Source organism: Henckelia pumila, chromosome 3, assembly GCF_033568475.1.
Source record: "Henckelia pumila isolate YLH828 chromosome 3, ASM3356847v2, whole genome shotgun sequence".
NCBI classification, from domain to species: domain Eukaryota; kingdom Viridiplantae; phylum Streptophyta; class Magnoliopsida; order Lamiales; family Gesneriaceae; genus Henckelia; species Henckelia pumila.
In genome coordinates this window covers 57275827-57345683 of record NC_133122.1, presented here as the reverse complement: position 1 = coordinate 57345683, position 69857 = coordinate 57275827, and the positions used below count along the sequence as shown (strand labels likewise).

The window sequence follows — 69857 nt, the reverse complement described above, 5'->3', positions numbered from 1 at the left end:
GTCTCGGTTTTTGAAACAAAATAAATATTTTAAATAAAAAAATTTTTTTCGGGGGCAAAACCCGGGCAGCGATTGGATCGCTGCCCGGTGGGGCAGCAATTGTTGCTGCCCCGGGCGGCGCACGGCGCCGCCCAAAGGGGGCGCACGGCGCCGCCCAAGGCGGCGACCGTCGCCGCCCAGGGCGGCGCACGGCGCCGCCCAAAGGGGGCGCAGCGCTGGGCGGCGACCGTCGCCGCCCAGGGCAGCGCTCGGCGCTGCCCAGGGGCGGCGCTCGGCGCCGCCCAGCGCAGCGCCAGGCGCTGCGCAGGGCGGCGCTCGGCGCCGCCCAGGGCAGCGCACGGCGCCGCCCAGGGGCGGCGCCAGGCGCTGCCCTAAGGGGGCAGCCGGGCTGCCCCCGGCCCGCGCCCCGGGTGCGGGCCAACCCGGGAGTGTCCCGGGTGGCCCGCGGGAAAAATTAATTTTTAATATTTTTATTAATTTTAATATTTAAAATTTTATTTTTGGTCCGGTCAAAAATTGTTTTTGATTGGTTCACGAGATTTCGGATCGAATTGTTCGAGTCCGTAAATTTTAAAATTGATTTTGGATAAATTTAAATTTTTGGAAAATTTTAATATTTTATCCGTAAATTTAATTTTGAAATCAATTATTTTGGTACAATTGATGATAAGATATGATCTTATGATATATTGAGTAAAATATGATTTTATTTGTAAAATTGGATTTTATAGATAAAATATGATTTTATTTGATATGGAGATAAAATATGATTTTATATGTGAAATGTGATTTTATATATAAAATATGATTTTATCTTGTTTAAATTTGAATTGCCACAGCATGTTATCCAATAAATTAATTTTGAATTAAATGTTATTGGATAAGGATGATCGATTGCCATGACCAATTTTGTAGGTGTATGTTAGGAATTTACATTTTGTCTTTATTGTTGTTGGTTTTATTAATGGGCCTGGTTTATGGCCCGATATGAATGTCATATGTAATAAAAGTGGGCTTGGTTTATAGCCCGTTCCCACCCCCTAAAAATGTATCCCCTACTTGTCATTGTTATTTAATTGTAAATACATTAGATTTAGTGGGAGATCAAGATTTGAAGATGGTGGGCCCAGCAGACAATGAAGACTGAAGAAATGTAAATTGGAAGCATATGTAATAGGATTGCATTTGCATACTGCATATTACCTAGGATTGGACTAAGACCCGTGATTGGCAACCACGGGTCAATTAGAAATGGAATCGATCATCCTATATAATATGTGATATTATGATTGTATGCATGTTTAGACATAAATTGCGTGAATCCGGCAATGCATGCAATAAATTAAATATGATGAGACAAATATTTTTATAAATAAAATCCCTCATTTTAAATATGATTTAAAATTTATATCAAGATAAATAAAGGAAATTTAAATATTGTTTAAATGTTCCTACCTTCCATCAACGGTCAATGTATGTGATGCTACCCGCGGATACGGTCCGGCTCATATTATTGGGGGGGCCCGTCGGAAAGCTGTACATTGGATCGACAAATGTTGTAAGTTGGGTGGAACTCCCATGGGATCGGCTCATATTATTGGGGGATCCACATGGCGACCGTCCATCACAACTTAATATTGATGGGTCATCTTGACATGTCACTTTAAACGGCGTCATATTATTGGGCCCTTATTGGACATGAGGTAAATACATGGGGGTTGCTTTGGAAGCAATTGGGCTCTACCTTTTGAGAATTATGGTTGGCTGATATTATTCGGGACCATAAGTTTGTCAATTGGACTCCATGTTCTCACTAAGGAAAAAGTTTCCCGTTTTCACTAGAGGGTGGTGAAATCGTTAAAATAGTGGGAGTGAGATTCATAAAATTAAATTCGCCTATTTTATGTCTTAGTAAATTGTTAAACAATCATTGATATATGTCTGTTTTTCTTTTCAGTATTTCATACAATGAATTCGCGAAATCCTTTATTCTCGATCCTCGAACAAAACAAGCTGACTGGCGCCAACTATACGGAATGGTTCCGGAAGTTGAAGAGTGTCTTAACTTCGGAGAAAATGCTCTACGTGTTAGAGAAAGCACCTCCGAAGGAAGCACCAGCTGACATAAGTCCGGAGGAATTGGCCAAACTTGATGCATGGTGTGACCATGACATCAAGACCAAATGCTATATGCAAGCCTCGATGTCTGATGAACTCCAGAGGCGATTTGAGGACACGGTGAATGCTGCTGACATTCACACGCAACTCAAGGAACTTTTTGGAGCTCAGTCGAGGGCTGAAAGGTTCTCTACTGTTAAGGAGTTGATGACGTGCCGCATGCGTGAAGGGACTTCGGTCCGTGATCATGGGGTACGAGTGATTTGGCTCATACAGAAGTTAGCGACCCTTGATTTGGTGTTGGAGCATGAACTCAATGTGGACTTGCTGCTTCTATCTCTTCCTTCTTCATTTGATGGATTCGTGATAAATTTTAATATGAACAAGATAGAGGCCACCCTTGAAGAGATGGTCAATATGCTCGTTACATATGAATCCACACTTAAGAAGGATAAGCCAGCTTTCTTGGTGGGCTCCTCATCTTCTGCTAAGAAGGGGCCAAGTATGAAGGGCAAGAAACGTTCTGCCCCACCCAAGAAAGTGGAACCCGAGAAGAAGCAAAAGACAAAGGCTTCAAACGATGGAAAATCCAAGGATGTTTGCCATTACTGCAAGAAGCCGGGTCATTGGAAGCGCAACTGCAAGGAGTATCTTGAGCAGTTGGGAACTGCAAAGGGTATGTTCTATATCGAAATAAACATGTCACTTAATACAACTTCTTGGGTATTGGATACCGGATGTGGATCTCACATTTGCAATGATTTGCAGGTGATGACAAGAAGTCGCAGGCTTAGAATGGGTGAGACCCAGCTGAGGCTCGAGAATGGTTCCAGAGTTGAAGCTACGGCCATTGGAGATGTTTGTTTGATTTTGCATAATGGTTTTAAATTATTGTTGAGAGATGTTTTATTTGTGCCAGATTTAATTAAAAACATTATTTCTATTTCTATGCTTGATAGAGATGGTTATTCTTGTAATTTTGTGAATGGGATTTGCAGTATTTACAAGAATGAATGTTTAATTGGAAATGGACAACTTGAAAACGATCTATATAATTTAAAACTAAAAGACGTTCCAGTGAATTGTATTGACAAACCGGCGACAACAAACAAAAGGAAAATCGATAGTCAAAACCGGCAAACCTTTGGCACGCTAGACTAGGTCATATTTCCTCAAGGAGGATGAACAAGCTAGTGGGAGAGGGCATGTTTGATATGTCTGATATTAACTCTCTACCTACTTGTGAATCCTGCCTAAAAGGGAAAATGACTAAATCTCCTTTTAAGGGGAAGCCTGAGCGTAGTCAAAATCTGTTGGATTTGATCCATACAGATGTTTGTGGTCCATTTAGAGTAGGGACTCAACATGGCCACACCTACTTCATTACCTTTACTGATGATTATTCAAGGTATGGGTATTTATATTTAATGAAATATAAGTCTGAAGCATTTGAAAAGTTCAAAGAATTCAAGGCTGAAGTAGAAAACAAGCTAGGTAAAAGTATTAAAGCACTTCGATCGGATCGAGGTGGAGAATACTTGAGTACCGAGTTTTTGGACTATCTAAAAGAGAATGGGATTCTCTCTCAGTGGACTCCTCCTATGACACCACAGCTTAATGGTGTATCGGAGCGTCGTAATCGAACTTTGTTGGACATGGTTCGATCCATGATGAGCTTCACTGAGCTTCCACCTTCGTTTTGGGGCTATGCGCTTGAAACGGCGGTATTGTTGTTGAATAACGTCCACACTAAAGCAGTGGACAAAACACCATACGAGTTATGGAATGGCAAAGCTCCTAAGTATTCATACTTGAGGATTTGGGGATGTCCTGCTTACGTGAAGCGGACAGTGGGAGATAAGTTGGATAGTCGATCCAGCTTGTGTTATTTTGTGGGGTATCCGAAGAATTCAATCGGATATTATTTCTATTATCCTGCTGAAACAGAGGTGTTTGTTTCACGGAATGCCACCTTCTTGGAGAAGGAGTTCTTATTGGATAAGAAAGGCGAGATGATGGAACTCGAAGAAGTTCGAGAAGAACCCGAAATACAAAATAACGATCCCATACCTCAGGAACCATTGCTGGACACGCCTGCACCTAGAAGATCCGAGAGGACTTCTAGACCTCCAGTTCGATATGGTCTTCTTCTTGAAGAGGGTCAAGATGAACCCGACATTGGATGTGATCCAAGAAACTTCAAGGAAGCAATTTCTGATGCGGATTCGAATTTATGGCTTGAAGCTATGCAATCAGAATTGGATTCGATGCATACTAACCAAGTCTGGACTTTAGTGGATCCTCCCGATGGAATTGTTCCAATAGGGTGTAAATGGATCTACAAAAGAAAGCTTGGGCCTGATGGTAAGGTATTGACCTACAAGGCGCGATTGGTGGCTAAAGGTTATACTCAAAGGCAAGGAGTTGACTATGACGAAACCTTTTCACCAGTTGCAATGTTCAAGTCCATAAGAATCCTTATTGCCATAGCTGCATGGTATGACTATGAGATATGGCAAATGGATGTGAAGACTGCTTTTCTTAATGGAGACATTAAGGAAGAAATCTATATGAAGCAGCCTGAGGGGTACACATCCATGGGAAGCGAGCATAAGGTATGCAAGCTTCAGAGATCAATTTATGGTCTAAAACAAGCATCAAGAAGTTGGAACCAGAAATTTGATGAAACAATTAAAGACTTTGGTTTCATCAAGAACCCGGAGGAACCTTGCGTGTACAAGAAAGTAGTTAAGGATGCGGTGACATTCTTAGTACTTTATGTTGATGACATCCTACTCATTGGGAATGATGTAGGGATGTTGCAGTCAACAAAGATATGGTTATCAGGTAGATTTTCGATGAAGGATTTGGGTGAGGCATCCTACATTCTTGGGATACAGATCTATAGGGATAGATCTAAGAGAATGATAGGACTCACTCAATCAACCTACATCGATACCATATTGAAACGGTTTTCAATGGATGGGTCCAAGAGAGGACATCTACCCATATGTCATGGAGTTTCTCTATCCAAGTCTATGTGTCCCAAGACTGATGCAGAGATAGAGAATATGACACATGTACCATATGCGTCAGCTATAGGTAGTATCATGTATGGGATGATATCTACCAGACCGGATGTAGCATTTGCTCTGAGTGTCACGAGCAGATATCAGTCTAATCCTGGTCAGATGCATTGGAAAGCCGTGAAGGACATTCTTAAGTACTTGCGAAGGACTAAGAATATGTTCATGGTTTATGGAGGACGAGAACTCAAACTGGAAGGCTATACCGACTCTAGCTTCCAAAGTGATGTGGATGACTCGAAGTCAACCTCTGGATTTGTGTTCATGCTCAATGGTGGTGCTGTCTCTTGGAAGAGTTCCAAGCAGGACACCACAGCGGATTCCACCACTGAGGCTGAATACATTGCAGCATCAGCTGCTGCTAAAGAGGCCGTTTGGATGAGGAATTTCGTCCAAGAGTTGGGCGTCATTCCTGAATTTGTTGGTCCAGTCCCGGTGTACTGCGACAACACGGGTGCCGTTGCTCAAGCAAAGGAACCAAGGTCTCATCAAAGATCCAAACACGTACTGAGGAAATACCACATAATCCGGGAGATTGTGGAAAGAGGAGACATCAGTGTCGAACGAGTGGCCTCTGCAGACAATATCGCTGATCCACTTACTAAGCCTTTGCCAGGACCATTGTTTGACAAACATCGCGAAGCAATGGGTCTACGTAGTATGACTAGTTGGCTATAGGGCAAGTGGGAGATTGTAAGAGTGGGTGCCCAGTGAGCCAACTGTGTGGCTATGGGCTTTGATGACTCTTTGTATAAACAATCTTTTGTTTAATATTATTTACACTTTTATGGCAATGACTTTATATTACTTCATATTGTTATATTGTGATATACTATTGTTGTTTTGATAAAGACCTTGAATATACTATAGTGTATGTAAGATGTGGTAGAACATGGAGATGTCTATCATGAAATACATCTTATAGTCACTGTATATTCTAAAACCGTTCCTAGTCGATTGAGCCGTCCGATAATAAGGATAAGGATCGCTCGAGTTTGAGACTAGCATTTGCGATGCGGAGTACCACGTTTCATTGGTAGGGAACATGGAGATGTTCGAAGCATGCAAATGGATATTCATAGGATGAATAGTCGAACTACCCTATCCGGACTTTCCAAGTGGTTATCACTTATCGAGTGGATAAAGTCCGCGGTTTTGGTTGTACACCATTAGTCCTTACGACTTGAAACATCATGGAGACTCTATATGCTAGTACTGTGCTTTGACTCGTTTACCGACTCTGAGGGGGTCATCAGGTGTCGAGATTGGGTACAGTTACGACACATATAGGAGTCAATGCATTGTTGTCAAGGATTCACCACATACTTGCGAGTGTGGATATCCTATGCGATCTGAGGAGATATTAGTGTGACAAATCTCTGGCCAGAGTACTTGATGTGATTTAAGAAATGGTTTCTTAGTAGCACATGCGATGTCACTAATTTGATCTTCAAGATGCATTGCATAGTTATCGAATCTTGAGCGACTCTCGATATACCAATGGTTGTTGATTCGATCGGGATATATGGATGAAGGGACCGTACTGTACGTTAACCAAAATCTACTGGTTCTTGTAGGCACTATCAGTGATACCTAGGGAATCATGGGGCGATGTTGCTAGGCGCTTTACCATGATTCGTTGGGCAAGTCGGAAAGTGTTGTTCCGAGTCACAAGGAGTTGTGAGCCCACGGCTAGCTGTATCCCTGAACCATTGAGGGTCACACAGTGTAATGGAGTTTTAATCCCCGTTGAGATAGTTAAATTTAAAGAGTTAAATTTAATGAATAAAGAAGTTGGACTTCTTAAGAGTAAGGGAGTAGGATTTCCTAAAATGACATAGGGATGTACATTTTTGGAAACCACTGAATTCGGATTCAGGAAAATTTATTTTGACTTTAAAACGTGCAGAAATGGTTTCTGTACACATTGGTGAAATCGTTTCATCAATCGGAGTCACGATGAATTTTATATTAATTTCTGAACGAGCGGGCTTTGCTTGTCGGGCCCCAGCTTATGACTAATGGGCCCTAAGGTGTTAGTGGCCTGCATTATAAATAAGTTATTTCAGTACAGAAATTACACACGATAGCTCATAATTTTGAGAGGAAAAATCGAAACCCTAGCCCCCTCTCTCAAGCTTGGCCGTCGCCCCCCCCTCCCTCTCTGTCTGAGAAATTCCGGTCTGTGATTTTGAATTGCAGTCTGGAATAGCGAATCAAATTCGTGTATTCTCTTCGCAGAAAACTTCTGATAGATTTTCTAGTGCAATCTATCAGAGGGATTAAACCTCTGTTCGTGGACCTGATTGAAGGCGTTCATCGGTTCCAGGGAGAGACAACAAGAGCAGAATTGTTCTGTTGGTGTCCATTAATCTCGTTGCGAGATTTGAGGTAAAATTTATTTAATTGTTATTTAAATTTTACACACACGTAATTAAATCGATGAACGGTTGATACCCATACCATGGAAACGTTCCATGAAAAATTTTTAAACTTCCGCTGCACCGGGTATCAATCGTAATTGGTCTGGGAACTCGCCAGTTTTCCAACAAGCTGAACTAATTTTAAACAATATTTTAGAAATTAGAGTTATGTTTGGACAAGTACTTATAAAATATTTTATAAATGTGTTTTTTTAAAAAAAATTATAAAATGTTTACGAATAAAATGTGTATGAACAACTATTATATAATTTTTTTTACAAATAAAAAGCAATGTATTTTGATTTTCATCATTGTTTTCAATTCTAAAAACATTAAAAAACATATATCAAATTTTCCTTTAAAAGCTTATTTGAAAAACAGTTTTTAAAAATATTTTTTCAAAAATCTTATGCAAATACATGGTTAAATTTTTTCACCGTACAAGACACTAAAAACGTTTTAAAAGTTCTTGTTCAAACAACTATTTCTGACCGTTGTATGCTTAAAGTCAAAACTAGCTAGTGTTTCTATAAAATAAAAATTACTCAAAGAGTTGAGTTTTAATAGGGATAAATTGGTACAAGAGGAAAAATAATATTAACGATGAAAACTAAACTATTTATTCGAGGTGGTTGGGAAAAAAAAATGTAGCCATGTAAATAAATGGGTAATTATTTTAAAATCCCTAAACCTAAACATAAATTTTTCATAACTCCCTACATTCAAATTTTTTAGTTTGCACTCCCTAGTGGTCCCCAATTTTGATTAAACAAGTATTCAACTAATCTTTTGTACTTTGGCGTTGTTTTACCTATAGAACCAGTTTATGTCGTGAAGAACTATTGGTTGCGCAAGGTTTCCAGCCTATATACTTTAAATTAGGGTCCAATATGCTTCCGTAAAGTAAATCAAATTTAAATACCTCTTTGACCATAATGTCGTCGGGTCATACCTGCCGAGTTTTACAAAGTGCTCCTCACACTCCAACCACGTAGTCGCAACAGATGGTTTCTGCACAAGCTACTTCAACGACACCCAGCACAGCCTTAATTCATTTTCTACCTTAAGGCGTATGATATATAAATTTAATTATAAAATATGAACATGAAAGAACAAGAGACTTTAGAAAAATTATTCAGATATAATATTATTACATAAATCAACTCCTTTGAAGAGGAGAAGATAACTTGTTTAGCTACTCATAGTAGCCTCGTTCTTGAAATACATAAACGAAAACTTATTACAATAGAAAAAGAAATATTACAACAATTTTATTCGTAAGAAAACTGAAGGGAATGATCGATGTCTTCAGCTTCCTCAAATGCATGTATTTATAGCTGTAGTTCCACTCGTTTCACTGAGAAACTTCAGGGAATCTTATAGCTGTCTTGTATTTCTTTATGCCATTATTGATGACATCTTTTACTAGTGGAGGAGGCAGCTGTCTTGAATTTTTTATGCCATTATTGATGGCATCTTTTACTAGTGGAGGAATCACATGCCTGCCACTTTCTTTTGGCTTTATTCTCCTCACATGTCTGCTTTATTGTTGTCGGAGCATCTTTTTCTTTTGAAGTAGACCCCTGTGAAAACGCATCTTTGGTAGTCCTTGTCCACCTTTGCTTGTCTCGGAAAAATCCTTTTGATCCGTTCGGGGTCTAAAGGTTTTTCCAAATTCTGACTCCTTCTGATTTGGGCATTCTGGGCAGATATTCTCTGACCATCGTCCAATATGAGTCATGTTACAAAATTTTCGGCGAGTTTCTTTACTCCCCGGCAGCTTGTTGTTTCACAAAAGATTTCTCTTCTTTTCGAAGAGTTCTTCCGCAAATGCTGTAGTTTTTCCTGTCATTGTGTTCAATAGGAACGATCCGTTCACAAAATTCTGATAAAATTTGAATGGAAACTTGACTTTGTCCATCTCAGTAAGACAGACCCAAATACCCCATGTCCTTCTGGTTGAGATCTCATTTTCCCCGAAAGTGGACACCAAGGGTATTTCTTCAGTTTTAGGATCCTTGATAAATTTATGACTGTTTATATCAGGTCTCCTCAGCTTGATAAAATGAAAGAGTTCGTGTGATCCTTTCACTGTTGGTTCTGGAGCTGCACTGAAAAAATATAACTCAAGCACATCTCCTCTGGACAAATGATCATTATTTGCCCATGTTTCTTGGACTGCTTCCTGAATCCATTTTGGTAACTGTGATATCTCCAGAAAGCTTGGTGACGTTGTATAAACTGAGGCCAAAGCCCCAAATTCATACCAGAGTTTTACATCTTTAGGATTGACATTGTTTTTTAGCCAAACCCTTGGATATATTCCTGCAACATCAACCCTGTAAGTGTTCGAGTTGATTTCATTCCTTGTATTCAATTTCTCCCACTTCTGTTGATAAACCTGGAATGGAGAAATAATAGATGGATTAGTATCAATCTTAGATTTTCCCTTGTCAGTGTTGGGCCTAAGATTGATCTCTTCCTCTTTTACCCCAGAGGCGGAGGGTTGACTTGATGAGTTATCCTCATCAATTGTTGCTTCATCCAGATCATCAAAGGCTGATGATAGATTAGCTCTTGTTTCTTGAGTTTTAAATTCCTCAACATCTTGTTTCACAACCGGTGGTTGTATTTTTTGTTTTTGTAAAACCAATGGTTTTAGTATATCTTGTTTATGAGAAACCAATGGTTTCTCTATAGCCTTCACAATTGGCCCTTGAATAGCAGCCCATAGTTGTGTTTGAGCTTGCATACATTCTGTAATTCGATGAGATACTTTGATCCGATCAGCTTGTTGTAACCTGCCGGCCATTTCAGCATTAATGGCTAACTGGTTGAACTCGTTTTGAAGCAACCCAAGGTGTTCCCTGAGATGCCTCTGCATTTTCAGGATAGAATCCACGTCACTGCCTTCCATCTCTTGTTAAAAAATCTGCAAGAATATTTTCATGAGATTTAATAATAACAATATCAAAAATATAATTTTGACATAATGTTTGCCATCTTAATAAACTAGCTTTCTCAGGTTTAGATTCAATCTTATTCTTTAGGAAAGCTTTTACCTGGGTGTTATCAACCTTCAGAGTGAATTTTTTAGTAAGTAAAAATAATGGCCATTTTTCAAAAGCCCTTTTAACCGCATAAAATTCCTTCTCGTTGATATGTCATCTAATGGCCTCAGATTCTGAAAAAAGACCGCTACAGTATCTGCATGGTATTTCCCCATCTGGAGTGATTTTGGTAAGGACTGCCGCCCACCAATCGTCGCTGGCATCCGTAAATAATACCAGATCATCTTTATCTACGGGTATAGCCATTTTTGGGAGATTCTTACATATCTCTTTTAATTGGTTTACCCCTTTAGTATGGTCATCAGTCCATATAAACCTAGCATCATTTTTTAACAAATGACTGAACACCTTTCTGTACATTGCTAGATTGTTAATGAACATCCCTACAAAATTAACTACTCCAAGAAAACTCTGGAGTTGTTTTACATCTTTGAGTTTATCTGGAAAATTCTTTACCTTTTCCACAATATGGGGTTGTAGAATTATTCCAGTTTCATCAATCTCAATACCGAGGAATTCAATTTTCCTTGTTGCTATGACTGCTTTCTTTTCAGATAACACCAGTCCTTCTTGTTTACAAATTTTAGAGAAAATCTCTAAGTGTTTAACGTGTTCGTCTATATTTTTTGATGCTATAAGAATATCATCAATATAAACAAACATAAAGTTGAAATAATCTTTAAAAAGGTTATCCATCTTTCTTTGAAATATATGGGATGCATTAGCCAATCTCATAGGCATAACTTCCCAAATATAGTGTCCTTGTGGAGTAGAGAAGGCTGTGAATTTCTTACTGCCTTCTTTCATTCTTATCTGGTAGAATCCAGACTTACAATCAAATTTTGAGAACACTCTAGCATTTTGTACACAGCTAATTAGATGTTCTCTACTAGGTATGAAGTACCCGTCAAACTCCAGGATTTTATTAATACCTTGGTAGTTAATAACTAACCTGGGTTTTCCTCTTTTTATTTCACCATGATTTCTGACCAGAAAACCTGGGCTACTATATGGTGAAACTCCTTCTTTGATTAGACCAAGGTCCAAATGTTCCTTGATAATCATTCTCATATCCCTTTGATCTGTTATGTTCATCGGAATAGGCTTATATCTGACGAATTCATACTCTTTGCCTTCCTTTAGAGTAAGACTGGCTTTGAGTTGATTTCTATCCCACCATGCCAAAGGATGCTCATTATAACTTTCTTTGAGCCTCTTTTTGACATCTTCAAGGGATACCTTATTTTCTAACTCTATATCTCTATGATTTAGAGTTACCTTGAGAAGCTCCATATCCTCTGTTTGGAGTTCTTGTTCTGTTGTTATTTTCAACATGGTTTCTCCAAACCTTCTTGGATCTTTCATTTTTGGGTGAAAAAGTTGTCCCTTATCACCATGCTGGCTATGAAATATTATCGGCAATTGTCGATAAAAAGCAACTTTGAGTCTTTGAACGATAATTTTATGATCACAAATTGTAGTGAACATAAGTCTTCTTGACTCATTGTCTTGTGTGTACTTCTTAAACATTTGTAAGAATTTATTTCCTAACAGGATATCAGCTCCTGTATCATGGAAATAGATTGGTGGTGTCTTTATCTTGTACCAAGGTGTCTGACCTACTCCTCCTATAAGGATCTCTGCTGGTTTTATTCCTTTGCAAAGAATTAAAATTCTTCGAGAGAAATCTCGTCCAGCAATTTTTGGCAAATCTTCTTCACATTTTTCAGGGAAGACTCCTCTTTTTGCTGTACAAATTCCTGCTCCCGAATCAATATAAGCTGCAAAGTATTCAGCCTTATATTGTTCATACAACATCCCTATCGGAATGTATATGGAGAAAGGACTTGTTGTCATTTTTTAAAGGGATTACTAAATGGCCCTGCCATTTTTAACAGACTGTATTGTAACTCAGTAATCCGATTAAGACTATTCACCTTTAGTCTTCCTAAGGCTTCAGAAGGTAGAGTATGGTTACTCCTTTCTACCTCTTCAATGCGATCTAGTAAATCATGTTCATGACTTACTAATTTCAACAGCTGCTTCTTCCTCTGTTTGTAAACAGAGTTCTCGAATCTGATTAAGGGATTGTCCCTTATCCAATTCTCTTGGTTTTCTATTTCGTAGAATTCTTATTGAATCCTCCAAGTCTTTTCTTTTGCCATGAACTCTATTCTTTTTTCAAGGCGTTTCCATGGTTTATGGTCCTCCAGAAACTCTAGGCCAAGAATGAGTTGATCCACTTCTTTTCCTGGAATTTCACATATTTAAACTTCCAATTCTCCAATATTTATCAATCCTTGGTAAGTTCCTTTTTCATGTTGTTCCAAATAGTAAATCGAGTTACAAGGGAACTGGTTCCGATGACTTGTAATATCGAATACTATTTTCACTTCTTTCCATCCTTATGGAGATCTAAGTTTTCCTATTATAGAAAACTCTTTTTCTTCTGATGGAATTTCTTGAATAGGAGATTTGTCCCATCTTCTACTTGTCATTCGGTTTCCTTGAAAAGATAACCTTCGAGGTTCTATTTTAAGGTCTCTGTATAGAACCGGTCTGTCTTGAATTTGAATGTTTGTTTCCTGAATTAAAGGAAACTCGATTCTTTTTGGGTATATTGCATGAGCAACTTTTCCAAAGATCTCTGGAATTTCAATGAACTCATTTCTAATAAATAATTCAGAATGATGAGTATTAGAAAGAGCATATGAAATTTGATATGTAATAGAATATGGTCTATTACCTTCCTTCATTAGTCTCTTTTTCTTGAAGTTTTGATGCAACATCAAGGCTCGACTAAAGTCCCTGTCAGCTAAATTGTAGGCTATTCTTGGATAGATAACTCCTACAATTTTTCCTGCACAAAGATTTCCTGAGATAGTACCCAGGACAGCATCTTGAATATTCCCCATTCTTTTATCGCATACTACGATATCTATGGGTGAATCTATTCCTTCTTTAAAAGTTGCCTTGATCATTATTTGGATTGCTCCAATATGAATCCAAGACATCGTCTTTGCTATCTCACCTTTCAACTTTTGTAATTCCTCTTTTATTTCTTCAAAAGGAATTAACTGCATCTCTATTTGATTACTTGTTAACTCCATGGGGATTGCCATTTCCCTTCTGGATACTTTGTAAATCAAATTATGTCTTCTTTGTCTAAGCCCTAGGTTGCCTAAGACTATTTCTACTTGTCCTGCCGAAAATCCCTGGTACTTTTGTAACGTTGGATTTTCTCTCATAATCCTTTGGACCATATTATGAGATATCGTGGTTTGGCTAAAGAATCCAGCCAAACTTTCATGTGTTTCATGCCGAAACACTTCTTCTTTATTCTGATTCTGATTCTGATCCATCCTCAGAATCTTCTTGACTAAACAATATCTCTTCTTCGTATATGCTTTCATCTGAGGGGATATCCTCAAATTGATATACTTGGATTAGATCTTGAAAGAAGACCGCATCATCCATATCTGGTGTTGCTTCAAAGAGTTTAACTCTTTTTTTCTCGTTTTCTGGGCAATTTGTAGATATATGTCCTCTTGCTCCACATGTCCAGCAGTTGCAATCCTTGAAACTTTCACTTGCTCTTGTATGAGTTCTTCTGAAAGTTCTTCTTGATGGTGTTCTTTCCCTGCTTTGTGATGAGCTTGTTACTGGGGATGTTCTTGTAGGTCCACTTCTTCTTCCTGACCTATAAGATCTGGCCTTTTGTTTGGACCAAAATGTTCTTGGTTTCCAAGAACTTCTCATTCTTTTATTGTAGGGATTACTTCTGAATTTCTTCCTTTTAAATCCCTGTGATCTGTTTCCAATGATCGTTGGAAGATCATTATCTTTACAACATAAAGGTGTACGTTTATTTATACCCCTTATTTTCTTGTAGTTCTTCTGTAATGCTGCCATATGGCACCATTCTGCCAATTTTCCTTTCAAAAAGGACGCGCGTCTTTCCAAAGTGTCAAGATGACCTGGAACGTATTCTTTAATCAGCATTTCTCTCCAGGGACTTGACATTTTTGCGAAAAATAGCTGAATAGCTACATTTTCCTCGACTCCTGAATTCCATCTGTATTTAGTGAATAACATAATGTATTCATCAACTAAATAGATATCATGTAACTCGAGGCTATACAGAGCTTGAGTATATCTTCTCTTTTTCTCTGTATCTAGATTGTTGAAATAGTCTACCCCTATGAATTGTGCTTTAAATAGGGTGGTCATTCTTTCTCCAATTTCGCTGAGGGATTCTCCTGCTAAGATTGATTTCTTCGTATCTGGCATAGTCATCTCCCAAGCAATCTTGACAGATCCCATTATACTCATTTCTAGAAGTTTAATGAATCCTTCTTTATTGAGATCTAATGTCCTTGCTGCAATTCTCATAGCTGACGTCCAATCATCTATAAGATCTTCTCTATTTTTGAAGTCCAAAACATCAAGGTTTAACATAACCCCGTAAGGATGTATTGGATCTAAAATAGTTTTTCCGTAAGGAGTTTGATGGAGTGGGATTTTACTCCTTCTTGATCTGGTTCCTGCTGGATGTGAATTTTCTCCAACCTGAAACTCACTATGTGGTTCTTCTGTTTTAACCGCATATCTTGGGGGATTCCCTAAGGGTTGTTCACCCTCAGGGGAGTTCAGTTTTAGATCTACTACTTTGAGATTTGCAAAAGAATCCGTGAGATCTTGTAGATTCTCGAGATTTAATCTCTCTAAAGTAGTCATCAGATAGTGTTTTTCTCTGATAATGCTTTTATAAGATTAATCATCATTTCATCATCAGTTAAAGGTTTTTGAACCATTTTGGTTTTACCTTTCTAATGTAACAACGGTTCGGTACCAAACGAGAGTGGTAACCTTCCTCATGTATTTCCTTTTCTAGAACCTGAAGTTTGTTCTAGATTTGTGATTTTAGTTTGAAGATCCTTTAGGGTTACAAGAATTTCTTCTTGTTTCTTAAGGATTCCTTCAATCTGCCGAGATATTTCATACAGCTGATTGCTGTAATATTGTACCGTCTTTTGAATTTCTCTAAGATCTCCGGAGAATTTAGAGGAATCTGGGGTAATTTCTAAAAATTGAGAGTTAGAAATCATCTTTCTGTCTTAAATAATCAATTGTGAACAGATTAACTTGTTTATAGGATTTCATATAAATAAAATCCTCTTGATTCAAACCTTCGTTTGAAGTCATCTTTTGTAAAAAAAATTCTCCTCGACAAAGAAAAGTATGAGTTAACGAATAATATTAAGTCTGAATATTTAACCTAAAGCTCTGATACCATTTTTTGCACATAATTCTTTGTTCCAAAATAAGCATTAAAACATGAGATATAAGCACAGAGGTCTTTAGATATAAGTATAAAACCTTCGGATCTAAGCACAAAACAACCCATATTGAGTACAAGAATTAAATATTAAAATAATCAAGTTTTGTGGTCCTTAGGGAGTGCAAAGAAAGAATCTTTAAGGGAGGGAGTTGGGAGAAAGAAAGGTTTGAGTTTGGGGATTTATTCATAATTGACTCGTAAATAAATGAGACGGAAGAAATATAATTTTTTTTAAAATTATAACTTTTAATTCGAGCGTGGCCCCAAGCACCAATAAAGAGTTATTAGCTTTATTACTAGCTACGGTACCTATTTAATCAAATTCATGAAATTATCGTAATCTGTCACAAATTTTCATTATATTTTTGTGATATACAGTTGATTTTAACCAAATTAATACAATGTAAGAATAAAAAATACATTTGAAATAGTAGTTTTGTATTTAAACTAAAAAATACTGAAAATGCCCTTCATTTTTTTCCAACTCCAAAAAGTTAAATTCACTGCTTAAATTATTATTTTTAAAAAAGATCTAAATAAGATTTTAAAAATATTAACTTTTTTTAAAAATAAGTTTTTAAAAAAGATCTAAATAATCACACAGAAAACCAGAATTCTAATTAAACAAAGAGCCAAACGGCACAACTGGATAATATTCCACTGGTCAATGTATATTTCGTTCCTGCGAAAGAATTATAAATGATAAATGTTTAAAATTAACTTACCTTAAGGTAAACTAGTTTCTCCAAACTAAATAAAATAGAATTCGACTTTTAGCCAAAAAATATTGACAAGTAAATCCGTTAAAATATAAAATAATTGTTGTATCGCTTCTGACGAGTTAAATGGAAAAATGTCTCTTTCGAGTCAAATAAAAAGTGAAAAAAAATTAAAAATAAAAAGAAATACAAATTCTGGTACGCTATATTTTAGATACCGTTTGGTATCATGGATGAGATGTACTATAGATAAATAAAAACGTGATAAAATGTGCACATCCATTTTCTTTGTGTGTATAGTTATTTTTTTTTCTCTCCCATTACTTAGCATTGTATAATTTGTATTTCTCTTGCATAAAGAGAAAACCAAAACTAACTGAATTTTTGGAACACCATATAAAATATGTTTAAATTAAGCACAAACGCATTTATCACATTTTTTTGTTACACACACGTGTGTACCAATGTTGCTAGTTGTAGAATAAGGACAGTCATTTTATGATTTTATCCATACATCCCCATCTAAGGCAGATCTAAATATCTAAAGTTCACTTCAGTAAATAAATTGTGCCATTCCTGTATTAAACCAATTCAAAGGAAATCCAAATAAATATAGAGAAGAACTCCAGACAGTCAAAATGAATGAACATTAGTTGCATCAAATTGGGATCACTGGACAAAAAGTGGAACGATGGGGTGATATTCATGTAAAACATAATAAGAAAATAACAGAGCCGTTGCACAAGGATGTCGGTACAAGTTACAGATCGAATAAACCGCGAGTTTTTATGCTCTACCTGTAAGTTCAGCTACAGCTTCCTGCAGGAGCTCTTCCAGCAACTTCAATTCAATTTCGTGACCAAAATTATCGATCTCTAATCTAAAATGATCGATCCACCACTTTCCTACCACCTCCTTTCTCACCTCCCTCACCAAAACCAGGTCATTTTCGTCCCCACTATCGTCTGACTTACATTTGACCTCACAAGAAAACCAAGCATTCATTCGTGCCCACACCTCATCCAGCACTGTGTATGATGCATTTTCTAACAAGTTATAGTCAGCTTTAATGGATGGAATGGAGCTTAGGCCCGAGAACGCCCCATCTTCTGCAATTTCAACTAATGTGGCATTCACACAATCAAAAACAAGCTTCTGGGTAGATCTCTTTTGCCTCCGTTTTGCCTCAAACATTATCTCCCGGTCTTTCAGATCTATGTACTTGTCTCTTAACGATGGGTCCAACGGGCTTTCAGAAGAGTGCCATTTGGCTGTGAATGTGTTAAATTGCATCTTACCTTGCGTATTGGCCGCAGATAAAAGTGTCTTGACAAAAGAAAACCATTTTTGTTCTTCATCATCTGTTCCTTGGCACGTTGAGGATTGGTTTGGAGAGTATGACGAGGCTGTGTCCATACATGAATCATCCCACGGAAGAGTTCGAGCAATGGATCCTATAGGTGGTGATTTGTCAATCAAGTTTGACCTAACAGGATTGACACGTGACTTAAAACCTGTAGTGTGAAAGAATGTATACAGAGCAATTAGCTCAAGAAGATATTACATGAAAAAATGAGTTGATGTGAAGTTCATGCAGTACGTTTCACCTTGTTGTTGGTCGGGTTTGACATAATGTGCAAACGTAGTTGCTGACTGTTGATCCTCTTCAAAGGGTCGATCTAAGACAGAAATTGGGCTCGGCTGATCCAAGTTCTCACTGAGTTTTCCAAATGTAGTAGGGTTTCTCATGGACAATCCTGTCTGTAAATACAGTAATATAGGTACAATAGTCTCCAATTTTAAAATTACAATTATTAAAATTAATTTAAAAGACAAGTTTTCTAATGGCAAAAATTTATTGATCATTCGACATCCTAACCGTGAGTAGAACAAAACCAATGGCAAAGTTAGGAGCAACTCTTGATAAAAACCAAACATTAATTCAATTGTCAAGGAAAAAACTAAAGCAAATATGAAGGAAAACTAAATCAAACATTCAGTGTGCTAGATAAGCTCAAAGGAAATAAGTTCACATTTTGCTCAACTAAACAAATTATAGAAAAGTTCTTATATCTGCCACAGATGTTTTGGTGAATGTAAAAGTAATGGAATCCAGGAGGTAAAGTAGCAATTAGTTCATTGTGAATGTTTAGCATGCTGTCTTGCAATCAGCGAGTAAGCAACAAATTACAAAGTCGGCTTCTTAGTCCACAGATCGCGAGTCTCTGACAGTGCAAATAAAGTATGCATCAAGTAGAAGAAAATAAAGTCTTGGACATAAAATAACTCAAATTGATGAAATTACCTCAGGCAGTGATGTGCCTAAATTGCGAACTTGATTTGAAAAATATGATACGTTTGAAGGTTCAGGCAGATTAAGCGAAAAATGTTCAGATCCTTGGTTGCTAAGATCTGTAGATATATGGCTTCCAATTTGTCCACAATCAATTGTAGAGGAGTGAAGCTCATCTTTGATTTCAGATAAAAGTGATTCATCTTTACGAGATTTTTTGTTTCTTGAGAAAAACAAGCTCGACACCTTCAATCTAAATGATGATTTAACACTTCTTTCCTTTGTGTCTTCCTTTGGAGCTTCTGGCTGGACCTTATCGGGAAATGAAACATCAGTGTTTAACCTGGTTCCATATTCAGAAGAAGAAACAGGTACAGAATTCGATCTCACAAGATTCTTTGGTGAATTAACCATGTTTTCATTCGTTCTAAGAACACTACCGGTGAAAGAATTTGAATCCATAACTTCTTTACTCAAACTGGCTACTTCAACTTGCACAGGTGCCTTTTTCTCAGAAAGTGCAAGCATTTCGCCTAATGTGCTAGAGCTTCTTCTTACATGTAGCTGTTCAAGACCACTTTCATTGGACTCCATCAAGGTCCACCTTTCAGAGAGACGTTTCTTCGCTTCTCTGCAAACTAATGATTCTGGAGAATAGGATACTCTACTAAATGAGGAGGATGAGTAGGGACTTCCATTCCTGTTAATATAATCCCAAGAGTGCCTAGATACAGGTGACATGACTTCTGATTCGCTAAGATTAGCATCAGTGTATTCCATTTCTGATTTATGAAAGGAGCTTTCATCACCTACATAGCCATTCGAAAGCACGGAAGAAGTCAGAGCTTCATCTCTGTGCTGCTTACCAATCTTTTTAAGCATTTGCTGTCTGATAGCCTTTGCAACTGCTTTCGTTGCTTCATTCTCATCATCCTCTATATTCCGAAATAAGTCTTCCCCATTTATTACCCTTCCTGATTCTGAATGAGGAGCTCCCACAACCTTAACATCACGTGACTTCAAAGAACTTGGTTTTAGAACTACTATTTGAGTTGGTTGAGGAGAATTTTCAAAATTATTCCAACTTACTGGAGGGGAATTAACCAGTTGGCTTTTCTCCAGCCCATTAAGCACAAATGAACCTTTTTTAATTTCTTCTCCATCTTTATTCCAAGATCTAACAAAGTTATTACCGTCTGCAAGCTTTGAAGGTCTTAGAATGGTGATGCGCTTTGTCCCTGGAGGAGTAGGAATAGACTGTAAATCGTAAATATTTTGGGGAATAATTGAATTTGGTTCTTGCAGACACTGTAGGAACAAATTTTTGTTGGCATTCAGCACTTCTAAAGCGTCATGAAATTGCTTTGATTGGCGAAGCTTTTCATCTATAGACAGGCGTTTCGCTTCTGCAAACTTCTGACGAATGAGAGCTATCTTTTTGTCATCTGTAGTTCTATCAAATCTCCCCTTATGTGGTGAATTCTGGGATATTTCATAAACATCTTTACATTCATTTGGCTCCACGTGGTGAAAGAACTCAATTTGCTGCTCCCAGCAATTCACTTGTTTGTTTGAATGACTTCGAGGGTGAATTCTACAATGGCTTTTTTGCATATATGAATCAGTTTCCTGTCTTGGAAGAGTTTCAAGCCCCATTAATTTGGCAACTACATTAGGTGGACTGCGCCTCAAATCTACTTCATTGGACATCTCACGGGCGACAAGCATCTTCACGGGGGAACTATTTGATTTTCTGTTTGAAGTGGAATTCCGGAAATCAGATAAAAATCTGCAAATGCCACAGAGATCCAAATTAAATTAGAGCAAAGGCAAACTTAGCAAAGTAAAGGGGCAAGCTTTCAATTCCGCTCTAACAATACTACAGGATTTTACCAATTTTTCCTCTATTTGGTACCCCGAAGTACTCATTTTTGCTGAGTCTGGTTTGTTCCTTGAGCAAGGGGAACCTGTGAACCAATTAGTATAATGTCACATAGCAGCCACAAAATCATCACTCACAACTGTTGCATTCTCAGATGCTTGGTAAGTAGTAACACAATGTACAAAAAACTATGCAAATATCTGAAACAAGAAAAGATGCAACAAATAAACTAAGGATAACAGTCAAAATTCAAACTTTGCTTGCCCAAATTTACAGTCATTTAAAAATCGGCCGAATTGTTACCACTGCCAATGTAATTGATTTAGAAGAAATGAAGCCCTTTTCAAAAGGAACTATGATGCATACTATAGAATCTTTTGCACAAAATAGTAGAAAAGAAGATGGAAAAAAGTATGTACCATCCTGATGAGGCATATCAGAGAGCAGCTGGTTTGTGGGACCACTACATTCATTTCAAAGAGGTTCACCGTCCTCCCTCAGCATCCTAGAAATATTTTGCCAAATTTGCAAATTTTATCCATTCCCACCAATAGCATTCATACCTCAATACCTGGAAAAGGAAAATTCTTTTGTAATAATCACCACTCCAAGAGAAGCACTACTAGTAAGAGCTCACATTTAAGTCTCTGAACATATGTGATATGTATTCGTTTATCCATCACGGAAAATGAAGTAAAAGGCAACTTAGTTCAAAATAAAAGCTTAAACCGTGTTTGCATAGGCAAAATTAAATTAAAAAAAAATCGACATTTATCCAAAAATCATCACAGAAAAGTATGGAGAACAAAGCAAACAAAAAAAAACTCCAAAAGGAAGAATCATATTACATATTCGATAAGCGAGATCCGAGCACAGGACACAAAAATCGGGAACCACAACGAAAACACCACAGAGACCTCCAAAACCGTCGAAGCATCCAAAAACTATGCACATGAAATTCCTCTGGGAAATAAAGGACAAATCAAACACTTTACGGAGTGTTCATGGGGGCTTCGCCGGGATTCAACACCACGGTGACAATGTGGCCGGAGACTCGCCGGGATACATAAGCTTGAAGCTCGAGCTGTGGTGGTTTCACCTGCACCGACACAGTGTCGGACCTGATGCTCTTTAAATAGCTAATTTATTTATCAGTTTCGATTCCGTATATGGTATGTATGACTTTATGAGGTGCAAAATGGGATTCCGAATGATATCTTTAACGGAAACATTAATTAAAAGAAATTACCAAAATATATTATATTATATATATCTCCTTTTAAATATTTTATTGTTCGGTTTGTATTAATTTTTTATTATTAATAAAGCATATATAACTTTAATTCTTTTAGAATAATAATTATTATATTATAATTTATAAATATAGCAGATAAAGCAGTCATATTATGATTATTAACGAGAATAAACTAAAATAATAATATTGATATTAAGAAAACAATAAATAATGTGAAACAAATTAATAATAACATTAATAAAATTAACACAAATAATAAAAATAATTAAATGATATTAATAAAACTAGGATTGCTACAATTTCTATTAAGTCGAAATAACTGGTTAAAGTTAAACAGATTTAATTCAGAAATTCGGTTGATTTTTTTTTAAATTTAAAATCAGTTTGTATTTTCAATTTGATTTCGGTTATTTCTGTGAAAAATCAGTGGCACCAAAGTCCAAATAAACTTATTTTTTTAATATTCAAATTCAGTATTATATTAGATTTTATTAATAAAACTTCTAATTAATAAACTTGCGAACAATTCAATGACATATTTTCTATATTAACATTCTGACGTCTACAGAAAAACAAATATCATATACATGTTAAAATTTTAAAGTATTATATGTTAAAATCGTGATTGAAATTCAAACAAATATTACATTTTAGATTATCCCCGATGGCGGAATCAAAATGAAATTTTAGGTGTCACGATCCAATTGATTGCGGGGACGAAGCAAGAAAGTGGTTTCTTTAAGACAGTAATAGAGAACACAAAAAATATGTAATTCTGATGGTTAACAGCAATAGTACACAAACAATATTTATTCAGGCAAAGAGACTTGCTGACCTTGGTCTAAGGTATTACATCAACTATATAGTTCCATTTGTTATCATCATCATAATATACTTCTCGGTTAGACCAATCATTGCTAACATTATCGAGTAGTAAAGAGCGATTTACCGTGCTGTCAAGGGAAGATGAAAAATTTAAGAGCCACGAATGATTGTGAATTGTATCTTCGGAGCAAAGTGAGAAGGTATTCGCGGGAGCTTCCTTCGGTATTGAAAATGAACACGAACTGTCGTCGATTTGAGGAAACTGCCAATTATGGAAAAAGGAAGGATTTTTTGGAGATAGGTCAGCATCTTGGAAGCTCTTTTGCCAACAATCACTGCGAGGCTTGCTATCCCAAGCTTTGTTCTTGAGCCAAATTTGGTCACCGAAAGGGAAGATAATGTTGCTACCATAAGGTACAGTTTCAGTGTTAGTATCCTCTGTCAAAGTGATACATTTTGGCGTACTAGGGAAAGTAAGAGATGACATGTCAGTTCTCAGGGCTGAACACTTTGCGCGGTCAAAATTTGGTACAAAGTCTGGCATGAAATAGCTGGTTGAAGGATAACTTTGGATTGTGTTGTATTGTAGATAATAGTTTGAAAATAAGGATGGCGAGCACAGTGCTTTGGCATCGGGAACATGATCCACAATTTGCTGGTGATTTACATTCCATGTCGTAGGCAATCCAGGAGAATAAACCTTTGCAGATTCGTGATCAATAATGGATGAGCTAACTCCATATTTCTCCCTTTCAAAGTCCCATTCCAACAAAAATCTATGAGGTTCTTTTCTTTGACATTCAATAGGATTACATGATCCATCCAGCTCCTCGAGAAAACAAGAACTAGAATATCCATATCTTTCAAACGGTGAGCAGAAAGGTAAATCATGCTCTACATGTGAGCGTCTGCTTTTATGAACCTTTGAACTAAGATGCAGATCCGTCAATTCATCTTTAAAACGAGCTTCCGGACCATAGTTGGTAAAAGGATCCTGTTCCAAGAACACTCCATCTCTGTATCCACCTAGACAAATTTTTGGGGGTTCCGTGTCCCATTCTCTTCTGTGAGATACATGTCGTCTTTCCTCCAGATTCATGAACTCACAAGGAATAGGGGCTTTACAGCCACTACCAGTCTCTCCTTTTGATGAATCATAGAGATAGAACAGGTCGGACTCATCGCACTTATGGTACAGCCGACCTAGGAGAGAAGAAATAAAACCAAACCTGGGATAAAACAAAACTGAATCAAATCAAGCGATTATTAAGATAACATAGATACAATAGGTTCATCAGTCTTACCCCTCAGGATGTAGCTTTTCCACTTCAGAAATTGAGTTACGAGCCCACTGCCTCAGTCTCTGTCTTTTTGCAGAAAAAATGCCTTTCTCCTTGCATTGGTTTCCTAGAAACGGTAAAAAGCAACTGCTGGACCTGAGAGGACTGTGAGAAAGATGTGTCTATACATCCAGCACCACAATAAAAGATGGTAGGTGGGACAAACAATTGTTGAAATCCAACATATTGGAAAAATCATTAATATTTTATCATGTTTCAGAAAATATCGTGGCAATTTGCGACCGCGGACATAAATTCAGGCATTAATCACTATTTAATTTAAAAAATTAGCATGTGAATAGATTCAGATGCTGCAACCTATTACTCATAAGCATCACTCAAGAATAGCACATAAAGAATTTGAGATACCAAATCACCAGATAAACCAGCATTCTCTGATGCTTCCCTGAACGTTGACAAGGAGGAATTTCTACCAACCGGTGTAACATTCTCTGAGACCAATAGTGGCCTTTCTCTAATATTTTTAGTTAGATCTGCATTCATGTCATAAAATAACAGTAAAGTGAAAACTATGGTAACAGACATGAATTAACTTATAAATGCCCTGATCCTAGATTACAAACCTTTGATGTCTCCTTGATTTGGTTCTTCATACTTGGTGACAGGTGGGGTGAGGACAAGATGGTGGTCAAATCGATCTGCTGTTTTTCTGCAATCAGAGGATCTGAGGTCTTTAGAGCTGGTTTTAGGTATGTTCGAAGTTCTGATGTCCTCTGCAAGTCAAATTGAGATGGGGGAAGAATAAAATAATGCATGAATTATCCAACTATAAAGCATTCTAGAATTGATTAGTAAAACTCAACAATAAAATCAACAGTGCTCCAAAAACTCACGGGCGATCATATAATTGAAGGAACTACATTGAGCATAACAATTATCGACACAAGCCTAAACCAAAGATTTTCACCTCTACCATGAGGATTCGTTTCGGAATTCTTCAACTGTCCATTGCCTCTATCGTATGAACAAGAATGACCATGAACAGCGTCACTCTTAGCGTTCATAAAATATGCGTACTCTGAAGTCTTGGGTACATCAGCTGCATAATATGTTTCCCACAAGAACGATAGAGTTACCAACAGACATAAAAGGAGATGTTTGATGTGCTATCTGCTAATAGAAATAATGTAGTCGAACAAAATGATAAATCCTCATTGATGGCAGACATTAACATGAGAATTAGCAGAGCCATAGAAGAAGATACCAACATCTGGGAAACCGAGCCAATTTGCGTTCTCTAACGGAAGCATGATCAGGCACGCTATCCATTTCAGTATCATCGAACCTCACTCTTTTAAACTTCTTTGCATCTAACAAGACAGCAAAAGCTTGTCATGCCAAATAAATAAATAACCACGTAACAACAACATCATCATCTGAATTTTCATAAATAGCTACTACTGATCAAATTGAGTCACGAGAATTCGCACAATTTTCAGCACTAAAAGACATGCTTAGAAGCATCTCGCTGAGAAATGCAGTATAGCCGCGACAGAGAAGGACATACCACATGGTTTGTCGGATCCTCGATTCCGAGCTGTGCCTCTGGTTCGGATCGCTACCGGATATTCAATAGCTGCAGCGAATCTTTGTTTCATCATCAACTTTCGGTATGAAATTCCAACCCCTAGAACCCTAATTGTCGCCTGTCGGAGATCAATAGATTTGAGAGGGGGCGGGAAAAATTCAGGCGCCAGATCGGCTGGTAGGAAAGGTGAACATATATTCCTAATTGGGCTTAACGGTGCACAAAAGTAATCTATGGCCCTTAAATTTGGGCTAACACTACTTGGGCTCGGTCCAAAAGTAACACTAGTAAACTCGACTCAACCGAACTCGAATTGGAATGCGTATTAAAATATCGTGCAACTTTGGAAACCTAATTTTCAAAATATGCATTTAATTAGAAGGTATTTTTAATGCCATGTCGTTCTCTCGTCCATTGCTCCAGGGTCATGTGAATATCCTAATCAAAAGTTAGGTAGAAAGAAAAGACCAATCGACTATTTAGGTTTTTTTTTTTTTATGAAAATTTAAGTTTACATCATATATTCTTTAGAAACGAACGGAGGAACACGAGTTTCAAAACATAGGGCTTACATATTGATAAGAACGCCTAGCTAGATCATTTATCAGAATGTTATTGACATTTTGACAAAAGCATATGTATAATTTGTGTTATCCCGCAAGAGCTTTTTGCATTCATAAATAATAACAACACAATATGAATTATATTTTTCTATGTGACTTGGTCTCATGCACTTTCTTGGCATCTATTTCGAAAACAACATGATGCATTCCTAGGTTTTTTTATCCATGTCAGTGCTCCACGTTGGGCAACTCCTTCGGTTTCTTCTGGTCTAGCATTTTCATTCATTGATCTTCAGTTCTTCACTAGCATTGCACATAAGAACCTTGATCGTCTTGGATAATAAAGCCAAAATGGAATACCTTTCGTTCTTAAAAACTTCAGCATCTACGTTACCTTTCTAAATGAAAAATATAAACAATATTTATAAGAATTAATGAAGCTCGAAGACTCGAACACGCACAAGTGTGCAAATATTAAAAGTTTGGGTATGAAAATAATAATAAATGCAATATAATACACCGTTATCCAAAAGAATGGGATATGGTGGCCACGTGGCATCCTTGGAATGGCCAAATCAACAACATTGGACTTTCTTACGATGATCGCTGCCATTAAAAAAATATCCCATGAAATTATAGATTTTTCCAAATACACGCCCCCTTCCAATAATATCATTAATTAAACAGGTTTGTACAGAAGAAAAAAATTGCAAGCTCCAGCATGGCATCCGCCGCCTGTGGATTCGCGGTGGCACCGACTGTCTCCTCCGCCGCTGCCGCTAAGAGCGGCATGGTGTTCCTGGCCTCCAAGAACAACTTCCGGAATACAATGCTGGTGGTCCATGCAGCGGATGGGACGGCGGAAGCAGCAGTGGCCGAAGCCCCGAAAGCTGCCCCTGTTGGGCCACCCAGAGGCAGTAAAGTGAGATGAACATGAATTCCAATTTTGCTACCATTTTGAGATTTTCTTTCACAAAATCTCATAACATTTTCAAACACCACATATTTAAATATGATCAAGTATAGGACCATAACAAAATTTGAGACAATTTATAAGATGAAAATTGTTATTTTCCCAAATAATGTAACATTAATCTCGTACAAGAGTACTTAGGACCCCATGCAAGAAGTTAAATTTGGGACAGTAAAATTCAATGTTTCTTTTATAAAAAATATAATTAAAATTTACAACTTTCCCTTGGAACAAGAAAAATTTCCTGCCTTATCATCACCTTCACTGCCTATTAGAAGACATTATGCAAATACCAATTTTTCCCACCCCAAAATGCCAAATTTGTCGAATTTTTTCGTAAAATTATCGGACTAGTTAACGTTGTTGACATTAATTTCAGGTTAAAATTCTAAGGAGAGAATCGTTTTGGTACAAGGGCGTTGGCTCTGTCGTTGCAGTCGACCAGGTCGGTCCATTACATATTCTATCTCTCGTGTGTGTGTTGAGATTTTGGTGCTCGATCGAGTACTTACTTAATTATTCACTCATGTATTTTAATCGAGCAGGATCCCGGTACTCGCTACCCGGTGGTTGTCCGGTTCAACAAGGTGAATTATGCTAATGTATCCACCAACAACTACGCGTTGGATGAAGTCGAACTGGTTGCGTAAACCTTGCTTGTTCGAGTTATCATTGTAGCAACATATTTGTCTTTCGATGTTCGATTCCTTTCGTGTGAATCCATGATATGTGAAGCGTAACCTTTTGCTATATGAATGGTGCTAATTGTATAAGCATTCTACATTCGTGCTCGTTATGGATCCACAAATATGCTTTAAGAAAATCTCAAGCTTTTAAGGTGCAACAATCACAGCCCAGGTGAAACAGAAGGATAGATTTAGTAGAAGTTTCAAAATTCATACATAGACCAGGCAAGAGTAAATTTACTACTCACAAAACTCTTCCATCCATGCCATCGAGAAGACCGGACCATATCCCTTTCACTGGTGGTAATTGCGCGATGAAAGCATTCCACGGTGGATAACCAACTCCACTGCCTCGAACTCGACCATCCATTCGGAGAGACAAATACCTTCACGTAAGAACAAGACCACATCTTAAATATTATCACCAATAATTTGAACAACACAAGGAGTGGGGAAATCAAGAAACTGTTTCATTCATGGATCTCCCTGAGCTCGGCTCATGCCATGAAGAAACAATGATAGAAAGAGATATTTTTTAGAATAACTTGAGATTACTCACACTGAAGATTCAGGGGAGACATTGGCCAGTTTCTTTTGTTCATCTAACCACCTGTAGTAAACAAAAACACAAAACAAGAAGCGTTGCAATAATTTCAGTTTTTTCCCTTTTTCTCATCAAATGTATGCTCATGGTCGATAATTGGTAGTCGGTGGTAGGAAAGGGAGAAATATGTAGAATAGAAAGTAGTCATTCACTTTACCACAGATAGATGACTTACGTTGCCCATTCAGTTGCAAGAACAGGAGACAGCTGCCATAGCCGTTTTCTTTTGGCGGTGATTTCCTTTGTTTCTTCTGTTTCTTGAAACTCAAACTTAGGCAAAGTTTCATCAGAAGCACAAGGGACAAGGAGCACTCCTCTCTCGAGAAGAGACTCGGTGAAAGGTTCACTAAGTTTGAAGGACTCTTCAATGAAAGATGCAGAGCCAGCTAAGATGACAAGACGAGCTACTCCCCGAAATGAGCTGAGCGAAAGAATTTTCTTCTCATCTATCCGAAGCTTAAGATTTGAGAGATTCTCCTCCCTCGATAGTCTAGCTAACTTAGCGTTTTTAGCATTATTCTCCTGGTAATAAAGAAACTCAAAAACAGATACAGTACCAAAATCTATGCCAATACCCTTGAGGATCTCAGGAACCTCAGCTGCTCTGGATGAATTAGCCAAGGCGCCAATGAGTTGTGTGATGGCTATAAATCCTCCAAGAGAACCACTTGCCACAAAAGCAAGATAAAAGAACATTCGAAGAGAGCGAAAAAGAGAAAGAACCTCACCGTGTATTCTAGTCGTGGAGCTGGATATGAAACAAACTCAAAATTACAAGGACGCTTCACTTGTTACACAAAGCCTGAACACATGCCATCGAAGCATTTGGACAGGATATATACGTCGCTTAATATTTCTACGTGTGATACCATGCGAAAAAACAAAGTTAGATGTGCATTCACTATTTTATGGTCTAACGCAAACAAAACTAACAGTTGCTCGCAATGCATCTACTTTGCATTCGTCCTTAATATATGAAACTGATCATTTCAATTTACTACAAGGGTCCACCAAAATAAAAGATCATGAAACATCCATTTTTAACTTGGAATATAACATTTATCCGCAAAAGCTTGATTGATTTATCATTGTTTCATAAGCAAAATTATGCAGAGTTCTCTTTTTCCCCTTCCTTCTTCCTCTGTCTCTAAAAGACAAGATGATACTCATTAGGAAGGATTTCAAATACGTTGTGAAATATTCCAATCCTAACACAATCTTAGGGTGTTTGCTGATAAATCTACTTTAGTAATCTCTGCTAAACCCAAAAGTTCGCAAATAACTAGAAACATGAGCAGTAAATACTTAGGCTTTTATTCAGACAGTTGATGCACACTGTCAATCGGAGTTGGAATAAGAAGAAAACCTAATCTCTGAAGAAGAGGATCCATTAGATGCAGAGCAGATGACTCGACTTCTACGGCATAGCGTGGAGTTAACAGAGGCGACGGCTGGGCTGAACACATTTGCCGTGAATTGGCCAGAAAATCCGAGGCACTTGTTACCGGGATTGCAGCTGGGAGATGCAGTAACAAGAGTGGATAGCCGCACCGCGGCGGCTATGGCTGGTTGAGCCACCGAGCAACGGCTGAGAAAGTCGACGGTAGTTGTTTCAACTGCGAAAACACCACATGTTGTTATATCTTGAGGCTCTTATTTTGGATGATCTGTATGCGGCCACGGTGACAGCGGCTTAAGAATATATTTTATTGAGTAAAAATTAATTTGACATGGAACTATTACTTACATGTTAAATTTGTGTATGAATTTTTGTTAACGACTTAATTGATATATATTCGTCAAATTCCGGTTAATTTTTGATGATATTTATGTAAAATGTTCAATTTGTCTTTTATTACAAAAAATACACAATTTATTTTTAATTTTAATTAGATATATTTGTATATTATACGTAAAAATTGATTTGATTAAAATTTGTATTTGTATATAATATTTATTATATTGGATAAATTAAATAGATTATATATTTCAATGAGAAATATTATATAAATTATAGTAATCTAAAAAGTTGTAAATAAATAAATTAATAGGGTTAATTGCATGGGGACCCCCTGTGAAAGTTCTAATTGGCGTAAAACCCCATGTGATAAATTAATAGGCTCCAAGCTCCTCGTGATTTTAAAACGTTGGCACACTTGCCCCTTTGTCTATTTTAATTAAATTCAATTATCAAATGTCTGTTATACCCTCATATATAAACAAATAATACGCTGCCGTATTCAATACCAACATACAGAAGCGGGGAGTGGCGATTCTTTTATCGCGAACCTTAATTTTGAACCAGCAGAATTTTGAAGAGAAATCGAGACGTTGATGTGATTCAGATTATGGAATAGGTGAAGGTATTTTTTCTCTTCTTTCTAGTATCATGGATTTAGCAATCGATTTTGACGTTTGGTATGGAGGTGCGTTCAAGGTAAAATTTGAAGGCGAACATCCAAGAATTTCTTATGTTGGGGGGATAAAACATCAGTTCAAGAGAGTGAACTTGGATAGGTTTAATATGAGAGATTTGCGTGCTCTTTATAAACTCTGTGGTGGTAACAAGTTGAATGTTCGATTTTATTATAGGATTCCGGGGTGGGTAATAGAACATGGTCTGATAGAAATTAAGGGGGATAAAGAAGTCAGTGATATGTATAACTGGTATAAGGAATTAGAATTGGTAACTGTCTGGATTTAGGAGACAATGCCATTGCCTGACATGGTTTTAGACCCAAATGGAAATGTGGTTGATGCAGAGGAGTTTTTGCACTCAAATCCAGTAGGTTATATAGAATATCACAAGGAATCTGTAGCTTCCCCTAAACCAACTGAGAATGTTAGCTTAGATGATGAATCCCCTGCTGATAATACCCAAGTCTATGAGACTTTTTCTTGCTCTGGTCCGAATTTATCTGAATTTGAACCAAATCCTACTGAAAATGTTGGAGACAATGCTTCCAATCAACAAAAACCTAACTTTTATGATGATTACAATGACATTCATGAAGGGATTAGTGATGGCAGTGAATTTGATGATTCTTCAGATGAAAACTATTCAATTGGAGTTGAGAAGTCAGAATCTGATGATGATTCAATAGATGAAATGTTGAAAGGTGTTATTGGGACTGATGAAGAGGATATTTTTGCTGAAGTGGGTGTTGGAGGAGAAGGGATGAGTGAGCATACGATTAGGAAAAACAACAAAGGCAAGAGCAAGGTTTGTGAGAAGAGGAAGAGAAATGAAGATTCAAATAGTGCAGCTAACTGGGCAAGTGATGATGGTGAGGAAGATGACCTCATAAGTCTTGATGGATCTGATAATGATGGCCCTAAGCATCCAACTTATAAGGAGGGGCAGGATATGAAGAATTTCGAACTTGTGGTTGGTATGAAATTCAAAAGTGCAATAGAGTTCAGGGAGGTTCTTAGAGATTGCATGGTTAGAATGGGTTATGAGTTGGTGTTGAAAAATAATGAAAAAAGTAGGATAACCGGTGTTTGTAAAAAAGGTTGTGATTGGAGGATTCATGCTTCACTGGTTCAAGGTGGGCCAACATTCCAAATCAAAACAATCAAAGGAGCTCACACTTGTGCAAGACCTCATACCAACAGATTTGCTAAATACAAGTACTTGGGCAGAAGGATTGAAAAAATTGTTAGAGATAATCCAGATATCAAGATTGATCAATTACAGAATATAATATTGAGGAAATGTGCAGTTTATGTTGGTTATTGGAAAGTTTTAAAGGCAAAGAAGGCTGCTGTTCAGAAGATAAAAGGGGTTGATGGTGTCCAGTACTAGCTACTTAGAGATTATTGTGAGACAGTGTTGAAATATAATCCAAACAGCAAGATTATAATTAGGAGGAGAGAAGATTTTGAGCCACCAACCTTTGATAAGCTGTATTACAGTTTGCAAGCAATGAAAGACAATTTTTTGTCAGGGTGTAGACCCATTATTGGACTTGATGGTTGTTTTTTTGAAAACAGTACATGGTGGACAACTATTAGTTGTTGTTGGTAGGGATGGTAATGACAACATGGTTCCTATTGCATTGGTTGTAGTGCAAGTAGAGAACAGAGAAAACTGGGCTTGGTTTATAAGGGAGTTGCTAGAAGATATATGAGGTTTGGGTGAAGATAGATGGACTTTTATCTCAGAAAGACAAAAGGGTCTTATTGAAGCTTTGAAGGATTTGGTGCCTAATTCTCAGGATAGGTATTGCTTACGACACATTTACCAAAACTTCAAAAAAAAATACAAGGGAGTAGAGTTGAAGGGTATGTTTTGGAAAGCTGGTACTACCGCAAACAAAAATGATTTTGATGTTCACATGAAGAAGATTTTTGAAATTGATCCGAAGATAAATGCTACATATGAGACAACTTGTGAATGACTCAAAAACATTCCATCGATTCATTGGGCTAGAAGTCATTTTCCCACTGTTTGTTTGTCAGATGTAGTAGTGAACAATTTGTGTGAATCCTTCAATAGCTACATCTTGGAAGCTAGGGACAAACCAATAATAACAATGTTGAAATGTATAAGAAATAAAATGATGAAGAGGATTCAACATAAGAAAATTGGAATGGAGAAATATATTGGTGAGATTTGTCCCAATATAATGAGAAGAATCAATAAGAATAAAAAATTCTCCAGCAATTTTTTAGCAATATACTGTGGGGAGAATGAATTCCAAATTCAGTGCTTGTCTTCTCAAGGAGTACTTAGTCAATATGTGGTTGATTTGAACAAGAAGACATGTACTTGTGGTATGTTTCAGCTTTGTGGGTATCCTTGCGCTCATGCATGCACTGCCATCGGTGAAAATAGAAAAAAATTTGGAGGATTTTGTTGATAAATACTATGGCAAGAGTAAATATTTGAGGATTTATTCACACATGATACATGTCAAACCTGGACAAGGTGATTGGTGCAAAACACAAGGTGAACCATTGAATGCACCAATATATAAGAGAAAGAAAGGAAGACCTCAAAGAATGAGAAGAAGAGAAGCAGATGAGGTTGGCAGTAGCATGTCTACAAGAAAGGGACTCACTCATACATGTTCAAAGTGCTTGGAGTGTAGTGACCCTTACCCGGATCACCTACTAAACAGAACTTAGGCATGCAATTAACTTAATAAAACAGATATCAGAATAAAACTGCGGAAACCATAAACATTATACAATCCCAAGAAAAGGAATCTGTAATTTATCCAATAATATACAACCAAATCGAATAGCTGTATAAACCCAAACAACAGTAATAAAACTTAAGCGAAGCTCCAGCTGGCCAACCACTGACTAGCCCCTCCTGGATCCACCCTCCTCGTCCAATCGCAAACCTGCCCCATGGAATAGGGTGTCCAGAAAATACAGAATACGAGACGTGAGCATAAAACGCTCAGTGCGAGAGTATGAGTATACATGCATGCAAAGTGAACTTCCTATAGACTCGAGGTCAAGGATCAGATAACAGAGACAGACCGGGCCCTGGTATGTAGCACGCTGTGCCGTCGCTTCAGGAGGTGGCTCCCATACCGAGATAACCGTGGATACGCCGGACCCAAATCGATGGAAGTCCATCCACTAACAGGATAGGGTACAACCCTACTAACAGACATCTCGAAAGAGATACAGCAAGATGCAAATGAATGCAGCATAATATCATGGCATATAAATCATGCAGTCACATAATACATGCATACTCAGTCAGGATATCTCGAACAGTACTTTCGTACCTCAACACAGTGCAAGCTCTACCAACTCTAGGTTCACGCCTATAGTCTGCTCTACACTGCCAAATGATACTACTATCATTAAAGTGCTCTAAAAGCCTTAACTAAGCTATTGCATACTCCTAAATATTTATAGGAAGCAAAAGCTATACCTTCGTCCGTCGTTAGTCCTTTGATGTCGATGCCTCCAGAACTTGGGCACAACTCCGCTACGACTACCGAATGCCTCGCCGACCTCCGGACCAAGCCTAAGAAGACTAGAACAGCTCCAAAAGGACTAGAAGGGAAAGAAGAACTCGGAATTGGCAAATGAAAGTGAAGTCTTGGCCTTCTATTTATAGACAACGATCGGAACTTCCGATCCTTGATCGGAACGTCCGAACCTCGATCGGAACGTCCGATCCTGCCATCGGAGCTTCCGAAGATCCTGATCTGCCACGTGTCAAAATATCACTTGTTGACTCCGGATAGGGGTGATCGGAGCCTCCGGTCCTGATCGGAGCTTCCGATCCAACCACACGTCATGCCTGACGTAATACCGATCGGAGCTTCCGATCCTGATCGGAGCTTCCGATCTCACCTTCGGAGCTTCCGAACTCTACCCAAGTAATTATGATTAATCCCTTAATTACTGATACTGGTTACGGGCTACTACATTCTCCCCCACTTAAGATATTTCGTCCTCGAAATCAGATCTTAAGTACCGAATGCAAATACAAAAATCAGAAACATTCTTTATTCAAATCAATCGTTTACAGAGTTTGCAACTGAATACAACTTAAAGAATGAAATCAAAACAACTCAGGATGGTCTTTACGCATCCTATCCTCAAGCTCCCACGTAGCTTCCTCAGTGCCTCGGCGCTGCCACTGAACTAAAACCAAAGGAATGACTTTGTTCCGTAAAACCTTATCCTTATAATCCAGGATACGAAGAGGTTTCTCAACATAAGTCAAATCCTTGTCTACCTGAACCTCAGACCGCTACAGAATATGAGATTCATCCGCCACATACCTTCTCAACAGAGATACGTGGAACACGTCGTGAATACTGGACAGATGCGGTGGCAAAGCTAGCCGATAAGCCAAATCGCCAATGCTCTCCAAGATCTCAAACGGACCGATAAATCTGGGAGACAACTTGCCCTTAAGGCCAAATCTGAGAATCTTGCGGAAAGGTGACACTCTCAGAAACACTTTCTCCCCGACCTCGAACTGCAAGGGCCTACGCTTGATATTAGCATAGCTGGCCTGACGATCCTGTGCAGTCTTAATCCGTTTCTTGATTTGATCAACAATGTCTATCGCCTGTTGGATAAACTCCGGTCCCTCAGCCTGTCTCTCCCCCACTTCTTCCCAGAAGAGTGGAGTACGACAACGTCGCCCATACAACGCCTCAAAAGGTGCCATCCCAATACTAGTATGATAGTTGTTGTTGTAAGCGAACTCGATCAACGGCAAATGATCCTGCCAGGCTGAACCAAAATCCATGACGCACACTCTAAGCATATCCTCTAGGGTACATATAGTGCGTTCTGACTGACCATCAGTCTCCGGATGATAGGCTGTACTCAAACTGAGAGTAGTACCCATCGCACGCTGAACACTCCCCCAAAATCTAGAAGTAAACCTGGGGTCCCGATCGCTGACAATGCTCACAGACACTCCATGAAGTCGGACGATCTCCTGAATGTACATCCGTGCCATGCGATCCACAGAGTACTCTCGTCTATAGGCAATGAAATGCGCTGACTTGGTGAGTCGGTCCACCACAACCCAGATAGCATCACAGTTCCTCGGGGATACCGGCAAATGGGTCACAAAGTCCATAGTGATAAACTCCCATTTCCATTCAGGAATAGGCAGACTGTGAAGCAATCCTCCAGGTCGTCGGTGCTCTGCCTTGACCTGTTGACACACCAAACATCTCGAAACAAACTGATAAACACTGCGTTTCATTCCCTTCCACCAGAAACGAGTACGTAGATCCTTGTACATCTTGTTGCTCCCAGGATGAATACTCAACTTAGTGCGATGTGCCTGAGATAAAATCTCCTCTCGCAACTCTTCATCCTGCGGTATCACAAGCCTACCAGACAAACACAGAAAGCCATCTGACTGATAATGAAATCCAGACGAGCTACCCTCGTTAGCTAGACGAGCTAAACGCTGGGTCTTCGAATCAGACATCTGAGCATCTCGGATCCGCGAATACAAGGCTGGCTCAGATAATATCGCAAACATCTGGATACTCTGCATACCTTTCTTATGCTTGACGGTATAACCTGAAGTACAACAGTCACTGATCGCACTAGACATCGAACAAGTCTGAAGTGCGGATAGTCGCACCTTGCGACTCAAAGCATCAGCGGTGAGATTAGCAGCTCCCGGATGGTACTTAATCTCGCAATCATAGTCCTTAAGCAAGTCCATCCAACGTCTCTGCCTCATGTTCAACTCCGCCTGAGTGAACAAATACTTGAGACTCTTATGGTCGGTGAAGATCTCAAATTTCTCGCCATACAGATAATGACGCCAGATCTTCAAAGCGAACACAATGGCTGCCAATTCCAAATCATGGACTGGGTAGTTGTCCTCGTGAAGCTTCAGCTGTCTAGAAGCGTATGCGATCACATGCCCATTCTGAGTCAGGACACAACCTAACCCCTAAAGAGAAGCATCCGTGTATACCACATACCCTCCAGATCCGGACGGTAATGCCAACACCGGCGCAGAAGTCAACCGCCGTCGAAGCTCACGGAAATTCTCCTCACACTCGGAGGACCACTCGAAATCCACACCCTTGCGAGTAAGCTGCGTCAACGGTCGAGCTAACTGAGAGAAGTTCAGAATGAAGCGACGATAATACCCTGCTAGACCCAGAAAACTACGGATCTCAGCAACTGTCGTCGGACGCGACCAATTAAGTACCGCTTCAATCTTGCTTGGATCAACAGAAATCCCCTCCCTGGATATGATATGGCCAAGAAAGACCACTCTATCCATTCAGAACTCACACTTGCTCAGCTTGGCGTACAACTGCTCATCTCGAAGAGTCTGTAGTACCAACCGTAAGTGAGAAACATGCTCTTCCGTATTACGCGAATACACCAAGATGTCGTCAATAAAGACCACGACAAACTTGTCCAAATACTCCCTGAAGACACGGTTCATCAAATTCATGAATATAGCCGGCGCATTAGTCAAACCAAATGGCATCACTAGAAACTCGTAATGCCCATAGCGAGTACGGAATGCAGTCTTGGCTACGTCCTGATCACGGACTCTTAACTGATGATACCCAGATCTCAAGTCAATCTTGGAGTAAACTGACGTGCCCTGCAGCTGATCAAACAAGTCATCAATACGAGGCAACGGATACTTGTTCTTCACAGTGACTCGATTCAGCTGCCGATAGTCAATGCACAGCCGCATCGACCCATCCTTCTTCTTTACGAAGAGAACAGGAGCTCCCCAAGGAGACACACTAGGACGAATGTACCCCTTGTCCAAAAGATCCTGTAGTTGATTCTTCAATTCTCGCATCTCTGACGGAGCCAGACAATACGGTGCTCTAGAAATAGGCGAAGTACCCGGCACCAACTCTATGCCAAACTCGACTTCCCTAGCAGGAGGAAAACCCGGAATCTCATCAGGAAACACATCTGGAAATTCATCCACAACAGGAATGCTCTCTATCCCAATACTCTCAGCGGACGAATCAACTGCATAGATAAGGTAGCCTTCCCCGCCAGACTCTAGAGCTCGACAGGCTCTCAAAGCTGATACCAAAGGCATCGGGGGTCGCGCTCCCTCATCATAGAAAAACCAACTCTCACTCCCTTCCGGATGAAAGCGTACTAATCTCTGATAGCAGTCCACTGAAGCTCGATAGGTAGTCAACATATCTATTCCCAGAATGCAATCAAAGTCGTCCATCGCCAGGACCATGAGATTCGCTAACAGAATGTTCCCTTCGAACTCTAAAGGGCAACCCATCACTAGACGCTTAGCCAAAGCAGATTGGCCCGTCGGAGTAAAAACAGACATCACTACGTCTAGTGCAATGCATGGTAACTTATGCCTCTTAACAAAACGTGCAGAAATGAAGGAATGAGATGCACCAGTGTCAATAAGTACAAGAGCAGGTATACCATAAAGCAGAAATGTACCTGCGATGACTTTCTCATTCTCCTCCACTGCCTGATCATGTCTCAGGGCAAACACCTGGCCAGAAGCTCGTGGCTTCAAATGGGAACTCCCAGCAGACTGTCCCTGCGACCTCTGCTGAACGGTGGCCTGAGAACCCGATCCTGAACCAGATCCAGAACCGCCTCCCCCAGACAGTGGACAATCTCTCCGGATATGACCAGTCTCTCCACAACGGAAGCAAGCTCCAGAAGCTCTACGGCACTTGTCGGATGGATGGTTCTTCCCACAGTGATCACACTTGTCCTTCTTACCGAAACGAACAACACCTCCAGAACCAGAGGAAGAAGAAGATCCAGACTTCTTGAAAGTTTAGGCACGGGGACCCAAAGAACTAGCAGGTCTCGACTGAGAGAAAGACCTGTTCCGCCGAATGATGTCCTCCGCCTGGTGACAACGGCTCACCAAACCCTCGTAGGACATGTCGTCGCCAACCGCCACACGGTCATGGATCTCAGGGTTAAGGCCCTGAAGGAACAGATTATACTTCATCTCTGAGCTATCAGCAATCTCGGGGCAATAGGATAGCAGATCAAAGAACCTCTGCTGATACTCATCGATAGACATGGTTTCCTGTCGCAGACTCAGTAGCTCGCCTGCCTTCGACTGACGGAGTGCAGGAGTAAAATACCGCTTTTGGAAAGCTGTGCGGAACTCGGCCCAGGTGGCCACTCCTCTCACCGTAACAAAAGGTGCAGAAGTAAACCTCCACCACCTGCGCGCACGCCCATCCAGAAGATAGCCAAGGGTCTCCACCTTCTGCTCATCGGTGCATTGGAAAGTCTGAAAAGTCATCTCCATGCGGTCTAACCAGTTCTCCGCATCCTCCGGAGACTCACCTCCAACTAAGGGCTTAGGACCCATAGCTAAGAATCGACGCACAGTGAAACGCTCGTCGTCATGGTGACGATGACGCCGTTCTCGACGAGGCTCCCGGTCGGCATCTCCCCAACGCCCACCAACACTGCCATGAGAACTCTGGTCGTCACGATTTGACATCTACAAAAATACTTCAAGATGAGACTAAATCCCAAGAAATCTTTTGCATGCTCTGATACCATAAATGTAGCGACCCTTACCCGGATCACCTACTGAGATTGAGATTTCATTGCTACTGCCTTCAATTACTATTCTTGCTCTGATACAGCCAAACAAACCAACGACTTGTTTGTGAAAGAGAAGACAATAAAAAAATTTAATAATAAAGGGCAATTAAGTCAGATCATGTGCAAAAAGTACCAAAATTCAATAAAAATTCGCAGCTACAACGTGTGTTCTCACACCACCAGTTGCAGGGGTGACGCGTGCCAACGTTTTAAAATCACGAGAAGCTTGGAGCCTATTAATTTATCACAAAGGATTTTACGCCAATTAAAACTTTCACAGGGGATCCGCATGCAATTAATCCAAATTAATATCATAAAAAATAAATAAAATATTGTTTAGTTAAAATTCTGATATACATAATTTTCTCGATATATTTTGAAAAAAATATTAAATAAATAGTGACTGTAGTAAAATATTTTTTAATATTTAACTATGTAAATTTTTTTTAATATATTATTTTAATAAAAATATTACGTAAGTTTTATTAAAAATTAATTTAAAATTTTCAAATAATATTTATAAAAAAAACTCATCAAAACACCAATTAAACTCTAACATAACGTGTCACATGTTTTTTAATCAACAAATAAAAAATTAAAGGTTTATTTAAACACAATAATTTTATAAAAAAACGTGATTAATAACAAATTGAAAGGCGTTCTCAGTTTTTTAAGCTGGTTTTGAAACAAAATAATATTATTATTTTAATTAATTATTATTATCAAAAGACTATTATATCATTTTCTACATCATAATTTGATCAAAATCAAGTGGACATGTATCAATTAAGTCATTAACAATAGTTCGTATACCAATTTAAAATCTAACGAATAATTCATGTAGCAAATTAATTTTTATATATAAAGTATGATAATAATGATTTAATTAAAATTGCTTTATATATATTTATATAAAACAATAATTTAAAAAGAAAAGATTTTTTCCAAACAAATTTAATGGCAATAAAATTTCTTGTACGATCTTAGGTGGCAGGATAACATTCTTTATTCTTAAAGTTGCATCATGCTTTTTTGAATCTTCCTATGCATAATATGTTTTTAATAGAATTGGTGATATAGAGGACAGAATTCTTGAGATAAAATGGGAAATAACATGATCCTATTTAAATCTTGCTGTTTTATGAGCCAAAAACTGCACTCTGGGACCATTGATGGCATGCAGGTGGAATTTCATGGTCTCAGTCAGATGCTGAAAGGAGTTCGGTGGTAGATAAAGATTTGCATCTACACTGCATTGATTTCCCCGGCCGGAGCTTCAAAGTTTTTATCACAAAACTCAGTCAACTCTAGAAAGGGAATAAGACATCAACTTAACACAGAATCAGCACATCGCAATTGCAACCTTGAGTTTGAAAGAGCCGGGACAGACAGATTGGCCTGGTCGATAGATATTAGATGTTCTTGTCAAGCATCGCGCGGACCCTCATCGGCAATCCATAGAGACGTATGAAGCCAGCAGCATCAGCTTGATTGTAGATCTCCCCGCTCTCGAATGAGGAGATGTCTTGTCTGTAGAGACTGTTGGGACTTTCCCTGCCAGTTACACTCACAGATCCTTTGTAAAGCTTGAGAGTAACTGATCCACTGCTAGTTTTCGTGATTTCTTTCATGAAAGCGTCAATTGACTCGCGAAGTGGATCAAACCATCTGCCGGCATAAACTAACTCGGCATACTTCAGGGCAAGAAAATCCTTTGTCTGCATGGTTTCCCGATCAAGTGTCAGAGACTCGAGTTCTCTCGCAGCTGTGAAGAGGATTGTTCCACCAGGAGTTTCATACACCCCACGGCTCTTCATTCCCACAAGACGATTTTCAACCATATCCACACGGCCAATCCCATGCTTCCCACCAATTTCATTTAGCTCTGAGAGAAGAGAAGCAGGAGATAGTTTCTTCCCATTGATCGAAACCGGGAGACCCTCGACCATACCAATATTCACATACCTACAAGTATGGGACTATGAGAAGAGGAGTAACCTATAACTAACCATTGTCCGAACATCATAATTATTCTAAAATAAAAATAGAGGAAGTTACGGCAACTAACTCAGGTTGATCCGGGGCCGTTTTGGGGTCCTGAGTCATCATGTACATGTCCTCCATAGGCTCATTTGCAGGGTCTTCCAAGATATCCCCCTAAACATTCGCATACCAAAGTGAATGTCCACATTTGGACAACGAGGACCAAAGTTAAGAAGCATTTACACAATACGAGATCACAGTGTTAAAAAATTTTAAATCTAGAACAATATCCTGTACTGTACTCATGATATGAATTTCAGTGACTCAACCAGCTGATTGATAATGCAAATAGAAAAACTCTTCTAAGCATAAATATCCCCAAGTTCAAATCACATTAATATGCTGCCTTAAAGCTGGAGCCATAAAAAATATTCGAAGAGTATGAATATAGAGAGCGTAATGAAATTTCCTCACATGAAATCAAAATACAAAATCAGGACTTACCTCATGGCTGAGGTGCCATAGGTTCCTATCTCTGCTGTAGATGGATTTCTTAGTCACTGAAACAGGAACATTATGCTTTACAGCATATTCAATTGCATCTTCTCTTCCCTTTATTTCCCATTCCCTCCAAGGAGCAACAACACTTAGTTCAGGATTCAGAGCAAAGAAAGTGAGCTCAAACCGGACCTGTAACGAAGAAGAGTAAAACAAACTTGAAAACAAGAGATTCCATAAGAATTGAAATGTATCGAAAGACATCCTATAGCATGCCTGGTCATTTCCTTTCCCTGTACATCCATGAGAAACAGCATCAGCTCCAACTTCTTTGGCCACATCAACCATGGCCTGCATTTTCAATACAGTAATATGTACAGTTATATACTGTTTGACACACTAGATGAAAGCAAAGACAAATCCTAAAGAATTTTTTTGTTTGTGCGAAAATAAGGATAGCTAATAGGAGGGATTAGAAAAAAAGATTGTCAAAATATCAACGAAGATCACATTTTATCAAAGTTAATAAGCATGCAAACAGGAAACGAGGGCATACATGATAAACTCAAGAGTTCATCCAATAACTATAAAAGATGGATTCATTTTTTAGTAAAAGAATCAAAAAATGAAAAAACCAAGGAGTGAATGATGTTATCTGAAAACTAGGAAGTAAAAGCCCAACTTTCCTTTTATATATTTTCATAAGGTACCTTAGCAATAACAGGTCGGGCCATTGAAGTCCCAAGTAAGTACTTTCTCTCATAGATAGCACCAGCTCGCAAGCAAGGAAAAATAAAATCTCTCACAAATTCCTCTTTCAGATCCTTCACCACTAGTTGACATGCTCCACTAGCCTTGGCCTTTTGTTCCAAACCTTCTAATTCTTGAATGCCCTAAATTCAAAGATTTTGATCAGAAATGAGACAGTAAACAAAAGAAAATGAGCAAACTATTCCTACCCTTATTATCCTTATATTTATGTTCCCCGTCAACAAAAATAATAACCTCAATCGTGCCTCTTATTGTGTTTTCAACTATAACTCATTTAAATATCTGATCTTTATAAATTTATGAAACCGTGCAGATTGAATTTACATACTTGGCCAACATCTGCAGTGAAGCAAACAACTTCGCAGCCATAATTTTCCCTGCATGGACAAAGCAACAAGTCTAAGATTGACAATCAAGATTAATATTGTTCCACATGGCAAAGTCCACAAGGCAAAGTTTCATAAAAGTTGGACCCAACCCTTAGTAAAAAAATTGGTGTCTGACTTCCTGAAGTAAGGAGTAAAATTCATTGATGAATCTTCTTTAGTTTCAAAATGGAAGAACAGACTTGCAATTTATACATCTGAGTATATTTGTGCAAACTCTCAAGGCCTTAGTTCTCAAGATCATAAAGTGGAATTCAAAGTTTCATAAAACATAAACATTTAACAAACAACAAACAATGTAACATGGTGTCCCACTAGATAAATTATAACATAGAAATCAAAAAAGATGTCCATCCTCAATGATAACTAGAAAATAACAAACATGCATACTTTTGTATTTGAAGGATAAGATATTAGATAACAAGTCATTTCATATTAATCAAGTGTAAAATTTATCGAATTTCAAAAGATGAAGTTATTAACATACCTAAGCCAAGGTACAATTACAGAGGTATCTAAACCACCACTATAGGCCAAGACAACTTTGTTCAACTTTTTACGCTGAGTTTTTCCATCCATATTGCCAGAAACCAGAGTCTCTTTGTCAATAGCCAAAACGGCTCGGATAGCTGCATCAAAAGAATTCATTACGGTCAAGGGGCCACGAGTGTTATAAACTTACAAGTATTTGAAATGTTGAACCATTACTATAACTTGTGTAATTGGGAATTTGATAGCATTTCCATGTAACCACATAAAAAAAGAGCGCCCTTTAAGCCTATCTTTTTGCCTTGACATGCATGCATGGTCTAGGATGTAGCTTACGGGAAAACGAAAGTAAAATTGCAGCCTCGAAGGACCACGTTTTGTAAAATTTCAATTACACTTGGAAAAATTAAACTCGATTAATGTAGCAGTTACAAAAGCATAAACAAAAAATAAACAAGACAAGCAAAAGATGGAACCATGCGGTATAGAGCAATGAAGCTCGTACCATGATTGCTACAAGTGAAACCAGAGTTAGATCTGGCCTGGACAACTGCAGTACCATTAAACTCACTGGATTTTACTCCTACCTAGCATTGAGAAAATGGACAAGGAAAATCCTCAAGAACGCAGACCCTTTTATCATTACAATAAATGGTGCATTTGAAAGACAAAGTAAAAATGCCTCTAATTCGGTGGCCATCTTTCTTGGGAATTGAACAACATCGTACAGGCGACCTAAATTCACATTCGAAGAAATTAATTAAAATCACTCTTAAAACCATGTAGGAGTAAAACATATTGTTGTTCTTATTCTCAACCAAAAAAAATTTGTTCACTTACAAAAACCTCTTTTAGGACCATGAAATACTAGATTAGCAGAAGAACACGAAGAAATTCCATGTAACTGAGCCATCCTTTCCCGTCCAAGGAAGTGGACAATGCAATTTGCCAAGTTCTAGAAATGTAAAACTAAGTGAAAATTTGCGCAAACAACAACTATAAAACACATTCATACAAATATGTGAGAAAACACAAGTTTATTAATTAAATCAAACATTCGAACGACAACGCATGTAGATGCATAAAAACAGCTTAAGCCGACCAAAAACAGGACCCAAAAACATATAAAAGCAAAGTACAAAAGAAAAACCCAAAAAGGTAAACAGATAAAGAACAAAGAGGAAACATGATGAATAGTATGGGTGTGTGGGTTCTAGTTAGTTTGACAAAAAAAATATTTAAAAATTTATCTACCGGATCCTAACCCGAACCTGAAGTAGGCCGCCTAACCTGAATAACCCGCACAACCCGACCTGAAATAATTTTTTGTGCAACAGTAATACATTACGCACCTCTTCTTTCTCCGGAAAGAAGTAAAACCACAAGTTGCTTATAATAATTCAACGAATCACCAGCAACAAAATTCAGCAAAAATATAAATTTATGACAAATTCGGGATGAGACCTAGAACAATGAGACACGCAATGGTCGGGGATAGAGAAACTGGGGAAGCAGCTTTAGGCGGCAGATTCAGGGGAGGGATTGGAGGTGGCAACCGCCTTGTTGCACTGCGAACGCAGGGAAAATTGAAACCCCGGAGAAAGATTAAAAACAAGCAGGAAGAAGAAAACAGAGCCAGGGTTGAAGTAAATCGTGGAGCATCTAAATTATAGAAGAATGAAGTTTCACCTAGATGAGAACAACTTCTCCTGGACGACTGGGCGAGAAGCGAAGAAGGGTACGCCGGCGGCTCACAGCTGGTCGAGCGGAGCAACCAAGAAGAAACTTCTCCTGGGCACTGACTAGAAATACATAAGGGTGACGACTCGGAACGGCGGAAGAGAAAGTAGTATTAGGGTTGGACTTTAATTTAGTTTACCAAGCCTAAAATTGAAAGAGTCCATGGATCACCCTCGATTATTGAGGTGTTTACACAGGTCTGTTATCTTACAATGCCCAAAAACAAAAGATCACCAAGTTCAAAAGTATAAAGCCAACGAAAAATAAAACTTCAATTAAAAAGTCATAATCTATCTAAACTACACCACAAATCGAACAGATAATAAAAAAATCATGATGCTAACCTAGAAGAGCACAATAATGTTGCAATATATTTACATAAACAAAAGCTAGGGTTTTACCTCAGACGCAGGTTTTTATTGCTCGATGTGAAAGAACCGACCGGAAAGCAACGCCGTGTTTGGTGTTAAAGCCTTCCTGCCGCGGCTTGCAGCGAAGGTTTCTTTAGCTCTAATTGGGTTAAAAAGAAATTTTTAATTTTTGATCTTTTATATTGGCCCAATTGTAAGTAACCTGGCCCGACCCAAATTTTTTGCTTTTAAAATGAGTTTTTGACGTACTCATCACTGTAATCTCAATTATTTAATATTCTATATATTAAAACTCTTTTTAAAAAAATATTTTAAAATAATATTTTTTTCAAACTCGAATAAATTAATAATTTTGATAAATTAATAAGATAATAATTTTCCAGAAAATATCCGATTCGTTTTCCATCAAAAAAACGCTTTCCAGATTGTCTGTTCTTAAAAAAAAAAAAAAAAAGCAAGTAAAAACCCGTTCTTTCATGTATGGTTGAAGTCAAATAGATTTTAAAAGGATTTATTGACGTTTTTAATGATATAGGCAAAAGTTGAACAAATTTGTGTCTATTAGTTTATCGCATTTACTTTCTTATTTGACTATTATAATATAATTTAAGTCTTCAATTCTCCCTACTAATTTTTTATTCTTTTATTATTATATATTATAATTCTCATATGATTTACAACAATGCAAATAAAAATGAAAAGTTGTGATCATTTTATAAAGGGAGTATACTTGATCAATTTCATTTGGAAATGTGTTTTTGTTAAGATGGAAATAATATTTTTGATAATTTAAGAATTGAACATTTTTTCAGGACTATTTATTGTTTAAATTATTCGAAATATTTTACCAAGATTTGGGCTTAATTTGGAATTCCACCAATATATATTTTACCTTCAATTAATTAATTATTAAAATCTCCCAAAAAATCAAAGTTTAAATTTCCTTTTGTCTTTTATCTTTCCATCATTTTCTTTACAAATCCTTACTTGGCCTCGATCCATTCTCAAACTCAATCTACCAATAGTAGATTTTCCAACTCCAACAAATTATTTTCTTTTATTGGGGGAATTTTCTTGCTTCAAAATTTGAGACTAGCAGATAAGATTAGTTATAGGTAGGCTACAAAATGTATCCGGAGGGGAACTAAATGATCAGTACTCATATATAGTTTGATGATTTAAACTAATATAAAATAAAAGAGAGACAAAATCAGTTCCGATGATATAAATGGAACAATACATCAAATATATCATATGACAAAGAAACACCAGACACCAAATTAGGACATAAAACCCGGGTGATTTTATGCTACACCCCTTTTGTATTTTCTATTAAGATGTTCGCGCGAACAACTTGCTGGAAAAAAAATCATGTGAACTCTACCTGTATTTTTTTGTCATTTAGCATAATATTTTTTGTCATCACCACCTGATGTAGGCATAGAATCACCTATAAAACCCAAATTAAAATGAAAATTTATTATTTCAAGCTCCAGCACCATTGATGAGAAGATAGTGACCAATCTTGTAAGAAGCATAAGCATCAATGCAAGCATACTGCACCTGCTCCAAGCTCAGAATCCTCGACTCCCAGTTGCTGCGGCACACATGTATCGGCTTTTCCATGTGCAAACCCACCAAGCGTCTGGCCAGCGCCTTCAGCCCCGGTTTCCGCATGAAAACCACCGGCCACCTCGCCATGGCTTTGGCTTGGATGTCGGCTGAGCTGCCGCAGCGCAACCCATACTCCGCCCGCAGTTTCGGCACGTCGTCTTCGACTTCAACCCCGACAACAGTGACGTTGGGACCGCAGAGGAAATCCTCGAGAGACCGAGGGATGAAATCTACGTAAAAAAGCTGGACGATTAGCGTTTTCGTGCCGACGCATAGCTGAAGCGTCGCCGTTTTATTGCTGGTGAAGCTGGAAAAAGTAGGCTTCCATTCGCAGTCGAGCCCCACGATGATCTTGTCTCCGACGTTTGTTGACTGTAATAACTGCGTCACCCATTCGTGCACGGTGGCTCCCTTGTCGGTCACCGTCGTTTCAATGACAGCGTCTGAGAATGAAACCGAATACTTTGATGCCATGAATTCTAAATAATTTGTTTTTCAAGTACTCGCTTGCTCTATAACTATTTGCTTCTGTATATATATACGCAAATTATGTATGCATGCATAATGAGAAATCCAAGGGGCCTGCAGACTAATAATTACATTACACGAATTAATTAGATACATGTGCATGCTTTGCTCTTCTACAGGTAGAATCTGAAGAGACACCGGCACGGTTTTATGTGTTAATTTGGTTTCTTGAACTGATCGAGAACAAGCATTAAATACTCTACTCCTACATCTTTAATTCTGCCGATGCTCATGGTTGATGTTTGATCTTCTTCATGCATCTTTAATTAATTTTGGTGTTTAGTATGTTCCCCACAAAATTAAATTGTCTAATTAAGTGGTGACTATAAAGACACGCTTTCTTTTAATTTGGTTTTCTTTTTATTTGTACATGAGCAAAATCAATCAATATTTATCAAATGTAATTACTTTTCATAAATAAAGTCGAAAATTTAAATTGAGACATTTCATATTCCTGCAACTTCAAAATCACTACATGATTTTTGTTCATTTCAACATTATGGATCTTTTAACAGAGTATGAGCAATGGCGTAAGACACGTAGGCGTCCACGCAAGCCTGCTGAACCAGCTCCTGGTCTAGAATCTTCGATCCCCAATCGGCACCATGACGATTATAATATTCACCTACGGTGCTCTTCCTCTTGGACAGTCCCGCAACCCCATATGCGAGAGCTTTCAGGCTAGGCCTGCCTCTATAGCTCATGGGGAACCATGCCTTGGCCAGCAAATGCACATCCACCACTTTACAGTCATGTCTCGAGTACTCCAATCCATAATCACTCGTTATCTTGTGCCACATCTTCTCTACTTCAACTCCAACCAAGGTGATGGCACCGGAATTGGCGAGCAAGTTCTGGAGGAAGCACTGCGCGGGAACATAATCCATGTGTGGGAGTTGGAGTACAAGGCACTTGGTGTCCATGCACAGTTGCAGCGTCGCGATTTTGTTGGCGAATATCGACGAGTCGGCTGGGTTCAGGGGAGGAAAACACTTGCAATCTATGCCAACGATTTTGTTTTCCAGTCCAGCGTTTCGGTCCCAAGATCTCATCATATTGCGCAGCCAATTTTCGGCTACTGAGGCCTTGTTAGTCACTGTGGTTTCAATGGTTTTGCCAGAGTATTCCACAAAATGAAGAGATTCCATGCTAGGTTATATATCTTCTTTCATTTTAATAATTACATATATTAATTCTTATAATGAGATCAATATAAAGGGGCGGAAGTCGGTAGATGAAGAAAACATCTTTTCGTCTGCCTGTCATTAATTTTTTATGCAACTCTCACATTCAGCTCTAACTTGTATGTTTTATATTAATTAATACCTTATTAAATATTCTAATCTTTTAAGTGAATTAACTTATGCCCTTAATTTATACTTGCAGTATATTGGAACCTGACATGATTAGGTTCCAAGAATCATGATTTTGTCATTTTTGAATCTTAGAAAAACAGGGGGGGAAAATGCAAGTATAAAACAAAGGCCATTGCTAATTCACTTAAAAGAGGGGAAATAAGTTAAAATTGTGTGGATGTAAATAAAACTATATCGTGTTTATTAAATACAAACATCACCCAAAAAGGAAAGAGCTAGAAAACATATGGCATATTGCTGGTTGAATCCTATGAGCGGTGCAGCATTCTTGTCAACTTCAACTAGCTAGCTGTGTATAATAAAAGGCTTTCCTTCACCAATATTATGATCCCGAGCTAGCTCTCTGCTTTCGTGGCATAGATTTTCGATAGCAAAGGCTTTAGTTCACCTTTGCGGTGTAGCCTGACAGTATCTGCATCAAGAAACAAGGCATTTACTAAAAACTTGCTGATCTAATAACATTTTTGAAATTTCACATTCAATTTTCCTGAGAAATGAAAGTAAAATGTTTAGCCACGATATCTATCGATGGGAGGATGATCCAACAGCTAGGAGTGGTACCTGTACAACCGCCAATATGCTTTCCCCCTGTCAAGAAAAATAAACTTTAGCGAACATAAAGAATAAGACTTATGACCCATGCGCGTTGAGGTTGAAATCATTCTTGATAGAGCAATGGAATTTTGATCCAGCATGTGATTTTCTAATGTTCCTCACCTATAAATACATTGGGAACAGTGTGTTGTCCAGTAAGCCTTAGTAAAGTTTTCTGTAGTTGTGGCCCTTGAGGACCTGAAAAATGAGAAAATTTATTTAAAATCTTTGCATGTTACAAGACCAAGGCATAAGGATATGCACACAAAATGAAATCCTACAAACCACTTAAAATCCTCGTCCGTAGCTACTTTTAAGCATCTTTGTTGAAATAAAAATCGAAATTGTTAACCAACTAATCTAAACAAGCTCAAATAAATCTTCAGATGGAGGAAACCAAATATCGCCTTCCAAAATCGAAATTACTGATATGAGTAAAACATAAATTTTTTGAAACACGGTAGTTATTGAATGCATGGAATGACTCATCCCAGATATATATATATATAGTAAAAAAAGGCATCAGTAGTATATATATAATATATACACGATAGAGACACATGGCAAACACTTCTGTATCAGTCCCCTGCTTGGCAATATTAATTCTTTGAAGTTATGGAATTAACCTAATAATGATGAGGTTTGGACTAAAAATCCTCAATGAGATGTGCCTCTCTACAAGGGTGGCAGATCCGAGGCCTAAACATGTTCAAGAATCTCGGATATAACAATTCTAGAATGGTTGAAATTATAGTTTCGGATATTCCCAGGAAAACTTATTAGCATCAAATAAACAACACAAAGTAATCTATATTGATCTAAGTGCATGCTTGAACTCAACCAGATAAACAAATTCTTGGTCATTATCCATTTCTTTAAAATGTCAAACAAGAACACGGAGCTTCATGAACAAGGAAGTAGAATTGCATTAACAATCAAAATTGCAAGCCGTGATGGAAAAGGAGGGATCAAAACATACCTAATTTGTCCAATTCAACAACAAGAGGATCCACACCTAGTCTCTTAAACAAAGACTTCACTTCCAAAGAGTACCTTCCAAAACAAAATTAAAGAAAATTAAAACCCACATCACATCATGAGAAAGAAAAGAACATAATCTTGAAACAAATACTAGCTAGACAAAAAAGATTGAGCATGCACTCACGAACACCAAGTCTTGGAGTAAACCACAACTGGGTTTTCTCCAATTGTCTTCCTCACTGATTCCTCCAACCGCGATCCGAACGTAGCGGAACAAACGACCCGGAACTTGATCGGCTTCTCATTTCTCGATATGGTTCTGCAAGATGTAGCGATACTGCGGGCATAGTGATTTGACAAGTGAATTGGTACACGAGAAGACCACGGAGGGGAGACATAAGAAATGGATTCGAATCCTTGAATCGGCAGGAGAATCGTGCCCGCCATTGATGCCATCATCAACGGATTACGTTAAACTTGTCTCCTTTTTCAGCTCTGTTCCGAAACTTCTCGGCTTTCCCAACTTGGTTCCCTCTTCTGGATTCGGAGCTGAATCTCGAAAATAATTTTAAAAAATTACTAATTAATTCATTAATTTAAATATATAAAAAAATATTCTTTCAGCTTTCCGTTATCGAGCCACCTCTCGTTTCAGGCCCAATCCAATCCACTATAAAATTCACAAGCTTCGGTCCAATATACAGCCTGACCTGGGCCCTCTTTTTATCTGGCCTGCCTATTCAACTTTATTTGGTGGAGCTATTAATGTTAGGTTCAATTCTCGTTGATTGTAAATAGTTTTTTTAATTTATTTAGGTATATTTTAAAAAAAAAAATTATAAATATTCTGTTCGAGATAATCACGTTCCAGTCCTGTCTATAGTGCGGGCAAATACTTTATATATATATATGATTGTAATTTAGATCAAGATTGTATATGTACTTTTTTAAAAAAAATTATCTGAATTTAGTAACATAACTTATTAATGTGTGTGTATGTATATAGGAATGGTGTGTAGGGCATTATAGGCATTGGCGCCCAACTTGCCGAGTTTAATTTTTTTTAAAAAAAAATTCATGAACATCTAAAAAATAGAAGTAGATAGCCTCAAAAAAAAAAGTAGATAACGTCCATGATACCATGCACATTAGTGTGCAGTATCAAATATATATATATATATATATATATATAAAATTAGTGATATCAACTATATATATGAGAATGGGTCCGTTTTGAAGCAATTGCCGATTATTGATTGGGACAATATTCTGATTCATTAATGGAGAAAAGTACGATAGGATTCAAGTTGGGGCTTGATTCACATGAAATTGAGTTAGGAGGAGGTGTAATTGGCACATTGCAAATTGTAAAATGTCCTATATTTCAACTGCACTCCCATGTGGTCATCTGCAACACATAGGCATGCCCATACATACAACAAAAACAACCACAACTAGGCCCAATTAAATGTCTTCAAATTCATACTCTCTTGTTTCTTTTCTTTTTTTATTTTTGAATAAAATTACATACATATAATATTTTTATGCGAGAACGATCAATGACCCCGAATCCCCCATTCGAGCTGCCCTGGTTGTAGCGTAGAAATGTAGAATAAATTAAAGGACTATTGAATCATGAACAAGTGTAATATAATATATGTACATTTATAAAGTGTGTGTGTTATAGAAAACATATGGAAAGTTGATGATTCAATAATAATGAACTTATAAATGGAGGCAAGACAATAAAGGACGTATAATTGAAATTGGGTGGGGCATCGAAAATCAGGATAATTTCAATAATGCAAGGAATGGAGAAGACATGTGGGCTGATCTTAGGTTCTGTCTTGCCCAATGAAACATCTCCCATTTTGGACTCTGTACAAATATATTTCTACAGATTTTCACTTCTGAAGAAAAGATATATACATGTACAATAATACACTCTCATTTTTATCACAACAACTTTTCATGTACATATATAAAATATTTTGAGTGTAGCAATATATATTTCCATTTTAAATAAATTCATTAAAATTAAATTGTTACTCTGGCACTAAAATTTCACGCATTAATCATGTCATGAAATAAGAGTTTACAAAACCTTGCAGCTGCTAAATTTTTTTAATAAAAAAAATTTAAAAAGGGAAACAAGCTTATTATAATTGTTGATAATATCAAACTTGGAAGTCCTAAGAACAACAAGGTTTCGTGGTGTAGTTGGTTATCACGTCAGTCTAACACACTGAAGGTCTCCGGTTCGAGTCCGGGCGAAGCCAACTATCTTTTGGCTCTGCTTTTATTTACATATGCAGGTAATTGATTTTCCTTGGAACTCTTTAATTTAATGAAATAGTTTAATTTTAATTTCAGATAAAATAAAACAAACCCAAAAAAATGTGTTGTTTTCAGTGCTTTTACTAGGACTATGACGTATTAATAGAACTCATTAATCTCTTTCAAAAAAAAAAAAAATTGAACTAATTAATCTTAATTAAGCTAAATGGTCCGAATTTCTTGTTTCCTTGACAACAATGGTGGGACGAGAGGGTATTAATCAAAATGAAAATGACTTGAAAGAATAAGAAATGTGAATGGCACACCCACCTTGAACTGCCTCAAGATGTTAACTAGGCTAGCCAATTGGTGACATCTATTTGACCATTTTGTTGGAATATATAGATGGGCCAAAAAATAAATATTATAGAGACTTTATTTGAATTTGATTCCTACTATTGAGTTTGAATTCGGAACAAACTAAAAAGGGACGTTTTTTTTTGTCTTGATTGCTTCATTTCTCCAAGAGTCAAAAGAGATGAAAATTACAAGGTTTTACGTACTTAAACTTGGAACAAGATGGGCAAGTTGATAGATGGGGAAAAAGGGTTACTTTCATATGAAATAATCGGTTACATTGTACGTCTCTATGACGAGTCAGTGGTAAAATAAGGAAAGGGAAAAAGCCTCATCATCCTCAGTATACAAAAAATGCCCTGCATCTTTAAAAAACAAAAAAAACTTGGGCTTTTCTGGAGAGGGCTGATCTCTATGCTATCTGCCTTTTTTTCTTTTGTATTTTTTACATTGTTACACTACAAAACTAAGGAAAGACGAATCTAAATCGTTCCCATATGATATAGGATTCGTGGCATATGGTGCAGCAGAAGATTTTAAAACATCTAGAAGGTCGAAATGCATCTTCTATGAGTAGGGACTTTTTGCTTTTTCTTCTTCAAATCGTCTTTCCATACATTCCCGATATCTTGAGCTATTTTAAGGGCGTCAGCAGAAGAACCAGAGATCCCTCTTCTTGTGAATCCAACAGCATAGAGCCCGGATTTTCCTTTCCAGCTATTCGGAAATGGCGCCTTTGGGAAGCCATTCTTGGAAAAGAACTCGGTTTCCTGTAACAAATCAAGAAACATTAGCCTATGAAAAACGTCGTGAAATCATACATAAAATGTGGTCGATCGTATTGATCTTACCTGTAGCCAGTAAGGGACGTTGCTGCAGTATCCAGTAGCCAAGACAACCGAGTCCAATTCGAGCTTTTCGCCATTGACAAGCTCGACTTGAGCACACGAAAATGTTTTGATTCCAGGGACAACTTGTATATCTCCTGATCTGATTTTCTCCAATGCACCAATGTCTAGAACTGGAGTTTTCCCCCGACTGTTCTTCAGTTCCAGCGGCCCGACGGAGGGCCGTTTCAGCCCGAATCTCTCGATGTCTCCGAGAATCATCCACGTCAAAACAAGCAAAACTTTGTCCACCAACCATAAAGGCAGCCATTTTAGCAGAAACATAGCCAGCTCAAATGTGGACTTCCCAAACATCTCTCTTGGCAATACATGAACCTGAAAAGAAGCCCAAAAAAAGAAAACTTTCATCAGCAAAATCAAGACTTTGTTTTAGAATCTTTCTCGTTGAAATATTGTTTTTAATTTAACATACCGAGTTTCGAACAACCATGGCAGGCTTGGCTTCATGGTTACAAAGATCAAGAGAAATCTCCATGCCCGAATTCCCACAGCCCACTACAAGAACCTTCTTCCCTCTGTAACTTTCCCCGGACTTGTAATCACAGGCGTGAATCACTTCTCCGCCAAATTCATTCAACCCCTCAATCTCCGGCACCAAACGCTCAGCATTCTCCCCCGTGGCCACCACCAGCCATTGGCAAATATACTCAACCTCACCTCCATCGCCAGTCACGGTTTTTACCCTCCACAAACAGCAAGATTCATCGTACTTAGCCGACTCCACGCTCTCGTTGAACTGCGGGTTTATGTCGAAAGAGGCGGCGTATGATTCCAGGTAGTCCACAAACTGTTTCTTGGAGGGGTACTCGGGGTAGTCCTCGGGGAATGGGAATTTAGGGAGTTGGCAGAATTGCTTGGGGAGATGAAGCTTGAGGCGATCATAAGTTCGCTTCTGCCACAAAGATGCGATGCAATCTGCTCTATCAAGAATCACAAATGGCACGCCCTCTTCTTTCAAGCCGGCGGCTACCGCCAGCCCCGAAGGCCCTGCGCCGACGATGACAGGGCCGTTCACCCACACACATCTGGGGGAACAGGACTTGTATTGGTCTGAAAAACTCAACATTTTCTTAGCTGCAAGAATTAATGAAAAGGGTTTTTTGCCAGAAAAAAACTAAACTCAGGGCTTTAGTAGATTTGTGAATTGGATTGGATAAAGTTGGGAATGAAGGGAGAGGAAGAAGATGGAGGGGCTTAAATAGAAGAGGATGCATGTGCTGGATGGTGGGAGTTGAGTTGAGTTGATGCCTTGGAATGTGGCCATTTTCTCAAATCATAAAGCAAAGTCCACCTTGTATTATTTTATTTTTATTTTTTTGTATTAGATTATTTTATTTATGTTGGGGCCAGGGTATATGTACTTAATATGTGTATATATATAACTGTGGGATTAAATATCTCATTAAGAAAATTGTCTCTTAGTGAGTTATGGGGAAAAAAACTAAAAATTTTGATGATTCAGTACGTAGTTTTTTCATCGACATGTTATAACTTAAAATCAGATAATTTCGCCTTGATTGTGATATTTTTATTTTTGAATAATCATATCGAATTCCGACATCGGTGAACTAGGTTTAAAAAAAGGTAGTGTAACCAAAGAATTTAGTTTATCACTATTCACTAGTGAAGGTGAATGCCAATTAAGCACAAATTTGGAGGAGAATTTACATGGATAGATGACTGTGAGGGATATGTTGTCATCTCCATCTGATTCTGATGGACCCACAAAAGCCCAATAGACAATTCCCTTTTCTTTTTCTTTTTCATTTTCATTTTCTTTTTTTTTATTTATTTATAAATGCATATTCCTCTGTTTATAATATAATAATTTTATTATTACCCAAAATTCACGCGTACTTGGGCTTGGCAATAGTAAAAGACTTTACTAGACTAGCTGGCGTTCTACGTGGGGTGGAAGCCCCGAATTTGGATTGGATGGATAACGTTTGGGATGGTGACACTGTTTCTCGGCCCAATTTCACATTACGTTTTTTTTTTTTTTAATCTTTCATTTCACTCCATATTTACGTTTTATGAATTTTTATGATAATGTTTATTTGTGTATTCCATATCTACGTAAAAGGCAGTGGTCTAGACTTAGAGTTCAAAATAAAAATCGAAAGAATAACGCGAAATTATATATATTTTTGTTCGTCTAATCTATATATAAAAATATATATAACATTCTGCGTAATGTTTTTTTTTTTTTTTTATCATAACTGATTTGTTAACTTTCCACGTCTATCGTGATATAAAAAAGCATAAATATTGATTATTAACTTTATATGTACTTTTAATTACTATCTCGTCACGAGTAATTATGAATCCCCCGGTAGTATATAATAAATAATCAGAAAGAAACCACAAACATTATTATTATCACTCTTAACCAATTCTTTCTACTAAAAAATAGCATAGTTTTATGATAAATGATTGAATGTAGGTGCAGCCTACCCCACTAGGAGATTTTGAAGTATAAATTTATGGGAATGAGAGAGGGGAGCATGTGAAAAAGAAACCTTGGTTTTTTATGAAGTCTCTACTTTTCATGGAAAAAGTATATATGTGAATTTAATTGAGGTTCACTCTCTACTAAATTTATTATTATACAATATTGTTCATACGGATTATACATCAAGTGTAGATTCAATGGCTTAAAAAAAAATTTACATCTGTATTTTTATGTTAACCAATGCATTGTATCACATGAAAAATGACACGATTTTTTTTATCATTTAGATAATATCCCAATAATAAGATTTGTTTATACATGGAAAAACCCATAAAGTATATAGTAGACTTGCATGAAATTATATATATATTTAGATTTTATATAATATTTTTATGATTTGATAATAATGAATTAGTTAGCGTTAGTTCACTAGATGTAGCTATAACATGACATTGGCATTTTAAATATATGCTTGTATTATTAAATCGCCAAATTGCTTTGGAATGAGTACTTGAGTAGTATCATGAATCTATATATATCCTTCTGCTTTTCTATGGCCATTCCAATCAACTTTATACTAGAATCCAAGTGCAATAATCCAAAAGGGAAAGTGAAATTAACTAATATTTAATAAGGGTATGGTGATGGATCTATCTCAAAATTAGAGAAAAAAAGAAAATTAAACATTATTTATTACAAATTAAACGTGTCTCCGTTCCGATCGTTCAAATATTAGTAATGATCAATTCGTTTATTAACTTTTTTTTTTTTACAGCAAGGGTAGTAAATTTTATAATAATAATATTTATTATTAGGATACAAAATGAAATCGAAGAATATGAGTGTCATAATTCAATCTAATATTATTTTTACTTCACTTTATGTTTGAGAAAATTGTTTTTTCAGTCTGGTATGTTTTTCATTTTGTAATAATTTATATTTTTCGATTTCAATTTTAGTTCGTTATCTTTATTTTTTTTTTATAAATTTAGTCTTTTTTATGATAGGCGCTGATGTGTCCAAATGCAGTGCTAATGTGGAGCTGACGTATATAGTGTCACGTAAGCATTTTCGAATAATAAGGACTGAAATTGCAAAAAATCAAAACATACATGACTAAAACTGAAATAAATAAACATAGAATACCGAAATCGCAAAGTGACAAACATAAAGACCAAAATTACAGTTTTTCCCTTTTTGTTACGCTTACTCTATGTTGTGTATAAAAAAAGTTTATACAATGGAAATATGTGACTTAAAAAAAATAACATAACCGCTCTGAGTTTCATCTTAAAAAATAATATAGATTTATTTTTTATTTTTTTTACGGATGAAAGCTCGTAATTTATTAATAATGAGAAATGTCATCAATTACAAGTTTAATCAATCACAAAGGAAAAGATTCATGCTCCCAAACAAAATGAGAGGAGGAAGAAAAAGCAAAAGAAGCTAACGAGTGTGCGACCCGATTCGCCGACCTCCGAACATGATTAAGGCGAATAAAGTTGTGATCTTGCAGAAGACTGCTAATATATGAAGCAATCAAACCCACATTGTAACACCCGGTATTTTTAATACGTAAATTCGCATGCATAATTAGGAAATTTATTTATTTGAAATTTAGATTATGGGTTAAATATTTATGTGAATTATTTGTGCATGATTTAATTGATTTTCAAGCATTTAACCCATAATTAGAGATTTTCATGATTTATGGTAATTGAATTATTTTATCGCGTTGACGGGACCGTGGACGGACGAGATGACAACTTTCTATCCAATTTATTTCATGAGCATTTTAGAGCCCAAAAATATTATTTTGAGTTTTATTTCCTCAAAATTATTAGTATTTAATTTTATATAATTTTAGGAGTCCATTTTTATTCAAAATAAGCCAAAATAATGACTTTTTATTATCTTTAAAATTCCCTTAATTATTTATTTCGGGATTTTTAAATTAGTTATCAGATTTTAATTATTAGTTAGAGCTTTTAAGTTATATATTTCATAATTAAAAAATCCTTATTAATATTTTATTATCCTAAAAACCTATTTTTAATTAAAACCTTACCCTAAACCTACCCAACCCTCACGCCTCCAAGCTCTCAGCCGACACCTCCACCTCTCCTTCATCTTCTTCATCGATCAGCAGGCTCTAGGACTCCATAGCCGATTTTCTTCGAAGCTTCAAGGTTGATCGTCGTCCCGTCGTCCCGAAATCGTTCCACGCGCCTTCTTATCTTCTTTTATCGGTGCAAGGCATGTCTCTTTTCATTTTAATGTGCCATATCAGATTTATACGTGTGTGTGTGCGTGAGCATCAGTTTACTTCAAGAATTTTCAAAAAAATGAGATTTGTTATGGTTTTATGCGTTCGTTCTTGTAATTCTTGATCATATTCATGATTTTCTTAGCCATGGTTCACGTTTTTAATTGCATGGCTCGATCCAGGGGCTAGGGCTTGGTCAAGGGGTGTCCTAGGGTGCCTTAGGGTCGAGCACGAGCAGCTGGTTCGGACTGGTGTGGGCTGGGTTTGATCTGATGCATGGTTTGGTCAAAGGAGTCGGCAGTTTAGGGTTTTGTGGAAGGTTGGATCGGTCAGGGGCTAGGGGCCATGGCTCGGGTTGAGCCATGGTGGGTTAGCACCGTCCAGACGTGGGCTACGTCTGGGCGGCGGTGCTTCGGCCAGGGGTGGCCGGAGCTGGCCGGCAGCAGGCCAAGAAGGCCTGCTGCTTGCGGCCGAGGAGGGCTGGGAAAGGAGGGGGTCGGGTTTTGGGCTGGGGCTGGGGCTGGGTTTGGGTCGGGTCTGGGTGATCTGGGTCGGGTATGTAGGGTAGTGGGTCGGGTCAGGTCGGTCCGGGTCTGGGTTAGGTGGGCCGGGCTCGAGTATTTTAATTTTTAAATATATGATATTTTTAATTGATTTTTGGATCAATTAATTAGAAATAAAATTATTTGGGCTTCCAAATAATTTTATTTGGGCTTTTTAAAATTATTTTTAAGTTAGCCCAATAAATTTTATGGGCTCGTGGGCCCATAGAAATTTTTGGGCCAGTCAGTGTATTTTTGGGCCAGTCTAGAAATTTATTGGGTTTAAGTAAGTTAATGGGCTTAAATATTTTTATTTAAGCCCAATTAAGTTTAATTAAGTTATTTGGGCTAAGATATGATTATTGGGCTTTTATTTAAGTTAATGGGCTTAGAGTGAGTGACCAGCAGTCTGGACCAACCCATGAAAAATAAATAAGTCCGAAATATATATTTAATTATTTTTATGCATAAAGTCTATTTTAAGTATAAGTATATTATATTATGAAAAATTAATTAAATATATATTACGGACATATTTTCAGTGCATGCATTTATGAAATAATTTTTATGCATGATTTAATGTTTAAGGTTGAGCAAAAGAAAATAATTTTTATGTTGGAAGTTGAAGTAGTGTGACAATTTAAGGGGGATTCGTCCCCATATGTGAACTATTGAAGGGCAGTTTACTGCCAATTTAAGAGGTGATTCGTCACCGCCACGTACGTTGGTTTACCACGCTGATCAGTATTTAATGTATGTATGGTTACACTATGGATGCGACCTTTCGATGTTAGAAAATACTTTGCTCAACAATGTTTATGTATTATTATGATATTCAAGTTTAATTTAAGTTTATGTTATGTTCGTGATATTTTTAAGCATGCTCATTCATGTATATGTTATGTATTAGTATTAAAGTGATTTAAATTATTTTAAACCCTTGTTATGTTAGCATGTTGGGCCTCTAGGCTCACTACACTGATATGGTGCAGGTGAGTACGTAGAAGAGGACGTAGTACCCACCGGCGGCGAGGACCTATGAGCGGACATGCAGTAACCCCGTGACCGTTGTCTGAGTCTATATGCATGTTTCGAATATTTTATCGTATTATACATTTTTATTTATTTTCAGTGGTGGTTATTATTACTCGTCTTATTTGAATATTTTCAGTGCATGCAAATTTTATTTATTTTGCTTATGTCAGTTTTTTTATTAAATGTTAGACTCAGATATTTAATTTATTAAAGGCTGCATTTTTATTTAAGTTATTTATTTTTAAATCTATTTATTCTGTGCATATATGTATGGGCATGTATGTACATATTTTTACTTAGTAAGTATAAAAAAAAAAATTTCCGCATATTTATTTACATTTAGAGAGTTAGGTTTGTTTCAGTTAGTATCAAAGCGCGGTCCTTGGAGGGGTCATTACTGCTATGCGAGCTCAGAAATCCACGCTACCGGTCTGTAAGTTTTAAGTGTTTATAGCATGATTTACTTTTAAGAATTTAAGTTAGCATTAATGTTAAAACACTTAGTTGTGCATGGCGATTTACGTAAAGAAATATGTGGTGGTGCAGAATGCCTCCGAGACCTATGAACAGACGTGGGGAATCTCCACCTCCACCTCCACCTCCGCAGAACCCTTTTGCAGCATTGGAGCAGGCCAATGCTAATATGATGGCAGGGATTACTGCTCTGTTGGAGCAGCAGGCTACACGTCCTAGACTGTCCCACGAGGAGGACGTAGCTGAGCGGTTCCAGAAGAAGGGACCGAAGGAGTTCACTAGTACCACCGATCCATTGGTGGCTGAGGGGTGGATTCGCTCTTTGGAGTCCATCTTTGCATACATGGGGATTTCTGACGCCGACAGGGTGAACTGTGCGACTTATATGATGAGGGGAGATGCAGCTCTTTGGTAGGAGGGTGCTGCCAGGGGAGTACATCTTCCTACATTGACTTGGCCGGAGTTTAGGCGTATCTTCTACGCCAAGTATTTCACGGAGGATGTGCGCAGTCGCATGATCCGGGAGTTTATGAGTCTCCGACAGGGGGACAGGTCAGTGGTTGAGTATGTGAGACAGTTCGAGAGGGGCTGTGAGACCTCGGTTCTAAACATCTAATTAAGGAGTAAACAATAATTAAGCAACCAAGATCTAAGAACTAAAAGCAAAGCAAAGCAAAAGGAGAAATAAATTTTTTTTTTTTTAAGAGGGCCGCGCTCGGGCGGCCAAAAACTGCCGCTCGAGCGCGCCCTGGACAGTGGCGCTACTGGATTCTCAGAGTGGGGTGCGCTTGGGCTGCTAAAAAAATGCAGCTCGGGCGCCCCCTGTAGCAGAAACAGAACAGCAGAAACATGCTTGGCAACTCCAACTAAAACTATTCCAATGCAATCCAAATCAACACATACATTAAAAATACAGTTCCTCCGATTAATACATGAAGTTTTAGAGTTTAACAACTACTCTAAAATAGAACATGCCACGATAGCAATACGGCAAAGCTTGCATGACAATACAACATAATTACGAAGTTCGATATCTAAACATGTTCTAACAACACTAGGTAGACATGCTGACATGACTTCTAAACCGAGTCTCACTGCTACAACTTTCCCTCGGAGCTAACCATGCCTCTTCTGACTTGATCCTGCCCCACCTGTTGCCAAGTACACATACAAAACAAAGCAACAGCCGGATAACCGGTGAGAAAGACATTCCCAGTAAAAGCAACATAACAATTAATACAACAATAAACATGCTTTCAATACAACAAAGAAATCAATAATAACATAATGAATGCATGTCTTTTAAACCGGGATATCAATCTGATAAACGAGGGATTGTTGCTGTGCTTTTGGGATCCCGAGGATAAGATCACGTAACAACTCACCGACTCTCCCAATCGAGGTGGTGCCACGTATCTCACTCCTCTAGACTTTGAGCAACTATAATGAGCATGCTAGCACTAGGCGAAATGACTACGACCTAGGCCACTCAATCATAGTTCCCAAACGTCTAAACGAAAAGGGCGGTTCTGCCCGCTGAAAACAAGATTGGCTCAAGATGAATGCATAACATAACACATAAGCCATTTAACAAAAGCCAATACAATCAAACAAGACACAAGTTCCTCATGCTAGAACAAGTGTAAATGCAAGTATGTGATTTCAAAGGGAAAACTCGAGAACCACAGTCCCGAGTATGCTATCCCGCTATGATGACTGCTTTTACCTTTCAATGCAGTAGCTCCCAACTCTGGATACGCTACAAAAGAGATTGTATCAACAACTATACAATCTAACAACAACGAGGCAACGGTTCAAGGAAATTCTCTATACCGTTCTTCGTTCAAATCTCGGAAACGATCAAACAGCTGCTAACTCAGGGCTTGGTACCTCCAAACGAATCTGTTACGAAGACAAAAGAATGAACAATAACCACGATCAACTTACAAGTCTAGTTCAACAACTCAAATACGGTTCGAAATCCCCAAAACTCAAACCGACGACATAACGATTATAAACTGAACAAACCGGCAACGCAGACAACAGTTCAATACCGACAACAACTCAAATCAATGCTAATACAACAACAACAAGGCAAACCCAACACATCTCAAAACTCACATTTTCGAAAATAGCTTTCAAAAATCATAACAATTCCGAACGTCGCTCTAATTCAAAACCGACAGATAATAAACGATTAGAACTCCGCCAAAAACAACATACTAGAATCTAAATCGATTCTAAGAACCTCCGAAAAATAAAACATATCCGATCGGAGAAATACTTACGGTATAACGGAGCTCTCACTGCTGTGATCACTAATCTGCCTTCAGAATTAATTTCCAACAGACGGATCGAGTTCGGACTGGATTTTAAGAGCTTGGAGAAAGCTTTGGGCATCTCTAGTGGAGAGAAGCCAATGAAGAAGAAGAAGATAAGGCAAGGAAGACTTGGTCAATCCAATTCCAAGAGTAGATAATATAACAATCTCAAAATTTGCATTTTAGTCCCTGAAATTTCCAAAATTTACAAAATAGACCCCGATCAATAAAAAGTCGGCTCATTAACTCTGGAAACTCTGATTATCTCAAATAAGCTCAATTAAGATAAAAACGGGGCTTTACAATTCTCCCCCACTAAGAAGAGATTTCGTCCTCGAAATCAACGAGAACCACAACTCATAAGATAGAATAAAGAACTAAAGACAGTAAGAAGAACTCACGTCAACTGAATAACTCTGGAAAACGCTGTCTCATGTCAGACTCTGTCTCCCAACTCGCTTCCTCGACTCCGTGACGGCTCCACTGTACTTTCACTAATGAAATCAACTTGGTTCTGAGTTGCTTCTCTTTCCGATCAAGGATCTGAATCGGTCGTTAAAAATAGCTCAGAGTCTCGTCTAACTCGGCTTCGTCAGGCTGAAGGATGTGAGTAGGATCTGGATGATACTTTCTCAGCATAGAGACGTGAAAAACGTCGTGAATACCAGATAAAGACGGAGGAAGTGCAAGTCTGTAGGCAAGATCGCCTATCTTCTCAAGAATCTCGTACGGACCGATGAATCTCGGAGATAACTTCCCTTTCTTACCGAATCTGACAGTGCCTCTGAACGGAGAAATCTTAATGAAAACTCGGTCTCCCTGCTCAAAACTAAGAGGTCTACGTCTGACGTTCGCATACTTCGCCTGTCTATCTTGAGCTGACTTCATTCTGGTCTGAATGATCTTAACCTGCTCTGCCATATCTCTAAGCATATCCGGTCCCAAATCTGGTGACTCGGAAAAGTCATCCCAAAACAACGGAGATCGGCATTTCTTACCGTACAATGCCTCAAAAGGCGCCATACCGATACTCGTTTGGAAGCTGCTGTTGTAAGAAAACTCGACAAGAGGCAAAGAATCCTGCCAACTAGTGCCAAAATCTAGCACTACCGCTCGCAGCATATCCTCTAACGTCTGGATAGTCCGCTCTGACTGTCCATCGGTCTGAGGATGATAAGCTGTACTCAGATGCAATCGAGTACCAAGTGCCCCCTGAAGACTGTGCCAGAAGTGAGAAGTGAATCTAGGATCTCTGTCTGAAACGATCGACTTCGGCACACCATGCAATCTCACAACATTGCTAACATACAACTCAGCCATCTGATCATGATGATACGTCATCCTGTACGGAATAAAACACGCAGACTTCGTCAATCGGTCGATCACTACCCAAATGGCATCGCATCCTCGAATGGATCATGGTAGCTTCGTGACGAAATCCATGGAAATGTGATCCCACTTCCATTCAGGAACAGATAGACTGTGCAACAGACCTCCTGGTTGCTTCCGTTCTGCTTTCACCTGTTGACAATTCAAACACCGAGATACAAACCTCGCTACGTCGCTCTTCATTCTCTTCCACCAAAACTGGTTCTTCAGATCGTTGTACATCTTACGACCTCCAGGATGAATACTAAACCGACTGCAATGAGCCTCTCGGAGAATACGCTGTCTCAACTCCGAAATATCAGGCACAACAATACGGTTATTCACGAACAAAACATCATCTCTAACCTGGAATTTAGACTGATGACCCGATCTGACTTTCTCTACTGAAATCTGGATGCTCGGCTCAGACTTCTGTGCTTCTCTGATTGCAACAAACAACTCTGGCTCGGCTTGAATAGCAAACACTCTGATAGTCTCCCTATCTGTTTCAAACTCTAAACCAGAAGTGCAACAATCATCGATCAACTGGGAAACACCCATAGTAGAAAGAGATAAAGAACAAAGCTTTCGGCTCAAGGCATCTGCAACTGCATTAGACTTCCCCGGATAGTACTTGATTTCACAGTCGAAATCCTTCAACAGATCTAACCATCTTCTCTGTCTCATATTTAGCTCTGCCTGTGAAAACAAGTACTTAAAGCTCTTATGGTCAGAAAAGATCTCGAAAGACTCACCATAAAGATAGTGACGCCAGATCTTCAGAGCAAAGACGATCGCAGCTAGTTCAAGATCATGGACCGGATAACGAGTCTCGTGCGATTTTAGCTGCCTCGATGCATACGCTATCACATGCTTATGCTGCATAAGAACACAACCCAAGCCTCGGTTAGAAGCATCACAATAGACTGTGAAACCTCCAGTACCCTTCGGAATAGAAAGAATTGGAGCACTGGTCAGTCTCCTCTTCAGATCAACAAAGCTAGCCTCACAATCTGGAGTCCAAACAAAAGGCGCATTCTTCTGAGTCAGTTGGGTAATAGGCTTGGCAATAGACGAGAAACCCTCGATGAAACGATGGTAATAACCAGCTAAACCCATGAAGCTTCGGATCTCCGGCACTGAAGTAGGTCTAGGCCAATTCATAACCGCTTCAATCTTGCTGGGATCGACAGAAATCCCATCTTTAGAAATAATATGACCGAGAAAGACAACTCGATCTAACCAGAATTCACACTTAGACAGCTTGGCAAACAACTGCTCAACTCGCAAAATCTGCAGTACGGTCCTCAAGTGCTCTGCATGGTCAGTACGGTTCTTCGAGTAGATAAGAATATCATCGATAAATATAATGACGAACTCATCTAAATAACGCTGAAAGATACGGTTCATCAAACCAATAAAAACTGCTGGGGCGTTAGTCAAACCGAACGGCATGACTATAAACTCAAAGTGACCATACCTCGTCCTGAATGCGGTCTTAGGGACGTCTTCCTCTCGCACTCTCAACTGGTGATAACCTGACCTCAGATCAATCTTAGAGTAGACAGAAGAATCCTGCAGCTGATCAAAAAGGTCATCTATTCTGGGTAAAGGATACCTGTTCTTGACTGTAGCCTGATTCAATTGGCGGTAGTCGATACAGAGTCGCATAGAACCATCCTTCTTCCGTACAAACAGAACAGGAGCACCCCAAGACGATACACTGGGTCTGATATATCCCTTGGCAATCAAATCTTCAAGCTGTTCTTTCAATTCTCTCAATTAAACAAGTGTCATACGATAAGGAGCTTTTGAAATAGGTTGAGTACATGACACTAAGTCAATACTGAATTCGATTTCTCGAATAGGCGGCAATCCAGGAACATCTTCCGGGAACACATCCGAAAATTCTCTAACCACCGGTAAATCTACCAAAGCTGGGCTAGATTTCAGTACATCAACTGCATACACCAAAAATCCTTCTGCACCTTTCTGTAGCAAACGAGTCATAGATAACACTGAAATCAAAGGAATTCTAGATCGAGAACCCTTACCAAAGAATTTCCACTCGTCTGCCATTTTCGGTCTGAACCTGAAAACTTTCTGAAAACAATCGACTGTTGCCCTGTACTTGGTTAAAGCATCTATACCGACAATACAATCAAAATATGACAGTCCAAGCACAATACAGTCGAATTCTAGAAAATTTCCCTCAAAACAGAGTTCACAGTTCCTGATTAATCTGACAGAAACAATTCCTCCACCCAAAGGTGAAGTAACAGCTACTACTGTAGGCAACAATTCAGCTGGCAAAGCATGCAATAATACGAATTTCTCAGAGATAATGGAATGGGAAGCACCTGTATCTATCAAAACATGAGCAGAATGACCAAAAATCAAACAGTTACCTGCTATAACATCATCAGGTGCTGCTTGAGCCTGATCCTCTGTCAGAGCAAAGACTCGTGCTTGCTGTCTCAGAGGCTGATTTGCACTAGTACTACCTCCCTGTTTGTTCTGCTGCTGAGGCTGGAAAGAGTGCACTGCAGAAGACTGCCTCTTAGGCTGAGCTGCAGATCTAGACGAACTCCCACTCTGAGCTCTATCTCTGTTACGCTGTGGGCATACTTTAGAGAAGTGTCTCGGTTGCTGACAGGTGTTACAATTGCCGAAGACTCCCACACACTGATCCGGTGAGTGTCTTCCTCCACACTTGCTGCAGTACAAGGATGATGACCCAGAACTCGGTCCTGAACCGAATTGCTTCGAACCACTGGAACTGGACGAACTGTTCCTCTGCCTCTTGAACTGTTTACCTCTTGCCTTGTACTGATCCTTTCTGTTTCCCCCACTGTTACCACCTTCATACCTCTGCTGCTGGTTTTGATGCTGAGGTGGCTGATTCTGATACTGAGAGGGTTGGTTCTAATACTGCCTCTGCTGCTGAGGTGCCACCTGATTACCTCTTTGCCTCCACAAGCCTGCTTCTGCTCCCTTTGCGTGATTCATGACATCCGCAAAGTTGTTAGGCCTGTTGGTGTTAACCAACGTGAAGACGTCAGGATTCAAGCCATTAATGAAATGATCTGCCTTAGCTTCTTCATCTCCGGCAATTAGTGGTGCAAAATGCAACAGACTATCAAACTTGGCAACGTACTCTTCGATGTTCAGATTCCCTTGTCTCAAATTGGCAAATTCTGCTCTCTTGTCCTTACGGTACGAGATAGGGAAAAACCGCTTATAAAATTCAGATTTAAAAAGAGTCCAAGTAACTTTCGTACCTCTATTCTCTATTGCTTTCTTTGTCATGATCCACCAGCTCTTAGCACCACCACGCAGCTGATGAATTACTAACCTGATTTGGCGGTCATCTGTGTAGTCAATGGAATCAAACAATTGATCCATATCATCCAACCAACTCTCACAGTCAACTGGATTTTCTGAACCCATCAATAACGGTGGATTGAACGACTGAAACCTCTTCAGCAAGGTTTCCATAGGAGTCGCTGAAGCATCCAACTGATCAACTTCAGTGCTAGCTTGCTCAGTCGTAGGAATAACTGGCGGTGTGTTTCTGTTTATCACTGGATGAGGACCCATCTGATAATCAAAGGTTAGGACACGAGATATCTCAATCGCTACAATCAGTGCCCTTACAATCGCTTGGAATACAGGATACCAGTCGATAACAAAAACAGTTATATCTCAAGTAGATCATGCTTTATAAATTAAATCACATAACCATGTAATTCAATAATTCTCAATAATAAAGCATGCTCGCATGGAATTAAGTACACAGTTAAAATAATTCAAACACATGCGAGGAGCCAAAACACGCAGACTCGATCTACCCGCTCACTCTAGTTCAACCAAGAATCTTAATGCTCTGATACCACTTAATGTGAGACCTCGGTTCTAAACATCTAATTAAGGAGTAAACAATAATTAAGCAACCAAGATCTAAGAACTAAAAGCAAAGCAAAGCAAAAGGAGAAATTTTTTTTTTTTTTTAAGAGAGCCGCGCTCGGGCGGCCAAAAACTGCCGCTCGAGCGCGCCCTGGACAATGGCGCTACTGGATTCTCAGAGTGGGGTGCGCTTGGGCTGCTAAAAAAATGCAGCTCGGGCGCCCCCTGCAGCAGAAACAGAACAGCAGAAACATGCTTGGCAACTCCAACTAAAACTATTTCAATGCAATCCAAATCAACACATACATTAAAAATACAGTTCCTCCGATTAATACATGAAGTTCTAGAGTTTAACAACTACTCCAAAATAGAACATGCCACGATAGCAATACGGCAAAGCTTGCATGACAATACAACATAATAACGAAGTTCGATATCTAAACATGTTCTAACAACACTAGGTAGACATGCTGACACGACTTCTAAACCGAGTCTCACTGCTACAACTTTCCCTCGGAGCTAACCATGCCTCTTCTGACTTGATCCTGCCCCACCTGTTGCCAAGTACACATACAAAACAAAGCAACAGCCGGATAACCGGTGAGAAAGACATTCCCAGTAAAAGCAACATAACAATTAATACAACAATCAACATGCTTTCAATACAACAAAGAAATCAATAATAACATAATGAATGCATGTCTTTTAAACCGGGATATCAATCTGATAAACGAGGGATTGCTGCTGTGCTTTTGGGATCCCGAGGATAAGATCACGTAATAACTCACCGACTCTCCCAATTGAGGTGGTGCCACGTATCTCACTCCT

The 69857-nt window shown here is 38.3% G+C and overlaps 9 protein-coding genes and 1 non-coding gene across 16 annotated transcripts; 2 read left to right on the top strand and 8 right to left on the bottom strand.

Annotated features, from left to right (window-relative positions):
• Positions 1-17339: 17339 nt before the first annotated feature.
• Positions 17340-22129, bottom strand: LOC140891190 (uncharacterized). 2 transcript variants are annotated; one of them, XM_073299547.1, is made up of 6 exons: positions 21782-22129; positions 21353-21504; positions 20945-21018; positions 19064-20840; positions 18366-18519; positions 17340-18272 (listed from the first exon to the last, which is right to left on the bottom strand). In XM_073299547.1, exons 4-6 carry the CDS (start codon positions 20777-20779, stop codon positions 17545-17547), a joined length of 2598 nt encoding a protein of 865 aa, XP_073155648.1. In that variant the 5' UTR covers positions 20780-20840; positions 20945-21018; positions 21353-21504; positions 21782-22129; the 3' UTR covers positions 17340-17544. The 2 variants fall into 2 exon arrangements, with proteins under 2 accessions (XP_073155648.1, XP_073155649.1); XM_073299548.1 differs by lacking the exons at positions 21353-21504; positions 21782-22129 and adding an exon at positions 21237-21302.
• A 782-nt stretch (positions 22130-22911) lies between these two features.
• On the bottom strand, positions 22912-26048 carry LOC140891191 (uncharacterized). The gene is made up of 7 exons (XM_073299550.1): positions 25882-26048; positions 25583-25684; positions 25282-25413; positions 24938-25087; positions 24731-24847; positions 24318-24420; positions 22912-24242 (listed from the first exon to the last, which is right to left on the bottom strand). Exons 1-7 carry the CDS (start codon positions 25973-25975, stop codon positions 23030-23032), a joined length of 1911 nt encoding a protein of 636 aa, XP_073155651.1. The 5' UTR covers positions 25976-26048; the 3' UTR covers positions 22912-23029.
• A 1065-nt stretch (positions 26049-27113) lies between these two features.
• LOC140887920 (photosystem I reaction center subunit IV, chloroplastic) lies at positions 27114-28221 on the top strand. Its single transcript, XM_073295522.1, has 3 exons — positions 27114-27387; positions 27818-27883; positions 27984-28221. The coding sequence occupies exons 1-3, from the start codon at positions 27187-27189 to the stop codon at positions 28086-28088; spliced, it is 372 nt and encodes a 123-aa protein (XP_073151623.1). The 5' UTR covers positions 27114-27186; the 3' UTR covers positions 28089-28221.
• Positions 28222-28231: 10 nt separating this feature from the next.
• On the bottom strand, positions 28232-30381 carry LOC140887919 (protein LOW PSII ACCUMULATION 1, chloroplastic; the record flags this gene model as incomplete). The annotated part of the gene is made up of 4 exons (XM_073295521.1): positions 28232-28510; positions 28684-28734; positions 28904-29476; positions 30095-30381. Coding segments are annotated over 4 exons (1053 nt in total), but the record flags the coding sequence as incomplete, so codon positions are not given.
• A 10361-nt stretch (positions 30382-40742) lies between these two features.
• Positions 40743-46165, bottom strand: LOC140887014 (argininosuccinate synthase, chloroplastic). 6 transcript variants are annotated; one of them, XM_073294002.1, is made up of 11 exons: positions 46058-46165; positions 44757-44871; positions 44599-44651; positions 44422-44503; positions 43915-44056; positions 43370-43418; positions 42981-43163; positions 42547-42621; positions 42277-42462; positions 41858-41946; positions 40743-41754 (listed from the first exon to the last, which is right to left on the bottom strand). In XM_073294002.1, the coding sequence occupies exons 2-11, from the start codon at positions 44827-44829 to the stop codon at positions 41202-41204; spliced, it is 1485 nt and encodes a 494-aa protein (XP_073150103.1). In that variant the 5' UTR covers positions 44830-44871; positions 46058-46165; the 3' UTR covers positions 40743-41201. The 6 variants fall into 6 exon arrangements, with proteins under 6 accessions (XP_073150103.1, XP_073150107.1, XP_073150104.1 ...); XM_073294006.1 differs by having other exon boundaries at positions 44763-44871; XM_073294003.1 differs by lacking the exon at positions 46058-46165 and adding an exon at positions 46001-46022.
• Positions 46166-47512: 1347 nt separating this feature from the next.
• On the bottom strand, positions 47513-48115 carry LOC140888773 (3'-5' exonuclease-like). The gene has a single exon (XM_073296472.1). The coding sequence runs from the start codon at positions 48113-48115 to the stop codon at positions 47513-47515; it is 603 nt and encodes a 200-aa protein (XP_073152573.1).
• Positions 48116-48666: 551 nt separating this feature from the next.
• Positions 48667-49317, bottom strand: LOC140888772 (uncharacterized). The gene has a single exon (XM_073296471.1). It carries the CDS (start codon positions 49315-49317, stop codon positions 48667-48669), a length of 651 nt encoding a protein of 216 aa, XP_073152572.1.
• Positions 49318-49531: 214 nt separating this feature from the next.
• LOC140892395 (monothiol glutaredoxin-S10-like) lies at positions 49532-51661 on the bottom strand. Its single transcript, XM_073301268.1, has 5 exons — positions 51305-51661; positions 51119-51192; positions 50263-50337; positions 50107-50133; positions 49532-49957 (listed from the first exon to the last, which is right to left on the bottom strand). Exons 1-5 carry the CDS (start codon positions 51577-51579, stop codon positions 49881-49883), a joined length of 528 nt encoding a protein of 175 aa, XP_073157369.1. The 5' UTR covers positions 51580-51661; the 3' UTR covers positions 49532-49880.
• A 1664-nt stretch (positions 51662-53325) lies between these two features.
• TRNAV-AAC (transfer RNA valine (anticodon AAC)) lies at positions 53326-53399 on the top strand. The gene has a single exon. It is a non-coding gene; the product is annotated as a tRNA-Val (tRNA).
• Positions 53400-53941: 542 nt separating this feature from the next.
• Positions 53942-55803, bottom strand: LOC140890565 (probable indole-3-pyruvate monooxygenase YUCCA5). Its single transcript, XM_073298439.1, has 3 exons — positions 55075-55803; positions 54606-54977; positions 53942-54524 (listed from the first exon to the last, which is right to left on the bottom strand). The coding sequence occupies exons 1-3, from the start codon at positions 55726-55728 to the stop codon at positions 54300-54302; spliced, it is 1251 nt and encodes a 416-aa protein (XP_073154540.1). The 5' UTR covers positions 55729-55803; the 3' UTR covers positions 53942-54299.
• Positions 55804-69857: the final 14054 nt, after the last annotated feature.

What these genes read in the sequence shown, in the direction of transcription:
- LOC140891190 (XM_073299547.1), bottom strand. Translation starts at nt 20,779, where the DNA reads ATGCTTGTCGCCCGTGAGATGTCCAATGAAGTAGATTTGAGGCGCAGT. An exon ending in TAGGCACATCACTGCCTGAG is followed by an intron (nt 18,520 to 19,063) that starts GTAATTTCATCA and finishes CTGTATTTACAG; the next exon opens with ACAGGATTGTCCATGAGAAA. An exon ending in CAAACCCGACCAACAACAAG is followed by an intron (nt 18,273 to 18,365) that starts GTGAAACGTACT and finishes TTCACACTACAG; the next exon opens with GTTTTAAGTCACGTGTCAAT.
- LOC140891191 (XM_073299550.1), bottom strand. Translation starts at nt 25,975, where the DNA reads ATGATGAAACAAAGATTCGCTGCAGCTATTGAATATCCGGTAGCGATC. An exon ending in AACGAATCCTCATGGTAGAG is followed by an intron (nt 25,088 to 25,281) that starts GTGAAAATCTTT and finishes TTTGACTTGCAG; the next exon opens with AGGACATCAGAACTTCGAAC. An exon ending in GAAAAGCTACATCCTGAGGG is followed by an intron (nt 24,243 to 24,317) that starts GTAAGACTGATG and finishes GTTTTATCCCAG; the next exon opens with GTTTGGTTTTATTTCTTCTC.
- LOC140887920 (XM_073295522.1), top strand. Translation starts at nt 27,187, where the DNA reads ATGGCATCCGCCGCCTGTGGATTCGCGGTGGCACCGACTGTCTCCTCC. An exon ending in GGCCACCCAGAGGCAGTAAA is followed by an intron (nt 27,388 to 27,817) that starts GTGAGATGAACA and finishes CATTAATTTCAG; the next exon opens with GTTAAAATTCTAAGGAGAGA. An exon ending in CTGTCGTTGCAGTCGACCAG is followed by an intron (nt 27,884 to 27,983) that starts GTCGGTCCATTA and finishes TTAATCGAGCAG; the next exon opens with GATCCCGGTACTCGCTACCC.
- LOC140887014 (XM_073294002.1), bottom strand. Translation starts at nt 44,829, where the DNA reads ATGGCTCAGTTACATGGAATTTCTTCGTGTTCTTCTGCTAATCTAGTA. An exon ending in AGATGGCCACCGAATTAGAG is followed by an intron (nt 44,504 to 44,598) that starts GCATTTTTACTT and finishes TCTCAATGCTAG; the next exon opens with GTAGGAGTAAAATCCAGTGA. An exon ending in CCCGACCTGTTATTGCTAAG is followed by an intron (nt 42,622 to 42,980) that starts GTACCTTATGAA and finishes TTGAAAATGCAG; the next exon opens with GCCATGGTTGATGTGGCCAA.
- LOC140888773 (XM_073296472.1), bottom strand. Translation starts at nt 48,115, where the DNA reads ATGGCATCAAAGTATTCGGTTTCATTCTCAGACGCTGTCATTGAAACG.
- LOC140888772 (XM_073296471.1), bottom strand. Translation starts at nt 49,317, where the DNA reads ATGGAATCTCTTCATTTTGTGGAATACTCTGGCAAAACCATTGAAACC.
- LOC140892395 (XM_073301268.1), bottom strand. Translation starts at nt 51,579, where the DNA reads ATGATGGCATCAATGGCGGGCACGATTCTCCTGCCGATTCAAGGATTC. An exon ending in TACTCCAAGACTTGGTGTTC is followed by an intron (nt 51,193 to 51,304) that starts GTGAGTGCATGC and finishes TTGTTTTGGAAG; the next exon opens with GTACTCTTTGGAAGTGAAGT. An exon ending in TGTTCCCAATGTATTTATAG is followed by an intron (nt 50,134 to 50,262) that starts GTGAGGAACATT and finishes TTTTCTTGACAG; the next exon opens with GGGGAAAGCATATTGGCGGT.
- LOC140890565 (XM_073298439.1), bottom strand. Translation starts at nt 55,728, where the DNA reads ATGTTGAGTTTTTCAGACCAATACAAGTCCTGTTCCCCCAGATGTGTG. An exon ending in CCATGGTTGTTCGAAACTCG is followed by an intron (nt 54,978 to 55,074) that starts GTATGTTAAATT and finishes GCTTCTTTTCAG; the next exon opens with GTTCATGTATTGCCAAGAGA. An exon ending in ACGTCCCTTACTGGCTACAG is followed by an intron (nt 54,525 to 54,605) that starts GTAAGATCAATA and finishes GATTTGTTACAG; the next exon opens with GAAACCGAGTTCTTTTCCAA.